The 70,282-nt window shown below is 50.0% G+C and overlaps 1 protein-coding gene and 2 long non-coding RNA genes across 3 annotated transcripts; 2 read left to right on the top strand and 1 right to left on the bottom strand.

Moving 5' to 3' along the window:
* Positions 1-11,672: 11,672 nt before the first annotated feature.
* Positions 11,673-13,110, bottom strand: LOC129621720 (uncharacterized). Its single transcript, XR_008699647.1, has 2 exons — positions 12,974-13,110; positions 11,673-12,670 (listed from the first exon to the last, which is right to left on the bottom strand). It is a non-coding gene; the product is annotated as an uncharacterized LOC129621720 (long non-coding RNA).
* Positions 13,111-22,627: 9,517 nt separating this feature from the next.
* On the top strand, positions 22,628-23,619 carry LOC129621718 (uncharacterized). Its single transcript, XR_008699645.1, has 2 exons — positions 22,628-22,794; positions 23,326-23,619. It is a non-coding gene; the product is annotated as an uncharacterized LOC129621718 (long non-coding RNA).
* Positions 23,620-43,585: 19,966 nt separating this feature from the next.
* Positions 43,586-49,181, top strand: ZFP36L1 (ZFP36 ring finger protein like 1). Its single transcript, XM_055538430.1, has 3 exons — positions 43,586-43,872; positions 46,364-47,329; positions 48,044-49,181. Exons 1-2 carry the CDS (start codon positions 43,816-43,818, stop codon positions 47,321-47,323), a joined length of 1,017 nt encoding a protein of 338 aa, XP_055394405.1. The 5' UTR covers positions 43,586-43,815; the 3' UTR covers positions 47,324-47,329; positions 48,044-49,181.
* The last annotated feature ends 21,101 nt before the right edge of the window (positions 49,182-70,282 follow it).

The raw sequence follows: 70,282 nt of genomic DNA, 5'->3' as shown, positions 1-70,282 counted from the left end.
AAAGGAGGAAAATTTAAATGAAAGCTTCGGGTGAGGCATCTCACCCAGGGTCCACCATCTTCCCCACATTACCTCCAGAAAGCTGCTTTTTGAGAAAGCGGTTGTTTAAATTAGCTAGATGGATGCTGCCCTCCAGTGGCCAGATGTGTCCTTACAGTGTTTCCCAGTTTGAAGGGAGAAGGTGCAAAACCCAAGCCCCCATCCTCCTCACTCTGGTTTGCACTGCTCCCAGCAGGTTCTGGGCTTCCCTTGTGGTTCAGCTGGTAAAGAATCCGCCTGCAATGCCAGAGACCTGGGTTTGATCCCTGGGTTGGGAAGATCCCCTGGAGAAGGGAAAGGCTATCCACTCCAGTATTCTGGCCTAGAGAATGCCATGGACTATATAGTCCATAGGGTTGCAAAGAGTTGGACACGACTAAGCAACTTTCACTCACTCACCACAGGTTCCAGTTGGGCTGTTCCCAGGATGGTTGGGGCCATGGTCTGTGCCACAGAGGGGCAGCAGAAGCAACATTTAACAGGAGAAAAACAAAGGCTAACACCTCTTGACACTTACCTTGTGCTGGCCTGTCTTAAGCAATTTCCTTGCATTTAAATGTCACATATAGTATTTTGATCCCCATTTTAAAAACCAGGAAACCAAGGCATAGAAACCTTAAGTTAATGGCCAAACTGAGATTTGAACCCAGGTCTCTCTAATCACCAGAAGCAGTGGTTCATTCACTTTACCAGTGGTAGGCAAACTGCTATGTCCAAGAATTGTTTAGGGAGTTTGTCAAAGATGCAGAGTCTAGGGTTCTATCCCCCAAGATTGTGATTGAGTGGATCTAAGAGGAGCAAAGACAATTGGGAATCTGTCCATGGCACATTATGGGTAGAATCCAATAAGTGGTCCAAGCAGGGTGACGGGCCACACTTTGGAAAGCATTAGATTAAGACTGCATCATTAATAGGAGGAAGAGTTTGTTAGGATATAAGAAAGAACTTTGTAATATTCCTATATTCTGATTCGGCTAATGTCTACACGTCAAGGATGTAGGTGCACACAATCTCATTTTCCCTCCTTGGTGACCCTTGGAGGTCGATGGCCCCGGTTTACAGATGAGGATGCCAGGGTGTGAACCTCCAAGAGATAAGAAATTCCTCCTCTCCTTTCTTCTATCTTGAGGCTCCTTTCATTGGCAGCCCATCACGGTGGGTAGCCCCTGATGACACTCCAAAATATGCCATTTCAGCACAAGGATTATTTTGAACTGAAGGCTATTGAGAAGCAGATACAAAAAAGCTCTCTTCCTTTCTCCTATTTGCCTAAAAGCAGATCATAAATTTATAAATTGATGTATTGTTTGTACATTCTGCTCTCTACCAAGAAGTCCAGGAATTAATCCCTGGCTACAGCTCTAGACCCTCTCCAGCCCAGAGACAACATCAGAGGAATCTAAACACTGGTGCTGCTGCTGCTAAGTCGCTTGGTCATGTCCAACTCTGTGCAACCCCATAGACGGCAGCCCACCAGGCTCCCCCGTCCCTAGGATTCTCCAGGCAAGATCACTGGAGTGGGTTGCCATTTCCTTCTCCAATGCATGAAAGTGAAAAGTGAAAGTGAAGTCGCTCAGTCGTGTCCGACTCTTCGTGACCCTATGGACTGCAGCCCACCAGGCTCCTCCGTGCATGGGATTCTCCAGGCAAGAGTACTGGAGTGGGGTACCATTGCCTTTTCCGAATCTAAAGACAAGTCTTGCTAAAACTAGCCCTTAGCTACTACCGGCTTCCCCATATATTTGCCTTCCCATAATTTTCCACCCTATACCCTCCAAGTTCCTTTTCCTGTGTCTTATCATTTCTCTAAAAGTTTATTGTTCTTTTGTTAAGATACTATACAAGCCCAAGTTCTCACCACTCTTGTGAATTATTTAACGCTGTGAGCTCCCATGTACGTGCAGGATACACATGTTAATAGACTTCTGTTTGTTTTCCTCTTGTTTTTTTTTTTTTTTTTAAAGGTGTATTTACTTTTATTGGCTCTGCTGGGTCTTCACTGTTGCGTGTAGGCTTTCTCTGATTGTGGTGAGTGGGGGCGACTCGCCGCTGAGGCGCACAGGCTTCTCTTGTTGCGTGGACTCTAGGCACACAGGCTTCCGTAGCTGCAGCTCAAGGGCTCTAGAGCATGGGCCCAGCAGTTATGACACAAGGGCTTAGTTGCTCCGCATTATGTGATTTTCCTGGAGAAGGTATCCCCTGAACCCGTGTCGCCTGCATTCGTAGGCAGATTCTTTTTGTCAGACGTGACTGAAGCGACTTAGAATGCACAGCATCCTTTTAGAACTCAAGTTTGTGTGCCCAGCACTCAGTGAGGCTGATCTCAGCCTGTAGGGGCTTGAAGCTCGGCTTTGGTTCCCGGCCAGAGATTGAGGCTGGGTTGCAGCGGTGAGAACACCGAATTCTATAGCCACTAGGCCAGTGGTCAGTGACAAGACTCTGGCTCTTCGGCTTTGCGTAAAAAAGAATTCCCACAAAGATGGAAAGTAGAGAAACAAGTAAACGTTTGTTCGGAGGAAGAAGAGTACAGGCTGTGTGGATAGACACACGGGCGGCTGAGTTGCACCCTTGCGGTGGTTTGAATCACTTTTACAGGGCATTCCTTTGGGGTTTCCTTTGACAAGTCATTCTGATTTGCCTCTCCTGAGTCAGTATTTGGTGCATGCTCATCTCTTAGTCATTCATCTCTTAGCCTAGTGAAGAGGCTTATGCATAGTTGACACCACTTACTGTGAGGTGATGCTCCCTCCCTTTTGGACCTCCAAGGAGCCTTTCTGCACATGTGTAGTTGGTGAGGTCTCCTTGACTTCGAGAATGAAGAATATGTGGTCTTTTATCTCATATCTACCTGGGAAGAAGCCAGCCTCCTCCACCATCCTGCTTTTATGGACTTTCTGTCCACAGGGGGAAAACTCTTCAGCCTGGGGTCTACCTATCTCCTGCCTCAAGGCCAAACAAACTGAAATGTCAGAATTTAGAGCAGAGAAAATTTAAGTTAAAGGGCTAAGTAAGGAGAATGGGCAGCTAGTGGTCAAAAGACCCGAAGTCCCTGAGGATTTTCAGGGTAAAGTTTTTAAAGGCAACATTTGGGGTGAGGGCTGCAGTGTGTGACTCTCTTCTGATTGGGTGGTGGTGATGTAACAGGGCGGTGTTCCAGGAATCTCAGTCATCAGCCTTCTGCTTCCAGCCAGTCCAGGGTGTAGTTCCATCCCCCATCTTGGTGGGGCCTTAGTTCGTGCAGAGCAACTCAGAAATCTGTTCAGTTCAGTTCAGTCACTCAGTCGTGTCCGACTCTTTGTAACCCCATGGACTGCAGCACACCAGGCTTCCCTGTCCATCACCAACTCCCGGAGCTTGATCAAACTCATGTCCACTGAGTCAGTGATGCCGTCCAACCATCTCATCCTCTGTCATCCCCTTCTCCTCCCACCTTCAGTCTTTCCCCGCATCAGGGTCTTTTCCAATGGGTCGGCTCTTTGCATCAGGTGCCCAAAGTATTGGAGCTTCAGCTTCAGCATCAGTCCTTCCAATGAATATTCAGGACTGATTTCCTTTAGGATGGACTGGTTGGATCTCCTTACAGTCCAAGGGACTCTCAAGAGTCTTTTCCAACACCACAGTTCGAAAGCATCAATTCTTCAGCGCTCAGCTTTCTTTCTTAGCTTAGATGTCATGGGGTGGCATCAGACCTGGGGTTGGAGCAGCCCTCTACGGTAGTGCTCAGAAATCTTTATCAGATTATTATGTACATCCCTTGAGGAGAAACTAGGACCCTTTTATTTCTGCAGTATTGTTTCTTGACTGCCTTTCCTTGGCTTCCTCATTCTCTCACTTCTCTAATTAGTGATAGTTGAAGTTGCTCTTTGGAACTCAGGGAAGGTTTAGGAGATGAAAGCCTTTTTCTACAAACGAGAAATAGGGGCTGTTGGACCTGGGAGGGCCCCTCGGGGTTCTGCTCATTTTCGATCCCCCTTTTCTGATTCTCCTCAGTCCTGAGGGGAATAGGGGTGGGACAAGAAAGGGAATAAAATTTTGGATAGAGAGGTTGATCAGAAACTCAGCAGAGGAACTTGGGTTTACAGGGTCTGGGTTTCAGTGCTGTTAAGCCGACTTGCCTCACCTGCTGCGAGCAGGCTTGTATAAGGGTCTGGTGGGCCTGTGGAGCAGCTGCCCTAGATGTCATAGGGTGGCCTCAACCCTGGGGTTGGAGCAGCCCTCTGGGGTACTCCAGCCACGAGCCTGATGGCTTCCCAGGCTCCAGGCCTCCAGGGCCTTGGGGTCTCTGCCTAGACCTTCAGTTATTTAGGCAGAAAACAGACCCTGTGAGTCTTCTGACTCTGTTCTGTGGACAAAGGCTGTGTGGGGAAGGGGTTGGCTCTGTGGCTGGGCCCTGAGGGGCTGAGAGGGCAGAATGCTACAGACCCCTCCCCGGCACCTTAGGGACTCAGGCCGTCCATCCAGAGAGGGCCCAGGAGTTTCTGCAAGCTTGTGTGCAGGGTGGGGAGGCCTATGGAAGGACAGAGCCAAAAGCAGGAACTTGACGCTGTCAGCTTCTGCTTTACCTCCTGTATGGCCTCCGGCAGGTGCCGGAATGCACATGTGATTTACATGTGACCTGAGCTTGGTTTGGTAACACTGGGAGCCAAGGGTGAATTCTGGGGGCACCTGGCCTTGAGGGAAAAGGGACTGTGTGGATGGCCAAACTAGCTGCTCCAGCCCAGGCTCTGGGGCTCCAAGCAGGGGTCTGCCTGCAAGAGGGTTCCCTCCCCACACCCCCCACCAGCTTTGTTTCCATAAACCAGTAGGATTTCCATCCCACTCTCACCCACCCCAGGACCATGAGGGCTCCCCCTCACTCCCCACACCCCCACCCCCCCCACGGCTGTAGTGCTTCTTTCTTTAGTGTTTCCCTCCTCACAACTTCCTCCTTATACCATTTGCATTATCTGATTTTTTTTTTTAACCTGAAGCAAGTGCTACTCTTACAATTATTATATATTAAAAAACCCTTTTCATTTGGGGAAACCTACAGATTGGACAGTTTTCAGGAAAACAGGCTAACTCACCGAGAGCAATAATTTCATTTAAAAGAAACATGTTTTCACAGATTTTTTTTTTTGTTTTCACAGATTTTTAAGAAAACCTCCCAGGACCCAGTTTGAGAAATTCCGACTCGAAAACTTAAAGTCTAATTTGATGTTGTCTTTCAGATGTGAAATACCAATATAAAAACCTCAGCTTTAAAACTTGTATCTTTCAAAACAAAAAAGTGAGAAGATCAGTACTTTTTGTTACCTTTTTACAAATCTCTTTAATGTTTGGCTTAAAAGAACAGCTTGGACTCTTGTATTTGCTTCTGCACGCAAACTACTGTAATATTACATGCCATGGAGCCTCTGGAAAAGTGTACTGCAGACTCATGAGAGAATGAGAAGGCAAAATACTAATGTCTTAGTGTTGTTGTAGGAATATGAAAGTGAAAGTGTTAGTCGCTCAGTCGTGTCCGACTCTTTGTGACCCCGAGGACTGTTGCCTGCCAGGCTCCTCTGTCCATGAGATTTCCCCAGGCGAGAATACTGGAGTGGGTTGCCATTTCTTTCTCCAGGGGATCTTTCCAACTTGGATCCCCTGGAGAAAGAAATGGGATCGAACCTGGGTCTCCTGCATTGTCAGCCAGATTCTTTACCATCAGGGAAGCCTGTTGTAGAAAGAGTTTTGATCTAATGGCCTTCCTGAATGGGTCTCAAGGACCTCAGTAGACAGAATAGCAGAGTCTCAATCCCAGGGGATTTATAGTCTCAAGGAGACAGGATCATGTGGGGTCCAAGAAGCCAGGGAGTGAAGGCCTCCAAAGACTCACAGGGGTGGATAAATGGCCCGGCTTCCTCGACCCTCAGTGGCTGACTGAAGTTCTGCTCCTCTCTGTCTGCCATCCCCAGATTGAACGCTGGTTGCCCATGTTTGAAAATGTAATACCTCCTTAAACAAGTTCCTTCCCTTCCCTGCCTCACCACTGTTGTCCCCTGAGATTACCTTCCAAGGAAACCACTTGTTGCTAAGTCCTTGTCTCAGGATCTGTTTTTAGGGGAAACCCAAACCAGTGGCTCTCCCCAGACCCACAGGCCTCATCCTGCTCCTCCCACAGTAGCCTACCTGTCCATCTTAAAAAAAAAAAAATTATTTATTTATTTTTGGCTGTGCTGGGCCTTCATTCCTGCATGGACTTTTCTCTCGTTATGGAGAGTGGTGGTGGTGGGGGGGCTACTCTCTGGCATTGAGTGGGCTTCTCATTGTAGTCGCTTCTCTAGTTGCAGAGCACAGGGCTCAAGGGCACTCCAGCTTCAGCAGCTGTGGCACGTGGCTGCACAGTTGTGGCACAGGGGCTTAGCTGTTCTGCAGCACGTGGGATCTTCCCAGATCAGAGATTGAACCTGGGTCTCCTGCCATGGCAGGTGGATTCTTTACTACTGAGCCACCAGGGAAGCCCACTAGTTCATCTTTAATAAATTACTATTTAGGAAAAGAAAAGTCCTGGTTTTCAGGTTTCTGTGGTATAAATCTTCCTAGCAGGACCAATTTCCAATGCCAAGTTGATGTCACTGAGACCACAGACTAGAGAGGAGTTGCCCACTGCCCTCTCCCAGGAACCGGCTCTCGAGAGGGGCTGCTGCTGGAACATTTGCTGTCCTCCACTGTGTTTGATTCTACTCCATGTCCCCTCTGTGGTGTCTTGCCACTCTAGCACTAAGGACAGTGTCCATCTATTGTAGGCACAACTATTTGTTAGCTGAAAAAAATGCACAAACTAAAAGTTGGGAGTTGTGTGTTTTTTTTTTTTTTTTTGAGAATTATGTTTTATTCAGGGACCTTCCTGAGAACTATAGCCCGGGAGACAGACTCTCAGATAGTTGGCTCTGAGGGGCTATTCTGATGAGGTAAGGGAGGAGCCAGGATGTATAGTTTTTGCTGGAAAACAAACAAACAAACATATAGTTGAATATCACAAAATTACTGCTCATCACAAAAACAGGCATTTCAACTTTATGATTTTAACGATTTTCTGTGTATGGGAAGATGCAAGTGTCTGGGCTTATTGAAATCATTCCTTTGATAAGCATCTTAGCTATCTGGGACCAGTATCTTATTTCCATCCTGAATTCCCCTCTGTGTACATTGTTGGGGGCGGCTGCAGGGACTGAGGGCGTGGTGGAGTGCAGTATGTTTACTGAAATGGCAGGCAGCATTTTTGGTCCACAAGCCAAAGAGAGTAACCAAGCCACATGGTGGTATAATTGAGAGCTCCTCAGGGAGGGGTGTCCTGGCAGAGGGGACCAGGACCAGTGGGACTGGGAGGGCTGAAGACTGCCTGGAGGCAGCTGAGCCTTGAGACAAAGCATAAACTTCAAGGCCTGGCAGGGGGGAATTGAACCCACAGGCAAAGTCAGAGCCCAGAGATGGGGGGAGGGTGGGGGGAAAAAGGGTGGGGAGAGGTTATGTCAGGTCCTTGGCGAGTGGGCGGCTGCAGCATAGAGGAGGAGAAAAGGGAGGGATCCCTCAGACTCTTTGGGGCTTGTCCCCTTGCTTCACCCTGGTTTGAGTTCCAATTCCACTGACTCCCCGCAGGCCTTTCCAGTGGCCCCTTCTGTCCTGGGCTGTTTTGAAAGTGGGAGCCCTGGTCTCCTCATCCTCTCAGTTCCAGTCTGATGAGACAACTCATAATTAGTGTCTTTCCCAAAACTGCCACCTCGTGGAGTTCTTCTAGCCTTTCCCCCCAGAATCTGGGGTGGGCGGAGGAGCGGGGGTAGGTTTGGCCAGTAAAGCACCCAGTGAGCCTGGGAAGGCAACAGGAAACCAAAATTAGAGTTGGGGAGGACAGGCGTTGGAGACAGGCCAGGGAGGTCTGTGAAGCTGCTCCAGAACCGGGTGAGTTGTGAGCCATGAACCAGGGCTTCCTAAGCATCTAGGCTTGGAGTGGAATAGTGAGGATCCAAGTAAAGCTGACGGGAATAAATCACCCAGGAGAATCATCTAGGACCTACAGACCTGAGGCTTTGACTTTGTCCCCCTCACTTCATCCAGAAGGAAGGAGGTTAGGATGACGTGGTGGGAAGCACAGGGGCGTTGGAGATCAGCAAGCCTGAGTTTGAATCCTACTTTGGCTACTTGCTAGCTGTGTGACCTTGGGAAAGTTACTTAACTTCTCTGAGGTGCTTTTCTCATCTGTAATGAGTTTATGATAATGAATGCTAATTGACCAACATGGTGCCTGCAACATATTCAGGGCTCAATAGATAATGTATTTCATTGAGTCTAACATGCCATCAGTTTTAAGAAATATCTTTCAAGGGGAATCCTTTCATAATGTATATGTATATTTAGTATACTTTGAATATCTTATAGTTTTATTTGTCAATTATATCTCAATAAAAATTTTTTTTAAAAAGAGTCTTCAAAGAAACCAAGAAAGATGGGGAATTCCCTGGGGGTCCCGTGGTTAGGACTCTATGCTTCCACTGCAGGGGGCACGGGTTCCATCTCTGGTTGGAAGATCCCCATATGCTGTGTGGTGTGGCCAAAAAACAAACAAACAAACAAAAGGAAAGGAGAAAAAACTGCCAGATAAATTGACTTGCCAGTGAATGTGAAACATACTCAGAATTCAGAGGAAGTGAAATATGAAAAAAAAATACATTAAAAAAAAAACAACTACATTTTATCTTAGCATCCATGAAATGTAGTGATTCTTTTTTGCTTCTCATTTGTGGTTTTATGCTTCTGGACTTTTCTGTCTCTGGAGTGTTGGAGGGTGCTGTAACCACTCCCTGACTGAGCACCTCCACTGGCAAGGTCGCTTCTGACCCTCTACCCTCCACTCCCCGTGTACAGGTGCTGCCCCTCCAGGGCTCACGCTTGGGGGTCTGGGGCATCTGGATGTGTCCACTGAGTTCATTACCAGTAATGGGACTCCTGCACTCTGTGTGCTTTTATCATTTGATAGACTGAAAATCATTTCTAATTTATGTTCCCACCGTAATGTTTGAGAGAGCCATTTGTTTAAAGATGGACGTGAGACAATCTAATAGGATTAAAGGGATCCCCAGGTGGCCCAGTGGTAAAGAATCTCCTTGCCAACGCAGGAGACTCAAGAGATGCAGGTTCGATCCCTGGGTCAGGAAGTTCCCCTGGATCCAGTCTGCAAGGTCTTAGCTCAGGACCTACCACTGACTGGACTGACTTGGTCACACCTTTTCATCTCTGGTGGCTCAGACAGTAAAGACTGCCTGTAATGCAGGAGACCCGCATTCGATCCCTGGATTGGGAGGATCCCCTGGAGAAGGAAATGGTAACCCACTCCCGTATTCTTGTCTGGAAAATCCCACTGGCAGAGGAGCCTGGCGGGTTACAGTCGATGGGGTTGCACAGAGTGGGCAGCTAACACCATAGGCTGCTGCTGCTGCTGCTAAGTCACTTCAGTCGTGTCCGACTTGTGCGACCCCATAGACGGCAGCCCACCAGGCTTCCCCGTCCCTGGGATTCTCCAGGCAAGAACACTGGAGTGGGTTGCCATTTCCTTCTCCAATGCATGAAAGTGAAAAGTGAAAGTGAAGTCGCTCAGTCGTGTCCGACTCCTAGCGACCCCATGGACTGCAGCCCACCAGGCCCCTCTGTCCATGGGATTTTCCAGGCAAGAGTACTGGAGTTGGTTGCCATTGCCTTCTCCGATAGGCTAAAGGCTGCCAAATCTAATTTGGTACAGTAAGTGTCAGAGATCACATCAATTAGATGTCTCAGTGTGTTTGTATGGGCGTGTATAGAAATACAGTCTTTTCGTTGCCTAATGTGTATAGTGTGTCTGGTACCTTTAAAAAAAGAAACTGCTTTATTGAGGTCTGATCGATAAACAAAAACCTGTAGATATTTAATGTATGCAACTTGATGTACTCGAGACTGGCAGTTTTTCCATCCCTGGAAATCACAAAATTAGTGTATGTGGGACACGATAAATTAGACGTCACTGTTGAGATGCGGCTTTTAAAGTCAGAACAGTAAGGGAAGACGGAGCCGGGTGTGCGTCGTGCCTTCGTCAGGACTCCCCACCCCCGCGGAGTAGCGGTGCTGGCCTCCCCGCCCGGGACCGCGCCGGTATTCTGCTTTGGGCCAGCAGGTGGCGCTCGTGCTGCCCAGTAGCCGTCCGACTGTGAACTGGACTTAATATAGTCACCCGATGTTGCCTCGAACATGTAATTTTCAAACCTCCTACCTCACCACAAGGAAAACCTCGGAGGCTTTTCTTCTGGGAAGAGCAATTAGCCTTAACCTCTTAGGAGGAGACACTGCATTGCTGAGCTTGTCTGGGGAAGTAAAATCTCCTCCCTCCTCGGTCTTAGGGAGGAGGAGAGAAACCAAGCAGGGCCTTGAGGGAGGATGGAGGGGGTGCTGGGGAGGGCTGGGAACTGCGGGACATGGTTAGGGCTCCACGTGGGAGATGCCTCCGGTCTTGGCTGGAAGGTGATGGAGACACCTAGCAGCCGGCAAGGTTACTCAAGGGGGCGGGGACCTCCCTGCTCCGACCTCAGGCCAGCCGGGGAGACCCTTCTACCGCAGAGGGGCCTGGTCCCTCCCTGCTCTCACAGAGCCTGTGGTGCAGGGGGTAGTGTGTGGGGTGGGAGCAGAGGAGACTTTCGTGGGGTCCCCTTCAGAGGGCAGGTGGAGCGGGGCCCAGGCTGGCTGCTTTAGGCTCTGGACACCCTGGGATGGGAGGGAAGACTGAAAGGAGCTAGGAGCAGAGATGGGCTGAACCGGAAGGGGTGGCCTGGGAGGCCCACTCCGCAGGGAGAGCTCCAAGCTGGGGGTGCCCATGCCAGCACCCTGTGGGAGGACTAGTGGGGCATCTGTGGCCCCATGACAGGTGGGCTGAGACTTGTGTCATGTTCCATTTTGAACAAGAGATCCTGATGTGGCAAAGGCTCTAGAGGTAAAGAACCTGCCTGCCAACGCAGGTGATGTAAGAGACGTGGGTTCGACCCCTGGGTTGGGAAGATCCCCTGGAGGAGGGCTTGGCAAGCCACTCCAGTATTGCTGCCTGGAGAATCTCATGGACAGGGGAGCCTGGTGGGCTACTGTCCATAGAGTCGCAGAGTCAGGCACGACTGAAGCGGCTTAGCATGCCTGCATGCTGATGAGGGTGAGGGGCTGGGAAGGAGGGAGAGAGACAGACAGCATTATTGTCCCTACTTTGAAAGACAACATGATGTCAGTGGAGAGAGAAAACAGGTGTGTGAGTGTGCACATGCAGTCACAACAGTCGTTACCATGAGGCTGGTAGTAATTGGAGCCAGAGGAAACATACAGATGACCAAGACTTTGGGACCTCAGGCAAATGTGTAACCTCTCTGTACCTCAGTTTCCTCATCTGTAAAATGGGAACAGTATTAGTATCAACTTCATAGGGCTGTTAAAAGGATTAATCACAAAGCGATGCTCATAAAGTGTGCAGCGCAGTCCACGCACCTAATAAGTGTCACAGATGGTTGTCGTCACTATCATTCATCATCATCATCAGTAGGAGTTGTTACCCACTGGAAGAGGAAGGTGGGGAAAGGTGGGAAACGGATGGGCACTCAGAGAGCCAATCACAGGGTGGTCAAGGCAAGGCAAGCAGGAGGGGAGCAGTGGGAGCCAAAGAGAAGAGGCAGGAAGTGTCAGGTGATGAAATAAAACAATTTCCTAATGAGCTTTAGTGTCCTTTATTCAAGGGAAGACACTCCATGGGTTGGGGGAGTATATGGCCTCACAAGGGGTGGAGCACCCTTCCTGAGGATTCTGGGGCAAGGGTTTCATCGAGCATTAGAAGCAGTAACAAGGATACCGAGCATAACCGGCTATGAGGTGAGGGTTTCCTTATAAGGCCAGCGGATCCTCTTTTCTAGGGCCCGGTAAGCTAGCTCCAGCTGTCTTAGAGGATTGCCACCGGTGCATGTTAGGTCTCCTCGGTGAGGTGTGTCAATAACTGAGGCCCGACTGAGGTTTGTTTAGATTTGGGACATGGGCCAGGCCACTGGGGTGACCTTCATTTGGTGGATCCCGATAGAGGAATTATCTTTGTCAGAAGGTAACATTCAAAGTCTTTGCTACTCAAAGTGTGGTCCGAGGACTGGCAGCAGCATCACCTGGAGCTTGTTAGAGATGCAGACGCTTGGGCCCCAGCCCAGGTGCACTCATTCAGAAGGAGCTTCTTATGAGGCTGTCCCGGCGATCTGCTTGCTTGCTGGTGCTGGAGAAGCCCAGCTGTCAGCAGTGGTTGGTGGGGCAAGTGGAAGGAGGGCTGGCGAGATGGGCTGGGCACACGTCTTCCTCAGTGTTTCCATGTGCAAGCTGTTAACTAGAATTCAGTATTTGTTTATAATTTTTTTTCCTTTGGGGTAAAAGAAGGTTTGTTGTTGTCATTGTTGTTTAGTCAGTAAGTCATGTCCGACTCTTTGCGATCCCATGGACTGTAGCCTGCCAGGCTTCTCCGTCCATGAGATTCTCCAGCAGCAATACTGGAGTGGCTTGCCAAGCCCTCCTCCAGAGGATCTTCCCGACCCAGGGGTCGAACCCCTATCTCCTGTATTTGTAGGCAGATTCCGTACTGCTGAGCCACCAGGAAAGCAAAAAAAAAAAAAAAAAAAAAATTATACACCATGAAATGTTCATAACAACTGTCTCTTTGAATTTTCAATCAATGCATCTAATAATGAAACGAGACTCCAATCAAGATATAAAGCATTACTGGCAACTAGAAAGTTCTCTCCCCAGGCAATCCCTACCCTAGCCCCTAGAGGCAACTGCCATTGTGATTATTTTCCCACCATTGATTACTCTGCCAGTTTTAGAACTCCATATAAATAGGATCAGACAATAGGTTATCTTGTGTAATACTTTTGTCACTCACATAATGATTTTGATTTTGTGTCGTGCGTTTCAGAAATTCGTCCCTGTTTGTTGCTGAGGAGTGTGCTCTCATGTAGGTATGCCACGGTCTGTACATCTGCTGGCCTGTTTCTGGGTTTTTGGTTATTACGAATAAGGCTACTAGGAACATTCCCCTATGAGTCTTTTTTGTGAACATATATCCTCATTTCTCTTGGGTAAATACCTAAGAAGTGTAATTGCTGGGTCATGGAAGAGGTATAGGTTTCGTTTTTATAAGAAATCACTAGACTTTTTTCCAGAGTGGTTGTACAACTTTATACATTTACCAACAGTGTATGAGTGTTCCCGTTAACAGTCTCATTAGCATGTGGCTTTGTCAGGCTTTTCAATTTCCACCATGGTGGTGGGTGTATAATGTGTTATTTTATACTTCCTAATGATGACTAATGATGTTGATTATCTTCTTTTATGTGCTTATTGGCCATTCACATGTCTTCTTTTGAGAAGTGTTTGTTCAAATCTTCTGTCTTTAGGTGGGGTTGTCCTTTTTCTACTGAGTTATATGAGTTCTTTCTATATCCTGAATACTGGTCCCTCATCACATATGTTTTGCAAATATTTTCTGTGAGTGGATTTTTACAGGAATATTGGGTATTGGATTTGGCCCCAGGTGGGGCTTATGTGGATGCAGGGCTGGAAGTTATGTGAACCACTGACTTTAGGGTTGCATGTTGTTGAGGGCCACAGCCCCCTCCCTCACAGGGCTGGTGTGAAGTGCAAGTGAGGTAACCCAGGGGAAAGTCCTTTGTAAAGTGCAGGACACGCAAAGATTTAACACTGACCCTTTGAACATGCGAAGAGGAAGGTTCATTTCTCTGTCTTCTCCCCATTAGTGCAGCCTCTTGGAAGCAGGAGACAGGAGAGAAAAAGCTACCCATTGGCTGGAAACGGTCTCTTGTTAAGATCTGGGTGGTTATAGTGCCTAAAACATGGTACAAGCTTGGCATCCCACCTAGGTTCAAATCTGGGTTCTGCCAGTTACTCTTTGAGTGCATCTGAGCAAGCCCCCATTTCATGAAAACTGGAAACAATAAACACCTACCTCCCGAGTCACTGTGTCATTATTATTATTTGCAGAATGTCACGCTGAGAGGACTGCGCATATTGTGCAATCCTCACAATGACCTTTTGTGTAAATTGTATTACCCACCCCCCACTCCCGCTTAGGAATTTCTGGATTATTTAGATGTTCCTGAACTGAGAGCCTGTAGGAGGCTGCGTGGAGGCTGCTCTCCTAGAAGTCCTGTCTGGGGAGTGTGGTTCCACATGTCTGTTCCACACAGAGCCACCAGGGGGCACACGCCTCCTCTTCAGGGCTTGTGTTGAGGCTGGGCCGTTCCCTGCCCCCCAACCCAGCCTCTCACTGTGCCCAGCTCAGGGTCCACACTGACCTCTGTGGCATTTTCCAATGGAGTATAGTTTCAGAAGGTCCTCGTTTGAGGATAAGGGGCTAAGAAGACCAAGGAACCCCGCATGGAAAGGCCAAGGAGGGCAGTACTGGTTTCTGTCCCCTTAAAGATTTCCTTGGCTCAGGGGGTTCACACAGGTCGGTGGGCACAGGGGAGGGAACCAAGCTGTTGAACGGTTTTCTGTGCACCCTGACCCCACCCTTCATAGCCCTGTTACCTCCTTGGACCTCAGATCTCCCCCCATCCCCTACTCCCCCAGCCCTTGGCAATGACCCCTTGGTGAGCTACTTCCATGCTAGCTTGTACCCAATCCCTTTGGCAAACAGGCCTGGGCACTGACCCCAGGGCCCGGCGGCTGCAGGGCAGAGCTGCTGTCCTGGCCAGGCCTACCTCCCTGCAGGAGGCCGCAGCAAGGCCCTCTCGGCCACCACCCCCACCTCCACCTCAGGAAGGACCAATGGATCTCTTGTTCCTCTTTTCCTCCCAGCAGGGGTTGGCAGGGCAACGCCTGGCCTGGGGTCCTCTTACGCAATCAAGCAATGGCCGGTCGATGACTGACCAGGCGGGCCCGGTACTTGGTCATGGAGCGTGTGTACCTGGCAGGCAGGGCCCCTTGTTTTGGAGATTTGCTGTCTCGGGAGGGAGATCTACAGGGTATTCTTCACGATCAGCCAGCACTAGATGGGCCACCCAGCTTCCCAGAAACCTCGTTCCTTCCTGTCCTCCAGAGGCCATTCGATGGAGCAGTGGTTGCTTTTCCCTTCTGAGCCCTTTAGCTGTCCTACCATTTGGGTCCTAGTCTACCTGCCTACCTGTCCACTTGCTCAATGGCTCGGTGGCTGTGGAAGTGGAGATACTTCTGCCCTCACTCATGCTGCCCACTGCCCACTTGTCCACTCCCTTGTCCTCTCACCCTCTCATTCAGAGGGTGTCTGAACAGCTCAGTTGCCGGTCTTGGCACTGAACTCAGCCATTAGGGAAGCTCTAAGTGACCGAGGGCAAAGCTTTTGGGGTCAGAGAGACCAGATGTGAATCCTGACTGTACTGTTTCCAGGCCGCATGGCAATGGGAACATTTCTCAACTCTCCGAGCCTCAGTCTCCTCATCTGCAAAATGGGGACCTTCTTCCTCCCACAGTGGGCATAAAGATTGGATTCGGGATTAACTAAGGTGCTTTAACCAGAGCCCAGGGAATGCGGCTGTGGTCACTGGGCCTCTCAGTGGCCATGTCCAGGCTGTGGGGACTCCACTTGGCCTGTTTCCCATGGCTGCCCTGTGCCTCAGGCTATACCCGGGACAGGCAGGGGCTCATCCCTGCCTCTTGGCCAGGCTGTCCTCCCTGGGCAGGTGGCCCTCACACCCAGCCCTCAAATGGGGGTCGATAATCACCACCTTCCCACACACCCCTTCCTCTGCCTTCTGGCCTGCAGGGCACTCTGGGGTTGCATCAGGTCAGCCAAGACACCTGGAAGAACCAGCTTGCTCCCTCCCCTTTTGCTGCAAGGTCTGCATGACAGCTGTGGAGAGGGGCGGCTTAGAGCATCTGACCCCTCCAAGGGTCATTTCCCCTCCCCTCCGAGGCCTATACATGGACCTGTCCATCCCCACCTCATTCTCTTCCTTCCATAGGCCCTCTGGGGGCTCCTTGGGAGCAGAAGGTGCTTCCTGACCGCAGGAAGAGTCAGTTGGGGTGGGCGAGGGGAGCTGGCAGGAGCAGGTTGGGGTGGGACTTGAGGTGAAAGGGGGTCACTTCCCTCTCCTGCAGACAGTCAGGAGGCTGCCCGGTATATGGGGGAGCGTTGGATACCAGCCTTGTCTCGGGGATAATGTGTACAACTGTGGGTGTGGACTTCGGGGTGGATCAGACCACACTGCAAACTCTCCACTGGTCCGGGCACCTTGGGCTGGTCACTGATAAAAATCTTAGTGGTTTAAGAAATGCATGTGCCGTGCTGAGCATGTGCCTGGCACCGAGGGGAGGCCACTGTGGGCATTGGCCATGTACCAGCCTGGGGGAGTTCCCGAGTCATTCAGCTCAGCCCAGCACCCCCCAGGACAGCCTTCAGGAGCCATGCAATGGTGCCCTTTGGGGGCTCTGGGGGGTCCTTCTCTCCCCTCTGTGAATCCTCAGGGGAACTTTCAGGGGACATTTCCTGGCTGGCAAAATTCTGGATCCTGGATGGGAGTGCAGGTAGGGGTAGCGGTTAAGGAACCCAAAGCGCCCCAGGCCCATGTTTTCAGCCTGATTTGCCGAGTGAACCTATCGTGTGTATGGATGGGGGGAGTGTACATGTCTGGGGTGAGGAGCTTGTTGTCTAGAAACGGGCTCAGCTGCGGGACACATGGGAGCTGCTCACACTCACGCTCGAGCAGTGGCTGCCCATGGAGTGGGGGCCCTGGCTCTGGGCTCCTTGCACCAGGCCACATGGTCACTGTTAGTTTGCAGAGTCCACTCAGTTTCAAACTCCCAAAGGACAAGGACTATTTGACATTTTAAAAAAACATTGTATCCTCTTCCCAGGTGGTGCTACTGTTAAAGAACTCATCTGCCAATGCAGGAGATGTAAGAGACCCAGGTTCGATCTCTGGGCTGGTAAGATGCCCTGGAGGAGGGCATGGCAACCCACTCCAGTTTTCTTGCCTGGAGAATCCCTGAAGAGAGGACCCTGGAGGGGGCTACAGTCTATAGAGTCGCAAAGAGTCAGACTCAAGTGAAGTGACTTAACACACACACACACCCTAGATGGGCACTGGTCAACACAACGGGATGAATGAATGAATGGATGCTAGGCAGGCAAGCGGTCAGGTCAGGGTACATGGACAGTGAATATCTCATCCTGCTGGGGCATCGAGGAGCCCAGGTGGGCATCCTGCGAGGGTATCCCAGTGGTCTATGTGTAGCCTGCCTTGTGCCCTCCACCTGCCCTGTAGAGGGAGGCTGGCAGGTCTGGCACATGTGCAGCCTTCTTGACCGAGTTCAGGGACTCCCCAACTCCGTTCTGTTACTGGGTCCCAGAACCCACTTTCTGTGCAAGGGTTGGTGCCTCCCTCAGCGAGGGAGCCACTGTAAAGGCAGGAGTCGCGTGCCACCTAGCAAATGGGTGCTTAATAAATGCTTGTGGGTCAAGGTATCTACTTGCTGGGGGGGTGGGGAGCTCTGCCCAGGGCCATCAGCCAGCTGGGGTCCAGTGCTCCTGACCTGGCCAGCCCACCAGGCTGCCCCTGGATTGAGGTGCCTGCCAGCCTCGTGACCCAGCTGAGAGGGAGGATTTGGGGCCCAGGAGTGCCCTGAGGTTGGCAGGGACCTGGAATTCCACTCAAGGAGGCAGCCTCTTCAGCCACGCTCTGGGCTGACCTGGAGCAGGGTGACTGGGAGGCCACTTTGCCCACACTGAGAACCTGTGCTGAGAAGAGGCGGGGCCTCACCTGGGGGTGCCAGAGTCCACTCCCAGAGGCAGCCCTCTCCCATCCTGGGACTCGGGCCCACGCTCCGGGGAGCAAGCCCGCTCGTGGAAATGGCCTGTGTGGACTCAGGCTGGGATCCAATCTTGTGTGGACCGGCTGTGACCTTTGGGTGTTGCTGGTTTGAGTGCTTCCTTGTCTGTAAACTGCTTACAGAGATGCTTACATACAATGGAACAGTATTCAGCCAAAAAACAGAATACTATAGTGTGGGTGAACCTTGAACACAGGTCCCGTGACCGAAGCCAGGCCTAAAGATCTGGGTACAGGGTGCATCCCGAACAGGCAAATCCAGAGATGGAAAATAGACTGGTGGTTTCCAGGGGCTGTGGGGAAAGGGGATGGAAAGCAACTGCTTAATGCACACAAGTTCTCTTCTGGGCTGGAGAGAATGAGCTGCAGCTCTGTAGAGATGGGGGCTGCACTCTGGGCGTGTGCTAGATGCCACTGAACTGGTCACTCTAAGAGGGTTCGTTTTCCAGTATGTGACTCTCACCTGAATGAACATTATGGGGTTGTTACTGACCTCGCCGGGCAGTTGGGATAATGGAGAGAGATGTGGGACCGAGGTGCGGCCTAGCAGCCGTAACCCTCGCTGCCCCCCTGCCCCCCGACTCCAGACTGTGGCCAGTGCACAGGGCCGGGAGTGCACAGATGAGGCCAGGCAGCGAGCGCGCCCTTTAACCAGAGCTAGAGAGGACTTCTGCAGCCGCTTCACCAGCTGTGGTCAAGGTTCCCGCGCTGCGGACCCAGGCTCCAGCCTTGGATTTGCTGGGCAGCTATGGGATGGTCCTTCACCCTCGGTCCGTTTCTTAATCTGCCCAGACCTGCCTTAGCAAGCACGTGTGACTGCTGCGTTTGACGCATCACCTCTGTCGTATCCCTGTACCTCAGTCCTGTCTTGTTCACAGTGCAGGCCACTGTCAGGGAGAGTATCAGGGATCACTCGGTGCTTGTGTTTCTTGTTTGTCTTCCACACAGAATGTGAGTCCATGGTGGGGAGGTCTGCTTGATCTGGCGTGTCCACGTTGGTATTCCCAGCACACCCAGTGCCTGACAGAGTTCAGTTCAGTTGCTCAGTTGTGTCCGACTCTCTGGGGCCCCATGGACCATAGCACACCAGGCCTCCCTGTACATCACCAACTCCCGGAGTCCACCCAAACCCATGTCCATCGAGTCGGTGATGCCATCCAGCCATCTCATCCTCTGTCGTCCCCTTCTCCTCTTGCCCCCAATCCCTCTCAGCATCAGGGTCTTTTCCAATGAGTCAGCTCTTCGAATGAGGTGGCCAAAATATTGGAGTTTCAGCTTCAGCATCAGTCCCTGCAATGAACACCCAGGACTGATCTCCTTTAGGATGGACTGGTTGGATCTCCTTGCAGTCCAAGGGACTCTCAAGAGTCTTCTCCAACACCACAGTTCAAAAGCATTAATTCTTCGGCACTCAGCTTTCTTTATAGTCCAACTCTCACATCCACACATGACCACTGGAAAAACCATAACCTTGACTAGATGGATCTTTGTTGACAAAGTAATGTCTCTGCTTTTTAATATGCTGTCTAGGTTGGTCATAACTTTCCTTCCAAGGAGTATGCGTCTTTTAATTTCATGGCTGCAATCACCATCTGTAGTGATTTTGGAGCCCAGAAAAATAAAGTCTGACACTGTTTCCACTGTTTCCCCATCTATTTGCCATGAAGTAGGTGCACAGAGTAGGTGCTTAATCAATGTCTATGGAAGGAGCAAAGGCCAGAGGGTGGCAGGCCTACTGTCCTAAGTGCTGTGAGGTCAGGGCTACCACCATCCCCACCTTGAGCTCCTGGTCCGAGATGCAGCCTGAGGCCTGGAGCGTTCCTCCCCCTCAACCACCCAGCTCCTCCTACTCCCAGGACCTGGGTGTCCCACACCCACTGCCCTGAAGCCTTTTTCTCAGGCTCGCAACCACCCCAGCACAGCTCCCTTCCCTGAGAACCTCTGTCATAAAGAAGGTGAGGCCCTGATCTGGCCTGTCTCCCCGCCTCCGGGCCTTCCTCACCCAAGGGAACCTTGGTTATAAATATGGGGGTCACGCCTTGCATGTGTATTAGGCACCTTTCATCTGGGGAGCTCCTGGCTGCGAGGAGGCTAATTAGCAGCTCTCTGGGAAGGGTGAGTAAGAGCTGACATCGCAGCCCGGGCAGTGGCTAACCAGGCAGCCCGGGGCCTGGCCTGCCTGGGGAGAAGCGGGTGCGCCCTGCTCTCAGCCCACCCTCCCCCACTTCTCCTTGCTGCAGCAACTCTTCACAAGGGTCCCTTCTGTCTTAATAATAAAGGCCATCTTTTATTGAGTGCTTCCTGTGTGCCGGGGGCTTGCTAAGCCCCTCCGGTCTACTGAACGCACCCGCCTGTGCAAAGCACCAGGGGGCGATTGTGAAATGATAACAACTGGGGCTCTCATTATCAAACGTCACTCCTCGCCGGCAGCGATCCAGGACTACGTGCGTGACCTCATGTCATTCCTGAGAAGCCCTTAGTGTGCCATCTCACATGGAGTAAGTGCTTGATAAGCGGTTAGCTATCACTGTGCATCTGCAGAACAACCTGATGAGGTAAGGTCCTATGTTATCCTCATTTCTCAAGTGAGGAAGCTGAGGCTCAGAGAGGTTGAGCCACTTGCTGGAGATCACACAGTGAGTCAGGAGCCGAGCCAGTATTTGAACTGGACTGGTTTGACTCTGAAGCTGCAACAGATTTCCAGATGCTCTTCTCTCCCTCCCCGCAACCTGGAGGTGATTAGCACCAAGGCCTGACTTTGCATAGTTGCAGGGTCACTGAGCAGAAACCTTCTCTTCATCCATCCCTCCAGCCATGGGCTGATGGGCTAGGCCTGGATCAAAACACCTTGGAGATCATCTAATACAACTCATCTCCACCCCCATTTTTCCGATGAGAAAACTGGAGAGGGCAGTGACTGTGCAAGGTCACTTCTCTAATGAGAAGATACTTAGAGATTAAGCTTGAGGAATAGAGGCAGTGGAGTGGCTGGAGGTCACCTCACCCCTGCCATCAAACTGGCATTGATACCAAGTAAATGGTGCAGTGGTAAAGAATCCACCTGCAAATGCAGGAGACACAAGATATGTGGGTTTGATCCCTGGGTTGGGAAGATGCCCTGGAGAAGGAAATGGCAACCCACTCCAGTATTCTTGCCTGGAGAATCCCATGGACAAAGGAGCCTGGAGGGTTACAGTCCAAGGAGTCACAAAGACTCAGACATGAATGAGCGAGTGTGTGTGCACACACACAACATCCCCACAGTAGAGTTCTCAGCCTCCCTTTGCCATCTTCTTCCCTGCCCACCTTCCCCTCCAGGAGCTGCCCCAGGGATATGTGGGTGGGATGTGGGTTCAGGCAGCTAGCTAGGAACTAAGACTGGGATCAGGGATGGGGTCCTCCATCTCCCTGCCCTACAGGACAGTCCAGCGGGCAGGCCATGCCCCTTGTGGCACACCTCATGTGTCACTGTAGTGACTCCAGAGCAGACACACAGATAATTAAAAATGCTCATTGGAAAAATGGCTGTATCCTGTACCCACAGTAGGGAGGAGATGAAACGCCCAGTGTGCAGATGGGTAGATGGTACAGCGCGTCTTCCTACCACTGCTCACCTGGATCCATCAAATGTGGCTCTCCTTCAGGTTTGGGGGAGAAGCCCGCACCAATCTGGTTCAGGGAGCAGTAAGTTCATGGGCCCAGGGCACTTGGCTGAGATTTCCTCTGGTGGGACACGATTCCTGGGCCCTGAGGAGGGTGGCTAATTGTTCAGGTTTCTCTGCATGTTGCCCCTTTTGAAGTGGGGTCTTTGGGTACCAGATGCATAGACCTGGGGCCTCTGACCCTCTACATCCCCTCCCCTTCTACCATCCAGTTCCATCCTTCCAGTCTCTGCATCTCCTTTCACCGTCTACAGCTTCTCGCCTGCTCTACCTGCTGCCTCAGGCCCTCTCCCACCTCTCTGACATCTTTTTCCTCCTCCTGTCGGCCTCAGCTTAGAGCTTCCTCAGAGAGGGAACAACAGCCTCCTCATCCCAACTCTGAAATAGTTTTCCATGCATACAAGTTCTTTGAGCAGCTTATTCTTTTCCTTCAGAGGAATTTGAACACTTTTTCAAATGGAACCGTATTTATTTATGAGATTATCTGTTTAAACGAATCTGTCTTTTCTGTTATAGGGGGCCTGGTGATGTGGGAACTTGGTGACGGTCACTTCTGGTCTTCAGCGCCCAGCAGGGCGTATTACACACCCAATGAGTGAATAACAGGATCCTCAGGACAGGAGGAGCCCCTGGGCCAGTGGTTCTATAAATGTCTCCCCAGGAGCGGCTCCTGGGAACTTGTTAGCAAGGAAATGCAGATTCCCTGACCTTGGGTGTAGGACCTAGCAATCTGGGTTTGAAGCAACTGGGCACCCAGAAGGGGGCACACAAGAGGTCAAGAACCACTGGCGGAAGCAAATGCCCTGCTGTTGGATTAGTGGTCACCGCGGCAAAGGGCCGCCTATAAAAGGCACTGGGGATGAGCAAGGCCACGTCTTCAAAAGCAGCAAGGGGCAGCCCTTTTCTAAGGCAGGCCGTCCGGCCGAGTGTACGGGACACTGGGTCCTCACCGGGACCCCTGCCCCGGCCCGCCGTGCTGTTCGGCACACCGGCCACTGGAGGGCAGTGCGACCACGTGCATCGCGCCCCTGCCCGGTTGCAGGCGGGAGCAGCCTTCGGAGGCCTTCCGGGAGACTGCAGGGGCGGCTTCAGGCAAGAGACAAGAAGTAGGAATCGCGGCCCAGGCTGCGGTCTCGGCTCACAGGGCCTCCAGACGTTCTCAGAGGCCGAAGGGGCCCGGCTGGAGCGCACCCCCGGCCCGGGTATCGCCGAGGGTGGGTGGGGGGCCTCCCTGCCTCCCTGCCTCGCCCCATCCAAGGCCAGGCCTGCTGCCTGGAAGGTTGGGAGTTTGGCTCGCTTGGGGCCTGGAAAGTTCAGCGGCCCCGAAAGTGCGGGCCGCGCAGGGGAGGAGGCGCCGTCCGGCCGCTGAGGGCAGAGCGCCCGCCCGGGGAGGGCGGCGGGACCTTGACTGCCTCCCCGGAGGCAAAGGGCAGCCTCCCGCGTGACCCCTCAGAAGTGCAAAACAAGGCGGCCATCTTGGCGGCGCCTTAACCCCCTCGTGGCCGCGGCGCCCGCCCAGCGCGGCGGCGAGGGCACCTTGAGGGTTGGAAGCTGCGATGCCACGGGGGACAGAGCGGGAATTTCCAAGACCTAGAAGAAAACCTTAGATCCTGGCAACTCCCCCCGGGGTGGTGGTGGTCTTTGGAAACCCCATCCCATATCCTATATAGCATCAGGAGCCCGAGCCTTTGTAAGTGAAGTGGATTTGTTAAAGTCACTCCTTCCTTCTTTGCCCCTTATTCCAGGATCAGAAAGCTAGAGGCAGCGAACAGGCACCAAACGTTGCTCCTGGTGGTGGTCGTCTTCAGGTGTCTGGGACGAGCCCAGCGTCTGTCCGCGCCCCCCACCTCCCCCTAGACAAGTGTATTTCACAGCATAAACAGCAGCTTCTTCACACGCAGGCCCGTCTCCAAGCCAAGCCAGGGACTCGCAGCTGAAGCGGAATTGAAGTGGCTTGCTCCTTTGACCTCCTCTCCACCGTGAGGACTTTAGCCGCCTTTCTGAATGCCATTTGAAGAACCATAGGCCCTCCAGCCTCCACCAGTCCCATGGTCTTGTATCGGACCTGGTTCACAGATTGATATTGTCTGTCATTTGAGTACTTTTCAGCTCTTCGCATATCCTTTCTTCTTAATAGCATCGGTTCTTCAAGATCCAGCTTAAATATAAGCTCCATCAGGAAACTATCCTCCATTTCCCCCCTCATTTCCAGCAGAGCCTGTCTTTTCCCTCCCTGCCCACCTGTTGGTTCCACTGGCCTCTGCTGTAGGAGCTCCTGTTTTCCTCTCTCCTCTCTGAACTGTGGGCACCGGGAGGGTAGGGACTGTGTGACAGTGGTCTTTGCACCCCACTTGGTCCCTCCCATATGTAGGTCATACAGGAAAGGGTTATTCCAAGAGTCAAGAGATTATTGAATGGTTTTGGTGTTGTAAACGAATTTAACAAATATTTTGAACCTTGAGCAAAGGAACATGTAGTGGGTTTTATTAAGCCCTGTGATGGAATCCTTTTGTGTTTAATTGCTTTGTTATTTTTAGTGGAAACACCAAAGTGCCATAGGAAAAAAAACCCCATGGGTCCTAGCTGACCAAGAGGACTAACTAACCACTGAGCTCCGAGTGTTCTTGTTGCTTCCTCTGTGTGGCCTTGGGGTTGGAGCCTGTGACATGTGAAGGCTGGCCCCAAGGACCAGCAAAGGAAAGTCTGTGTGTCTGATTGGGCTTGAGGCTGTGATTTCAGGCTGCCATCTCAAGATGAGACAGAAAAGAAAGTGCCTTGACAGTCTTGGAGAAGGTCAAAGCTAAAGGAAGAATCTTTGCTTTTTTCCTTTTAAAAGAAAAAGCCCAAGTGCCCCCACGAAAGACTCCAGAAAACCCCTTTCATGCCTCACCCACAGATAATTTGCTGAACATTCATTCAGGGGAAAACAAAGAGGTGGTTTTGTTTATTTATTTAAGAGGAAAAATAAATGAGCTGTGACAAAACAATTTGAAACCAGGCCCCTCCGAGACCTGGGCTTTCACTTCCTTGATGGGAAGTAAAACAGAGAATCGAATCCCCCTCCAAATAAAAGTGAAGTTAATAATCAGACAGCTCGGGCCCTGGCCACATCCTGTGTCAGCTCCCTCCCTCCCTTGGCTCACTGTTTATAGCTGTAGAGCCGCCCTCTGGAGCCCAGAGTCGACTTAACTCTTTCGTCTCCATCCCAAGGAAGCCCAACCCTGCTCTGAGGCTGGTAGGTTCCTCACACCCTCTGTGCAGGCCTGGCCTCCGCAAGGCTGGCTCTCCCCAGGTTTGCCCACGTGGGCCCGTCCTCCAGAGGGCTGCCAGCCTGCCTTTCAGCCTCTGGCTGATGAGTTTAACAAGCCCAGCTTCAATGTGAGTGATGTATTCTGCTTGTCCTGCACAAAACCCAAAGTGGGCACAGGCGGGCTGCACTGGGTAAGCTGGCTGCACTGAGCTCAGGTGCTCAGAGCTCCAGAAGCTCCCTGTGAGAGGAGCTTCCCTTTCTTAAGACACTAAACCCACTCCTGCTCCGGACTCAGGGCCTGTGCCTCCACAGCTTGGTGGTCTCTGTGAATGCATCCTGCTAGGAAGAAGCACAGACCTTTGGGGCTTCTGGCTTGTGCAGAGAGCAGTGCTGTGCATGTCTCTGAGTTATTTTCTATGAAAACTTCAAGCTTTCTTGTTGTAGGCAATGACCCAACAGAGTCACTGTTACTCTTTTTACAGACCGGGAGACTAAGGTGCAGAGGCTAAGTACCTTGCCCTCTGTTACAGAGCTGGTAAACAGCAGAGGCAGGATATGAACCCAGGCACTGAAGCTCTGAAGGGCTCAAACAGAGGCTGCTCTCTTCTCTGGAGCCAGGGGGCTTTCTGAGTAATCCCATGAATGCGTTTCTAAGATCTCAAACTCCAAGGAGCTTTGGAAAACATTCAGACCTTCCTGGGGTCTCCTTTCTGCTTCCTTATTGGGATGAAGGCACAGAAAATGCGGGGGGTCCCATGGACAGCGGAAGGAGAGGATGTGGAGCATGTTGGGATGGGACAGACCTTTCATCTGCTTGGCAGGAGGTTCTAGAGCAAGAATCCAAAGACTTGGTGTGGCTGCTCTCTCAGCCCCCAGCCTACCTTCTGGTTTTATTGCCTGCCATGTCCCTGCCAGTTCTGTAGCCTGTGGGTCCCTCACCAACACTCTCTTCTGGCTGAAGCTTGTCTTGCAGGAAGCTACTCACCAGTTGCCTGGGGGCAAATGGCAAAGACTCAAGAGCTGGCGGTGTGGGCCATCTTGCATCCCTGGGATTTCCTCCTCTGCATGCCCGGGCTACTTAGATTTGTCTTGGAAGTGTGTCTGTTGCCAGGTCACCTTTGGTGGGTCCCTCCGATGCCTGGAGGGTGTGTTAGGCTGGCCCCTGGTGTCTGGAGGCCATCATGCCTGCTCCAGAAGCTCCCTGTGGGGGCGCCACTGAGCACAGAGCAGGTGTCTGTCTGTGCAGCCCTTGTCCCCCTCTTTGAGAGTGAGCTGATCTGCCAAAGATCTGTTTTCTTAGGATGCATTTCTCCATTCAAAGCCACAGCCCAGAGTGGGTAGTGCCCTATTTTTCATTTTCTAACTCATTCTTCATCTAGAGAGAAAACTCTGGGGGCTCCGTTCCTGTTCTTCCCAGGGGTGCACGGCAGGGGTGGCTCCTCTGGGGAGGGAGGAGGCCAGCAGTGGCTGCTGTGTGACACCCAAGGGGGCCGACACTCGGCAGGACGCCCGGCCCCCAGTGCTCTCACAGAATGTGTGCCTTGACTCACACTTAACCTATATGTTTAAGTGGAGCACCTACATATGAGAGTGCCCACCACGGGATAGCCCCCGTGGTCCTGACAGGCTGAAGGTCAACATCTGCCAAAACCCCCTCAATCAGACCCAGTCTTTATCAGTGCTAGGGCACTTTAGGACCATTCATTTCATTTACCCCACACCCTGGGAAGTGGGGTACGTGTGATTCTTCCCACTTTCCAGTTGAAGAAAGTGAGGTCGGAATACTTGTCCGCTCTGCTATCATGGCTGTCTGCTAAAAAATAATCTTCACTGAGTTCAAAAGGAGTGCACAGGGACAATAATGAATGTTTTCTTCTCCAGGCTCAGAGGTCCTTGAGAGGCAGGACAGCACTCTGTCTTCAGCATGTTTGGGGCACTTTCCTCATCCCCGGGTGGTGGTCTCCCTGTCTGTTCTCCAGCCCTTCCCAGCTCCTGGCAGGCCTCCCCACAGCCTTATCTCTTGTCCAAGAGCACATGTCCTTAGGAAGTAAATATCGTGTGGCAAGAACCAGCAAGATGAGAATCCCTCATTGCACATTTTTCCCAGCTTTTATGAACTTAAAACATTATGCAAAATTTCAAACATATAAAGCAGCAGAGTGGTATGCTGAACACCCATGTACCCAACCACCAACATCACCAACTCCTAGCCAAGTCTGTCCATTTATGTCACCATCTGCCTCTCCACATCCCATATAATTTATAAATAAGTCCAATGTATCAGGTCATATCACTTCATCTTTTAGTATTTCAGTATGTATCTCTTAAAAAAAAAACTCATTACACTTACATTGTTCTTCATTTAAAAATAATAACTGCCTAAATATTAGCAAGATTTATCTGCTCTTCACTTTTCTAGAACATTTTTTGAACTTTTTGCCCTTCTACTTAAAGAAAAAAAAAAAAGAAACATGTATTTCTCAGCATTGGGTCATATCCTGATGATGGCTCCTAAAAGGATAGATTTCTGAATCTAGGCAGAAACACCCAGTTATTAATTCTCTGAGGCCAGCGATCATTTCTAAAGCTTGTTCCCACTACTGCCCTCTGCTTGGCCAGGGCTGTGCACGTAAGTGGGGGCCAGGCCAGTGTGAGCTTCAGTTAAAGATGAACACAGGGAGGGTGGGGATGTGGCGCGTTGAGCTAATGCGGGGGGACTGGAGAGCAGCCCCTGTGTCCTCCCACCCACACTCTGAGTGGCTGTCCTTGGCTTTCCATGCAGTGCTCCACCCGCCAGCTGCCGGGGCCTCCTAGGGGACCCTCTTCTCTCTCTCGCTCCAGATACTTGACTATTTTCCAGTGACTCCGTGGAACCCCACTTTGTGGGGCCTCCAGCCGTCTTGGTTTTGCCAATTTGCTGCTTAACATACAGCAACAGTTGACAGGGTGGTTTCATGGTGGTTTCATGCCAAGCGCTTTGCTCATCTGTCCTCACGGCAGTGCCAGAAGATGGGTATTGCTGTCACTGCCATTTCACAGCCGATAAGACTAGGGGAGGGCAGGTATGTGCCTTGCTGGCCGAGGAAGTGGCTGTGCCAGGATTTGAACATGGTCCCTCTGAATGTTGAGCGCTCTCCATCGCAACACTGGTTCTCAAACGTTAAGCCTCGTTTAGCAGACTTCTAGGCAACTTGGTCTAGGACGAGGCTCTTACCCTTCTGAGGACAAATCTCGACAAGTTGGGATCTGCAGTCACCATGCACTTTTCCTTGCAATGTTCACATCTTCCAGAACACATATAGCATGACTTATTATTACACACGCCCTTATTAGGAGATTAGCTCAGTTGAATGGAATACATTTTAGGTCATTCAGCTTCTAATTTCCTGGTTTGTCTTTTTCATGGTTAAATAATAGTTTGAGTCATAGATTACAGGACTGAGACAGGTGTGAAGGTTAGGAGGGATGGGAAGAAGCTGGGTTGAGTAAGCCTACAACCCAGACATTATCCTTTCTGTACATTTTGTCACATCTCTCAGTGTTTGATAGTCTGAAAAATGGGACTTTTGGAACATACGGAATCAGGGTCGAATACTTAAGAAATCTTGGAGGGAGAAGGGCTACTGCAGGCACAGTGTCCTTTACCCCAGGCAATCAGAGTTCAGCCTGTGTGGCTTCCCCTTGGCTGAACTTTGTAGGAGCAGTTTTAGGTGGCCTGGTGAGGCTCAGTCCCAATCCACTGCAAGCCTGTCTCACCCACCGCGGACAGCCTGGGCGTGAAAGCTGGGCACTAAACTAAATTCAGTCACATTCTTGATTTTGCCTTAGTTTGCTTAAGCTTTTTCCCAACTCCTGCTGCTCTAGAGAAATGGAAGAGTGGGCAGAGGTGGGTTTGATTAATTAAGGGACATGGAACAACCAAAGCAGACACAGAGGAGAGGTGCACTGGTGGACTCACAGGAGAAAGAGAAGCAACCGAAAGCTGAATCATGAGGCCAAACACAAAAGGAGAGGAAGCAGTGTTTGCTGGACGTGTTCATGGGGTTTATGGACACTAGGCAGTGAGGCTGAACTTCCAGAAGCTGTCTGCCCACCATGGCAATGAGGAAGCTGGGGTTATCATTAGGTCTCCTTGGGAATGTCTAGAGAGGAATCAAATCATCTACACTGTTTCCAAAAGTTGCGTTTGTTGGGGCTCCTCCAGCTTTGGCCTCAGTTCGGTATGTCAATCTTCCACGAACTCCTGCTCTTCTAGGAATCGTGTGCTGGTGGGTTGGGTTTGCCCGGGTGCACAGAGAGGTGGGTGCCTGGAAGATGCAAAGCTGTAACCCAGCTCCATCATATGCTTCTGCTCAGATTCTCCGCTGAGTCCTCCTTCCACTGTGGAGGTACCACAGAGGAAGCCTCCAAAATTTGCAGTGAACTAGACAGGCTTTCAGCCCTGCTCCAGGAAGATCAGCCCTCACTCTGCAAGAGACCACCAGTGGGAGTGAGTTGGGAGAACTGTAGGAAAAACATGGGCAAGAAGGAAAGCTTGCTTTTCTAGGACTGTCCTTGTTCAGTGTTTGGAAGAGTCTGTAATCCATAAAAAACATTAAGGCTCAGAACATTCCTGAGTGTGGTTGGTTGAGGGTCAAAACAGTTGTTTTAAATCCACTGCTGCCTCTTTTTCTCTCCTGGGTCTGTGTTTTTTGTTTTTCTGGTGGTGTTTGCTCTCACATTCTTCTCTCTCTTCAGAATATTCACATCTCCCCCACCCCACCCCCTTCTTTTTCATTCTCAATTCCCCTTCCCACCCCACTCTGCCTTCACATAATTTTTCTTTTCTTTTGGCCTTCCTTGTTCTACATCTGGATTCCCGGATGGTTTATTTTGTCTGTTTCCTGATTTTCCCTCCTCTCCCATTTTTTACAGTTTTGTTGTTGTTGATGTTCTTGTTTCTCTTCCTTCAGCTTCAGTTCTTCCCCCCAAAGCTTTCCTTGGGCCACACAGGCTTTTATTCTTGTTCATCTGTTTAAGCCGTGCTGGCAAGGAGGAGGCCACAGCCGGCAGGCAGGGCCACGGTGGCAGAAGAGGACCTGGGAGTCTGAAGATTCTCCCCCAGCTCGGGTGTCCTTGGAAGAAGGGCTTCCTTCTGGAGACGGGGCTGGGCCTCTGCTGCTCTCCCCCTGTGGGGCTGGACGTCGCCTGCCAGCCCCCGGCTGAAGGTTGGGGGCAGATGGTGTTTCCTCCACGGTGTGTGGGCCAGGGCCCCATCTCACAGGGCAGCGATGGAATCAGCCCTTCTTGGTGGACAGGTGGAAGACTCATCAGGTTCCACCCAGAAAGGCTGAGGCTCGGGGGAGGTGCCCCAGAGGGGAATGTATCACTTGCAAAGCTCTGTGCTGTGGGTGGGAGGACCTGCTGCGTGGGGGCTGCCTCTTAGGGGGAGTCTAGGTACCCTGTTACCCTGGGTCCCTGGCCAAAGCCGGCCTGAGCATCTGGAGCTGCCTGCGGGGAGACTGAGGCAGTTCTCTGGTGGAAAGTCCTTCCTTCCCACTCCCCCCCACCCCGGCCAGTGGGCGTTTTGAGAGCCCAGGAAGAATGCAAGAAGAGGCTGATCACTGTGAGGTGTCTTTAAAGGCTCTTGGCCACTGGGAGCCACACAGAGCCCATCTGTGGGAGGCCCTGAGGGTCCGGTCTGGTACCGAGAGAAGCAGGTGGCACTTCTCGATGGGTGAGGTGGCAGAGAAATCCTAGAAGTCACAGCCGCACTCCTCCTTGTCTGGAGTTGGGGGCTGGGGCGGGGGGCGGTGAGGAGTGGCCGGCCCCTGCTCCCCAGCTGTCTGCGGCGAGTCAACTGGAGTCCATCTGGCTGTCTTCCCCGGCCCAGGCTGGCGTCCCACCCTGGGCCATCAGTGCTGCTGGGTGCTGGCTGAGTCCTCGGCGGGGGGCAGACGCATCAGTGTTCTGCCTGGGGCACCACGGCAGCTGGGTTGCACCCTGGGGTGAAGGGGCCCGAGAGCACCAGGTGCTCTGGTGCGCTGCCTACCCTGAGGCCCTGTGGCGATGGCGGCCACTTGCTTCCTTGGAAGTGCCGTCAGGGCCCCTCGCCTTCTCCTCCCCCTGCTCACTTTCCGGGTCCCATCTATCCTCCTCCCTTATCAGTGCACAAGGTTCGCTGCCACTTTAGGAAAGACGGTTGATCATATGGAAGCTTGAGAGAAATGTTCACTTGTTTTATATTTTGCTTCTTTTCATTTGCTTATGTTTTCTAAGCCTCCAGTCCTAGAGTCCAACTCTTGGGTCTAGCTAGAGCCTGACAGGCTGCAGTCCATGGGGTCTCGAAGAGTTGGGCACGACTGAGCGACTTCACTTTCACTTTTCACTTTCATGCATCGGAGAAGGAAATGGCAACCCACTCCAGTGTTCTTGCCTGGAGAATCCCAGGGAAGGGGGGAGCCTGGTGGGCTGCCGTCTATGGGGTTGCACAGAGTTGGACACGACTGAAGCGACTTAACAGCAGCAGCAGCATCCCTCAAGACCCTGGAACCATGAGTCCCAGGAGCTGCCCACCAACCCCCCCGCCCCAAGGCCCTGACTCCTGGGCCCCATGGACTTGGTTCATCTCTGGTTCAAGGCAGAGCCTCCCTCCTCCCCGGCATAGAGGGTCAACCTAGACAGGAGGGTTGGTGAGGCGACAGATGATGAATTTTCTTCCAAGTTCTCCCTTTCACTCTGGGGGAGGACCCGGCCTCTTTGATGTAGGAATTTGGGTGGGGATTAGGATCCGGCAGCCTCTTGCCCTTCCCACCTGAGCCCAAAGCACACGCTTGTTCAACCTGCGGTGTCAGTGCCGCCTCGTTCCTGCCACCTCCCTCTGCTTTCCCCCTTCCCACGCACCACGTTGTATAAATATTTACACCCCCGGGCTGGCAGGAATCTTTCTCCAGCTGCTTCCCCGGTCTCTGGGAGAGCTTGTTCTCTTACTGAACAGCTGCACCAGATCTGGTTGCCTTTGGTCAGACAAGGGCAGGCCCTGGTTTGGGGGCCTTGTGGGCCCCCTCTGGCGTGGAGGGTGCAGTTGGCGGGAGAAACTCAACTGTAAAGAAGTCACAGGCTGTGGCAAAGGTCCATGCTCTCCTCTGCCGGCTGCCTCCGTGGCGACCCTCCAAGAGCTGTCTGATCCCTGCTCTGGCTGGGGTCGTGGGTCCTGCTTCTCCAAGAAACAGCTCCCCAGGGTGGGGTCTGCCCCTCTCTGGGCTGGGTGTGCTGGAGAGGGCTGGAGAGCAATGCTGAAGCAAGCTGGCTGGTGCTAGGACAAAACAGGAACTTAAGTGTACTTACAAGCACTTTACAGTTTGCAAGTCTGTGCTATAACCTTGATCCTCCCCCTGAAGCAGATTCCCCGGCTTAGTGCTGGAGGATCTTCATACTGGGACTTCTCCCCATCTCCTGCCCCAGGCCACCTTACTTCCCACCAATAATACCTGGGGGCTGGGGAGTAGAGGGGACAGATGCCTCTTCTCCTATCTTCCTTGGTGACCTAGGAAGCAGGAGTCTGCCAGAGAATCAAGCTGCCATTTGTTGGGTTCCCACGGGCCGGGCGCTGTGCGAGGTACTTCCCCATGGTTTCATGTAATTATTCAAGCCTTAAGCCAGCAGATTTTTTAGCTTCCGTGTGTGTGTGTTTCTTGTTCCTGCCCTCAGACAGCCATGGCCGCGTGGCAGTGAGCTCCCAGACACAGTGCCCTGTCTTCCTCTGGCGCTTTCTCAGGTCCTGGGGAGTCTCCAGGGGCCAGCCAGAGGACACTCGTCTCTCGCCGACAGCGAGGGCAGGTCACCTGCTGCAGCCTCCCTCCTGCACCTTGCTTTCCCCACACTTGTGGGAGGTAATTAACCTGTTCCCCATAGAGCATTCTAAACGCAGTGCAACAACAGGCTTTAAAAAGCAACAGCGTGGTGTCATCTAACTCCTTTTTCTATGTATGGGGGGGAGGTGGTGTGTGTGACAGAAGAGACTGTTCAGGTATCAGGTACGAAGAAGCATATGTGCTGAGGGAGCCTGAGGAGAAAGAAGATGGGGATAAAAAGGCCTGGATCTCACCAAGGGGTCGAGCCACTGGGAAGGCGGGTGTGTGAATGGGTAGGGGTTCCTGATGGGGGCCAGAGACAGAAGCCCCAGGCTCCTCCTACACTCATACTTGTGCCAGAAAGCAAACAGGTAGATTTGGTCTGTTTCTCTCTCTGAGCTCAGACTCCTCCTGGGCCTGAGAGGAAAGCTGCTGTCAAAAGGTAAAAGGCCTGGCCTAGCCCTTGCTACCCAGCAGGCAGCGAGCCATCCCAAGGTGAGGCAGGGGAGGGGTGGGCTGGGCACAGGGGAGGAAAGTAGGAAACCACAGCTCAGAGCTGCGCAGCTGGGAGATATTCCTGTTGCTGCCTGCCTTCCCACCCCCCAAAGGTACAACAAAACCCAAATAAAAGTCTGACCCGGCAGATATTAATACTCCAGAGCCAGGGCTGGTGTGCAAGCAGCCGCCCCCCTCTTCCCCCTTCTGTTTCTATAAGCGGCTGAAATAAATTTAGCGAAACAACCCCACCCGTCTGAGGGCCTAAGATTTCAGAGCAGTGGGACACTTTCCCCTGAAAGCCCCTGTTTTTCAGAGCTGAGAGCTTTTTGTTTAAAATTCCCTTTGAAAATGGAATGTGTTCGATCTAAAATAATTATTTTACTGCAGTCATCTATTCCTCATAGATAAATACTCGGACATAGTATGGCTTGCTAGAAAGCCGATCTACAGATGCTGTACAGCTTAAAATAGTCAACTCGACGGGGCCACTGCCTGGTTGGATCTGTTGGGATATTGACTGTAACGTTATTCTTCGCTATGTTATTCATGTGTTCAGCCAAGTCCCTCTGTTGTCTGTCACAGCACAATAGTTATGGCTGGCTAAGTTACCAAAGTAGAGAATTACTTATTTAAGACCTACTGTGTGCTAGGCACTGGGCCAGGTGCTGGCAGTTGAGTTGAGAGCAGAAAGAGCCTGCTTATGGAGCAAACATGCTGGTGGGAAGAGAGAAGTCAAAAAGTAAGATGACTACAAAAGCCTGGCAACTAATATCGTACTTAATAGTGAAAGATTAAACACCTTCCCTTAAGAATGGGGTCAAGATGAGCATGTCCAGTCTCACCACACCTATTCAATACCATAGCACAAGTCCTAGACAGGGCAATAGCACAGAAAAAAGAGATATAATGCATATAATTGGAAAGGAAGAAGTCTAACTATTTCCATTCAAAGACAACATAATTTTCTATATTTAAAAAAAAATCCAAAACAAAACTCAAGGAATTCACCAAAAAACCGTCTTAAAACTAAAGGAGGACTTCCCTGGTGGTCCAGTGGAGAAGAATCTGCCTGCCAATGAAGGGGATGGGTTCGATCCCTGGTCTGGGAAGACCCCACTTACCCTCAGAGCAACTTGGACCATGTGCTGCAATGACTGAGCCCATGTCCTACAACTACTGAAGCCTGTTTGCCCCTAGAGCGTGTGCTCCGCAACAAGAGAAGCCACCGCGATAAGAAGCCTACGCACCGCAAGGAAGAGTAGCCTGCATTTGCTGCAAGTAGAGAAAGCCCACACAAAGCAATGAAGACCCAGCACAGCCAATAAAATTAATTAAAAGAAAAAAAAAGAAAACTAAAATGACTTTCGCAAGGTCATAGGATGCAAGATCAATATACAAAAGTCAACTGTATTTCTATAAAATAGTAATGAGAAATTGAAAACAAATTAAGAAAAAAATTATAGTTGGCCCCTGAACAACACTGGTTTGAACTGCACAAGTCCACTTATTTTTTTCAAAAGTAAATGCAACAGTACTACATGACACAAGGTTGGTTAAATCCGCAGATGCAGAGCTGTGGATGTGAGAAACTGCACATATTCTTGAGGGCCAACTATAAGTTCTACATGGAATTTTGCCTGTGAGAAAGGTTGGTGCCCCCAACTCTTGCACTGTTCAAGGATCAACTATAGTTCTCCCCCCAAAAGGGAAATATTAGATATAAATCTAACAAAATATACATAAGATCTTGTGTTAAAAACTACAAAACACTGATTAAAGATATTGAAGAAGACCTAAATAAATAGACATAGCATGTTCATGAATTAAAAGACATACTAGTAAAGCAGATATAGTTCTTCCTGAAATTGACCTATAGACTTAATACAATTCCAATATAAAATCCCAGTAGAATTTTTTTTCTTATGTAGTTACAGACAAGCTGAATCTGAAATTTATATGAAAAGGCAGCAAAAGAACTAGAACAGCTAAAACAATTTGGAAAATTAAGAATAAAGTTAGAAGAATTATACAACCTGATTTTAAGACTTATTACTGGGCTTTCCAGGTGGCACAGTGGTAAAGAATCTGCTTGCCAATGCAGGAGATGCAAGAAAGGTGGGTTTGATTCCTGGGTCAGGAGGATTCCCTGGTGTAGGAAATGGCAACCCTCTCCAGTATTCTTGCCTGAAAAATTCCATGGACAGAGGAGCCTGGTGAGCTACAGTCCAGGGGGTCATAAAGAGTTAAACAGGACTGAACACAGACACAAAGTTACAACAATCAAGGCTGTGGAATTGGCAAAGGAATGAAACACACAGATCAACAGAACAGAATAAAAAGCAATTCAGTAGAAAAATTCAATACATTACAAAACATAAATACAAAATGATTTTTTGTATACAAAAAATATACAATCATAATACAAAAATGATACTCTTTTCAATAAAGAATGTTGTGATTAGACTTCCAGAGGCAAAAAAAAAAAAAAAATTAACCTCAACCTAAATCTATTTTACATAAAAATTAACACCAAATGGATCTCAGTGTAAAACATACAACTATAAAATTATTAGAATAAAATAGAAAATTTAATGACCTAAGTCTAGGTAAAGAGTCTTTAGACGGGTCACCAAAAAGCATGATTCATAAAACATAAAACTGGTAAGTTAGACACCATCAAAATTTAAAACTTTTGCTCTGTGAAAGATACTTTGTTCAGAGAATGAAAAGGTAAGATACAGACTGCAGAAAATATTTGCAAATCACTTATTTGACAAAGCCTATATTCAGAATATCTAAAGAACTCTCAAAACTCAACAGTAAGAAAACAAACAACCCGATTAAAAACAGGTGAAAGAGTTGAACAGACGGTTCATCAAAGAGGGCATACAGGTGGCAAATAAGCCTATGAAACGTTGTTTAAAATCATTACCTGTTGGAGAAATGTAAATTAAAACCACAATAAGATACCACTACACAACTGTTAGAGGGATTAAAATAAAAAATACTGACGATTATGAATGCTGCTAAGGACTGTAGCCCCCCAGGCTCCTCTGTCCATGGAATTTTCCAGGCAAGAATACTGGAGTGGTTGCCATTTCCTACTCTAGGGGATCTTCCCGACACAGGGATCAAACCCACATCTCTTGCGTCTCCTGAACTGGCAGGCAGATTCTTTACCACTGAGCTACCTGGAAACTCATATATTGCTGTGGGAGATGCATAATGGTATAGTGAAAGAAAGTGAAGTTGCTCAGTCGTGTCCGTGACCCCATGGACTGTAGCCTTCCAGGCTCCTTTGTCCATGGGATTTTCCAGGCAAGAATATTGGAGTGGGTTGCCATTTCCTTCTCTAGCAAAATGGTATACTCACTCTCAAATAAGGTTTGCCTTTTTTTTTTTTTTTTAAAACTTTAACATACACTTACTATGTGATCCAGTAATCCCACTCCTACTTATTTACCCTCAAGAAATAAGAACTTATGTTCACACAAAAATCTATACACAGTGTTTACTGCAGCTCTATTTACAATGGCCCCAAACTGGAAATAATCCAGTGACTTTTAACAGGTGAATAAACCAATGGTGGTAGACCCATATAGTGAAATACCATTCTTCATTTAAAAGGAATGAACTATTGATACATGCAACAACATGGATAAGTCTCAAAGGCAATATGCTCTGTGAAATCATATTGACTGTATGATTCCAGTTATATGGCATTCTAGAAAAGACGAAATGACACTATAGACAGCAGATCAGTGCTTGCCAGAGGAAGGGATGGGGGAGGGTCTGACCACAAAGAAGAGGGCAGGCAACCCACTCCAGTATTCTTGCCTAGAGGATCCCATGGACAGAGGAGCCTGGTGGGGTGGCAGTTAGACACAACTGAAGCGACTTAGCACAGCACATCTGACCACAAAGTTTTTGGGGGATAATGGAACTGTTCTGTTTCCCAATTGAAGCAGTAGCTACATAAACATACTCACACTTTAAAATCCATAGAATTGTATACCGAATAAAGGTCAATTTTGCTACATTTTAAATTACATAGTAAAGTTACAGGAATGTACAAATACAAATTGAAACAACTTTGGAGGACACGAATATTCCTTGAAGAAAGAAGAGAGAAGACAGACACATTGCCTTGATACGGGGAGAGGGTGCCAAGAATGGTTGAGGAAGTGATGCTTGAGCTGGGTTCTAAAGAGTGATTGAGAATTTACTTGGGTCAAAGGAAGGTCAATTCAGATAGAAGAAATTGAACATGTCAAGGCCCTGGGGCAGGAGGAAGGATGGCTCATTTTCATCTGAGACAGACTAGAGCACAGGGAGCGCCTTGGAGGGGTGGGAGAGATGGTGGTGGGGAGGGGCAGGAGCATGAAAGTCAAGAACTGAGCAGTAAAAGAGTCTGATTATGCTAGATTATGGGTTTGGTTTTTACTCTACAAGGGATGGGTAGTGAAGGGTTTGAGGCAATTATATAACACAAGATCCTGAAGAAGGGAATGGCTACCCACTCTAGTATTCGTGTCTGGGAAATCCCATGGACAAAGGAGCCTGGCTGGCCACAGTCCATGGGGTCTCACAGAGTCGGACAGGACTGAGCAACTAACACACACAAAACACAAGATCAGATCTAGGTTTTGCAAAAAAATTACTTGGGGTGCCCAAAGGAGAGGATTTGGGGAGCACACAGGAATCTTAGAGTTGGAAAGGACCTCTCAAACAGGATTTCTCAGTGTTGGTACTATTGACATTTTGGGCCAGATAATTTTTTGTTGGGGGGGGGCGGGGCGCGTGGCCAGAGCTTGGCCTGTGCATTGCAGGACAGTCAGTAGCATCCTTGGTCTCAACCTACCAGATTCCGGAAGCACTGACCTTCCCTCCTCCAGCTGTGACAGCCAAAAAACTTCTCCAGACATTGCCAAATATTCACTGCAGGTGTAACAACCCTGGTTGAGAACCACCGTTCTAAAACAACCAAATTCAATATTTCTGGCTTCACAATAGAATCGTCTAGGGACCTTAGAAAATACAAATACTGGCCTTCACCCCAGACCAACTGAAGCAGATTCTTTGGAGGTGGGGTGGGGCCTGACGCCCAGCATTATTTTAAAAGCTTCCCAGATGATTGTGCTCAGAGTGATGTTTGGGTACCACAGCCTAGTCCCCACTCTCCATCTCTATCTCAGAAGACTGAGCCCAGACTAGAGAAATGACCCCCTGAAACGGAGGCAGAGTAGCTCCAGAATCCCTTACTCCTGGACCAGTGCTCATTCCGTTGAACCCTGTTGCCTCTTAACAGCTGCACAGAATATGCCCTGGGCAAACTGCAGAAGCCCAGCCTCCCTGAATTACCAGCGCTGGCTTTCTGAACATTCCAGTGTTAAGGCTGTCATCCCCTCTTCCTGCAAAGCCCAGGCCCTCCCTCCCTTCCTGCCACCCCTGGAACCTCTTCCCCTTCCTTCTTCTACTCCTGCTGCTAGATTCATGGTGGCCAAAGAGTCTGAATGGGCTCAACAGCAAGGGTCGGGTGCAAAGTGAAAACATTTACTGACCACCTACACAGGATCTATTCACGAATTGCCAGTAATAGAGAAGTCCTGGCCCTTAGGAGTTCAGCCTAGTGGGGAGTAAACAGGTAATTTCCATAAAATGCTGCAGGCTACAACAGCACCACTAGGAAAGAGGTATTTTGCCTGCTGGGGAGCTGCCTGAAATCCCAGCAAAAGGAAGCCCCAGGGAGGGGTATGCAGCAACCATCAGCAACTGTTAGCAGCTTGGAGTGGCTGAAGGGGAAATGGCTCTCAAGGGTTAGGACTGTCGGAAAAGGGCTACACCTTCCTGACCACCCCAGAGGCGAAGGGACCTGCTCGAGGTTGTCCAACTGGTAACCAGCTGGCAGAGTTGGGCTTCCTATCAAAGTCTAGGTGGCTCAAAACTCATGGGCTACCCTGTGTCTCTAGGCAGGTGACCCAGGCAAGGAAAGAGGGGTTATATAGCTGTGGGTTAGCCTGGGAACTTAATGGAATGATGGGACATTTCTGCAGGAAAAGTGTTAAAACAATTGACTCAAGAAGTAGGTTTAGATATCCCGCTGCCAGGCAATGAGACTCCCCAAGGCTGTGGTAGCCCTGGGGTTGGATTCCCAGTCCTACCAGGAAGTGGTGGGCTCCCTGAGCTGTACCCCACAGGTTCCCAACACTGTGCAGAGTTGCATTTACAGCAGACCCTCAAGTGCCCTCTCTTGAAGCCTCTGCCTGGTTCATAGGATACTGGCAGCTGAGCTGTGGCCACTAAGCACTGAGGTTGCTTGAGGATATTGAAAGCAAGAAGAGTCTGGCTTTTATTGGATATCAACAGGGCCGAGTGATCTAGTTTTGAGAAATACCTGTGACAACAACCCAGTATTTTTCAGTTGGGCAGCAGATCCTGATCACCTCATCCTGACTCACCTTGCTCTTTCCCAGGCTCTGGGGCCAGTGCTCTCTGCCCCTTTCCAGGCATCTAAGACTGCTTTGTCCAGGCCTGGGCCTGGGCAGGAGGTTGGGAGGGAGGTCAGAGAGTGATCCAGATCAAAGCTGTCAGCTGATCATTTTATGGAAGAATCTATATTGAAGAATCCTTTGCAAAGTGAATACTTCCTGAATTTGTTTTATGCTTTAGCAAGACACCAAGAATGGTTTAATTTACACACAGTGGCTGGACATACACAAGGGTTCAGCTAGGCATGAGACTAGACACTTTACCTTGCCAATTTAAGGCGGAATTGTTATCCCTACTTTAGAGGCTTTGGTCAGTGTCTTGAAAAAAGGTTAAGAAGTGGCAGAGCCAAGATTTGGATTCCAAACTGCCCCAACTTCAAAGCCCTGGACCACTGATTCTTACACCTTGGTGTCTGAGTCACTAACATGAAATTTACAAAGAATGCAGATTCCTGGTCCCATCCCAGAGTAATTGATTCAGTGGGCCTGGAACCAAGGCAGGGGAACCTGCATTCCACACGCGAATCTGAACCAGATAACTCTGCAACAGCACTTGTCCCTTCCTCCCTTTCTCTCTAATCCAGGAACCTAGCTGTTGTCCTAGGGTCTCAGCTAGCAGAGGTTACGAGGGAAGCGCGGGGTCTGATCTGAGACTTTGGGCTTTTTTTTTTTTTTTGCAAATGACTTGAAGCTGGGGAAGAAGCACAACATCGCAGCAGCCCGTCGCCCCACACTCTCACCTGCCTCGAGGTGCGCCCAAACTGGCCGAAGGAGTTTGTCCGTCGCGCTTCCCTAATTCTGAGGACTTTCACTTTCCTCTTTTCGTAAAACCTAAAACCCCCAAGCCGAAAATACCTGGCTAGCCCCTCCTCGCTTAGGCGACCGGCTCCGTGTGAGCGGGGAGGGCCCGGATGTCAGGCCCGGGACGGCAAACCTGGCCCGTCGCCTCCCGGTCGGAAAAGGTAGTGCAGGTGACTGGGCGGCGGCTCTGGGCCGGGCGCGGGCTAGGAACCCGAGTGCTGAGCGCAGGCGGCGGCGGAGGTCCGCGCACACCTCCCGTCCGGCTTCCGGCCCGGGTAGCTGCCGTTCCCCCCACACCCAGCACCTGCCGAGCACGTACGGGGCGCAGGGTCGAGGGGGCGCGCAGGCCGGCTCTGTCCCTCCTCCGCCCGGCGGGACGCTGCTCCCCGGTCCGCCGCGGCGCGGATGCCAGGTCAGCGAAGGGTTAAGGAGGCCGGCTCCCTCACCCTTGGAAAGTCCCCGAAATGACGTTGCAACCCGACAATTAAAAAAAAGAGTTTAATTATAGAGACAGGCTCTGGGAGTTGGAACAAACCCGGTCGGTCGGTGGGGCCGGTAAACAACTCCGGAGCGAGCGGGCCGGGCTGGACGCCGCCCGCGGAGCCCGCGCCCCTGGGAGCGGGGGAGGGGAGCGCCCTCCAGGAGTTGGGAACCGAAGGAAATTCGAGGAATCGGCCTTCTTTTGGCAGGGTTGTGGGGGGGCGCAGTGGAAGACTTTTTAGCTAGCCCGCGGTGCCAAGGCCCCGTCATGGTGCGGCGGGTCCCGCAGTCGCGGGGGTTGGGGGGGGTAAGAGGCGCCACCTGGAGAGGGGGACCCTGGGTGCGGGTCGGGACTGGCCCTGGGCCCCGCCCGCTCCGGGCCCCTTCCCCCAGGCTTTCCACCCCCGCTTCTCCGTCCCCCCCAGCAGAGCTTCGCGAACCCTCCAGATTAAAAGACCAATGGGCCTTTTTTTTTTTTTTCTTGCGGGGAGAGTGGGGGTATAAAAAACTGAAATAGCTTCACATCAGGACGCAGACTAACCTTGTGGTTTTAACGCGCACCCTATTCTGTCCTGAAATCTGGAACTCATTACCTCATCACTAAGAAACTGCACGAAACCGCTCCCCCCCGCCCCCTCCTCGAAGTTGGGACGAGAGGGAGCAAACAGCCCTTTAAGAAAGAAACCTACATTTGAATGATTTAAATTAAGGTGGATGGAAGTTATTCCCCCTTCTGGCGCTTGCCAGATTTCAAGAAAAGCTGAAAAATGGGAGCAGGGGGAGGGAAGCAACAGGCAAAAGAAGACACCAAAAGAAGAAAAGCAAGGGGGCAGCGGCCAGGTTAAAAATGGGGGCCATTAATTTAAGTCACAGGGGACAAATAAAAGCAGACCGGACTGGGGATCCCATACATTGCACATACATTGGTTCATGGCTGCAGCAAAGGTGGTGTGTTTCATGAAGATGAAAACAAAACAAAACAAAACAAAACCTAACAGGTTCCTAAAACAGTTGTGATTTGGAAGGTTTCCGGGTTTGCTCGGAGGCTGACAAGAAATGCAGTAAAAATATGTGTGTGTTGGTGGCGGCGGCGAGAGTGCGACTCCAGCGCTCTGCTCCGCCCGCCCGGACCTTTTCAAAGAAACGTGCTCGTAATGGGGTGACCTAATTACATCGCAATGGAACCCGCTCTTAGCCACTCGGCGCACGGGGTTTCATAACAGACCCGGCGGCCTCGAGTGCTGGGAAGAAACGTGCGAGGGCTGAGGAGGCGGCCGGGCACGCGGGGAAACAGGAAAGAAACGCAGCCCCGCGGTTTCCACCTCGGTCTGTGGGGGGACACATTCACAGCTTTTTATTTGGGTGGGTAGAGGGGTGTCCGAACAAACAGTAAATAAATATATACTTTCCAGCTTTCAGAAGAGTAATTGCCAACTCGAGGCCTTTCGGTTTCGAGGATCCCATGCCCCCCTCCCCCCATCCCGCCAAAACAGCGCAGTGTGACAAGCCATATGTTCCATTCCCGTGAGGGCGGGGGAGAAGCAACAGTAAGTGTCGCCTCCCCCCATTTTAGTATCTTCATTCTTACCAAAGTAACTTTTTTTTCATGGTTCTAGCGTCTGTGGTGTGTATACGTGTTGCTTAGGGAGTTTCGGGCGCAGCCCGTGGTTCAGAGCGCGGGGCAAGTTGTGCGTTGCTGGGTGATTTCTTTTTGGGGGTGGGCAGAAGGGCGTTCGTGAGGATTCAGGTTTGTTTTAGAAAAATATTTAAAGATTGCTGCGTGCAATAAATACCACTCCCAGGCCTGTGAAAACAAACAATCCGCCCGGGCGGGGGTCTTTTTCGCGGAGCACCCCCCGCCCCCGCGCCCCGGCCCAGACTTGGAGAGTGTCCGCTGCACAGCGAGAGCCAGTGTAGACGCGAGCGGCGCGCGAAATCGCTTGGTGCTCGCCCTCGCCAGGCCCAGTCCTCCAGGGTGTGTGTGTGTTTGGGGGGGGGGGCCTCCTTAATCCTTCTCCCTCACCCCCGCCCCTGAAGAAACAAAACCCTAGACTTGAACGCTCTGTGCTCCCCTTATTTCCAGTTTCCTCTCCCCGTGGGGTTTGCGGAGGGGAACCGAGGGCTGAAGAGATCCCGGGAAAAGAGTGAAGTTGTGCGGGAACTTGGAGAAGTTTCATGGGAGATCGGCACAAGATGGAAACCGGGCGCTTAGGACGGGCTTCTTTCTGCTCCCGCTTGCAAAAAGAGAAAGTCGAGCCCGCCTTCCTGCCCGACCAAAAAAAAAAAAAAAACAAAAAAAACAACACAACAACAAGAACCCCGAAGAGTGTGGAATGAGTGATGTCACAGAGCAGCGCTCGCAGGCTGACAAAAGGGGGGCGCCCCTTCCCCACCCCCCGCGCCGCGCGCGGCCCCAAAAAGGGGCGCCGGCAGCCCGGGGTAGACAGGCGAGCGGACTCGAAACTTTTCCTCTTTAAGAAAAAAAAAAGTTGTGCGCGGCTCGCAGTGGGGTTTTTTTTTTCCCCTCTTCGCCTTCTTTCCTCGTCTCCCCTCCCCCTTCTTCCTTTTGAAAGTTTCTTTCTTTTTTTTTTTTTTCCCCCGAGTTTGACCGCATGGCTGATTCAACTCCAGTGTCAATCAACTTTTTTTTCCTCCTCTTCCTCATTTAAATAAGTTTAAAGCTCCTCCTCCCCCTCCGGCCCACCAAATCTGAAACTTATATAAATTGGGCTTCGCGCGCCGCAGCCCGGGAGAGTCAGAAAGGCGAGGGGCGCCGGGAGCAGGCGTGTGGGACTCCTGACCGGAGAGCCGGAGGCTGCGCCTTCCCCGCACCGGGACCTTCGCTACACACCAGACCCTCGTCCCTGCCCCGCGCGAGCGCCCAAGATGACCACCACCCTCGTGTCTGCCACCATCTTCGACTTGAGCGAAGTTTTATGCAAGGTAAAGTGGGGCGCAGCGCTTGCTTTTCAAAGTCTTTTTTCTTTTATCCTCAAAAAGAATCTCCAAAAGTTTAGGTCTGGACAGGCAGGGGTGGGGGAGAGAAAGAGAGGCGAGACGGTTGTTTTTTCCGCCTCATTTTTCTCCCCAGTTTGAAGGAATTTGGTTTTCTCCTCCCCACCCTTTGCGTTTCAACTGTTCCTGGCGGGCATTACCTGGGAATCCAGAGACCAGAGTTTTAGGGTGCGCAGTGTGCGTAGGGGCTGCCCTGGGCAATGTTTGGGATTGGGGCAATTTTTCGGTGATTCTTTTCGTCCGTGACGTGCCGCTCTTGGGCCCGGCTTCGCTAGTCCGTTCCGTTTCGGGTGTCGCCGCTCCTGGGAGGGAGTTCGAGTCTCTCCAGCCACTTTGCCGGACTGCAGGTCGGGAGGTGCGGGTCCCTCGGGAAGGAGAATCTCGGGATGACGTTTTGCTGGGTGATTTCCCCCTCTGTTCTGGAGAGGCTGGGGATCTGCGAGAAAAAGGCCAAGAGTTGTGATTCAAAGGATGTTGTCAAACGAGTTGGCACTGGGACTTCAGTTCGCCCCAGCTCGACAGGCTTCCTCTTGTGATAGCCGATCGTGCTGCAAACTTTGGGGGTAAAAGTGGCACTCGGGTTCACCCGCTTTCCTCCTTTCCTAGAGAAGGAGACTCGTGGATATGGACGGAATGGGGGGGGGGTGCGGTGGGGGAGACACAACGATAAAATGCCCGTCTGAGCTCTAGGGTCTTGGCGAGGAAGGATTTAATGAGGGCCTCCTTAAGTCGTGTAGCTTGCCAGCCGGTGTGGAAAAAGGCGAGTTTTAAATCAGAAATATTTATTCCAAAAGTGCAGCTTAAGGGTATATACCAGAAGCCTGTGGATGTTAAATTTTTTTTTCGCCCCCTCTCCCCAGTTTGAAAGAGAAGAAGCTGCTTGGCTACTTTTAATTGCTAAAGTGTTTTGCCTTCTTTTAAACACGTCGAGTCATGTTGCTGTCTTTTCCTAGCTTGCTTCTCCAGTCGGTGCAGCTGCCAGGGCCCCAGGGCTGCAGGGTTGGGGTGCAGGGACACCCTGGAGCTGAAGAGCAACATCAAAAAGTTTGAATTTCAGTTTCCTTCCCTCCCTGTGCTTTTCCAAACTTCAGTTGCCCTGACGGCTGCCTGAGCTAGCCGGCACTTCTTCCTTCTTTTCGCGGCTCTCAGGCTCTTTGATCTATTTCTCTTTCTCTTGCTCCCTCCCCCCTCAGGACGTTTTAAATGAACCTCATTGTTGGGGACTGGCTCTCCACTCGGTTCCTGTAATCCGCTCCAGGGGGTGGTTGCTGTTACAGATTCCCGATCCCCCGCAGCTGATCCTAAGGGGCCACCTTTAGAATTTGCACAATGACACCCACATGGGCCGGGAAGCCAACTCCCAGGTCCCCTGCTCACACCCTTTCCAAATCTTGGGTACAGGTTGGGCAGGTGAATTGAGTCCCATTGAAACAGAGACCTGCCTGTGGTGCCTCTGCGCCCCCCCCCCCCCCCCCACGTCCATTATTGACTGGGAGGAGGCTGGGGGGATTTGGTGCTTTCCTTTTCCTTCCCACCTGCAGCTTTGCGTTAAAGATTAAACACTGGCGCTCTTATCCAAGCCTGCTCTTGCAGCCAGGAGACTAACTGCAAAGGCATCCTCTCAGCGGAGGGGGTGGGGTGCGCAGTGAATGGTGGGAGAGATCATTGTAGAAGGCTCGCCTTCTGGGACCATGGGAGTTTTGTATTCAGGGATCACATCCCTCTCCCCATTACCTACCCCGCCCCCCCATTAGGGATTTCTCCTCTAGCCCCTCCCTCTCCCCTCTCAGCCGCTAGGTAAAGTGAAGGCAGTCTGAAAACCTGTTGCCAAAGCAATAGATCGCTTCTGAAGGAGGAAGTTGAGAGTCTTCGGCCAGGCTGTGTGTTTGTGTGTATGTGTGTGTGTGTGTGTGTGGGGGGGGGGTGTATGTGTGGGGCGGGGATAGTCAGTTAAGCAGGGACTGATTGAAAGGAGGCCTAGCCCATAGTCTCCTGCGGTTTACCTTTTTTTGTTAGGAGGGTGGGAAATGAGTTTGTGAGTTGTGTGAGATATTTTGAACTGAGGACGGTGAAGTTGGATTTTCTGGATGAAAGTGGTAGCTTTAGGGACAGGATATGACAGTGCATTCCAGGGATCCAGGGATTGGCGTGGAGTAGGTGCATGTGTAAAACAATTTCTCACACAGGCCAGGATTTTTGTGGTTTCTTCTGCCTGGGACCAAAGTAAACCCTCTTGGCTGGTGGAATGGGAGAAAGAGGAGGAGGGGGCTTGCCAGGGCAGAGGTGGGGATGATGAGTTCCTCTGAGAGAGGGAGCATTTCTGATTGTGGAGGGGGCTGCCCTTAGCGGGTACCCTTCTTGGGCCTGGTGGATGGCCTTTGCTGCTAACCCCAGTCTCTCTCCTCTCTTTCCCCTCCAGGGTAACAAGATGCTCAACTATAGTACTCCCAGTGCCGGGGGTTGCCTGCTGGACAGGAAGGCAGTGGGCACCCCTGCCGGTGGGGGCTTCCCCCGGAGGCACTCGGTCACTCTGCCCAGCTCCAAATTCCACCAGAACCAGCTCCTCAGTAGCCTCAAGGGTGAGCCAGCCCCAGCTCTGAGCTCTCGGGACAGCCGCTTCCGAGACCGCTCTTTCTCAGAAGGGGGCGAGCGGCTGCTGCCCCCCCAGAAGCAGCCGGGAAGCGGCCAGGTCAACTCCAGCCGCTACAAGACGGAGCTGTGCCGCCCCTTCGAGGAGAACGGAGCCTGTAAGTACGGCGACAAGTGCCAGTTCGCCCACGGCATCCACGAGCTCCGAAGCCTGACCCGCCACCCCAAGTACAAGACGGAGCTGTGCCGCACCTTCCACACCATCGGCTTCTGCCCCTACGGGCCCCGCTGCCACTTCATCCACAACGCCGAGGAGCGCCGTGCCCTGGCCGGGGCCCGGGACCTCTCTGCTGACCGTCCCCGCCTCCAGCATAGCTTTAGCTTTGCTGGGTTTCCCAGTGCCGCCGCCACCGCCGCTGCCACGGGGCTGCTGGACAGCCCCACATCCATCACCCCACCCCCCATCCTGAGCGCCGATGACCTCCTGGGCTCACCCACCCTCCCCGATGGCACCAATAACCCCTTCGCCTTCTCCAGCCAGGAGCTGGCGAGCCTCTTTGCCCCTAGCATGGGGCTGCCCGGGGGTGGCTCCCCGACCACCTTCCTCTTCCGGCCCATGTCTGAGTCCCCTCACATGTTTGACTCTCCCCCCAGCCCTCAGGATTCTCTCTCGGACCAGGAGGGCTACCTGAGCAGCTCCAGCAGCAGCCACAGTGGCTCAGACTCCCCTACTTTGGACAACTCAAGACGCCTGCCCATTTTCAGCAGACTTTCCATCTCAGATGACTAAACCAGGGTAGGGAGGGACCCCCCTGCCCACTCCCCTCCCCCACCCCCCATCCCCTCCCCACATCCCCTCCCCTTACTCCCTCCCCATCTGATTCCTGACAAACCCCTACATTAACAAGGTTAAGCTCAACCCCTTTCCCCCAGAACCTTGGAACGCCCCTCCCTCTCCCCTCTTTACACCCCACCCCCCAACATAAGGACAAGTCAGTTTGTCAGTAGCTCCCTCTGGCTTGAACCCCCTCGATTTTTATAGCCCACTTAACCATGCATAACAGACAAGTCCCATATTTGTCAGTAGATGCCTTTTTTTTTTTTTCCACCCCCCCTGGCTTAAGCCTTAAGTGCCAAATCACAAAAGAAAAAGCAGTAACAGTTTACAGAAGCAACTTAGTGCCTTGTAATCTAACTTTGTCACTGTGACTACATTACCTCTTCAGCGCCAGAGGGCACCCGTGAGCCTCCCCAGAGCCTCTGCCCCGGGGAGGGGGAGGTGGGGGGGCATGTAGAAACAGCAGCTCCCTCCACTGGCAACACAATTGCACCTTTCCTTAATTTCAATCTCCCACACACTTCCTCTCTCCCTCTCCCTGGTAGCCCCCACACCCCCCTCGGGAGAGTTGTTGCCAGACTTGGGTTTTTGGGGAAACCTGTCTTGACATTCAAAACCTTTTTTCTTCCCGACCTGAACCTCTGTTGACTAATCTTGCCTGGGTTCGTGTAGGTCTGCAGGAAGGAAGACTGCAAAAGCGGATGAAGATTGTGACATAAGTGGGACTTTGTGATTTAATTTTTTTCTTTTTTAAGTGGGGAGGAAGGGGAAGCTAGATGGACTATGAGAGACTTGATTTTGGTGCTAAAGTTCCCCAGTTCATATGTGACATCTTAAAAAATAACAACAAAAAGAGAGAAAAGCTTAAAAAAAAAACATGTAAGGGGTGAGCAGTTAATGGTATTCATTCCACATACAATATCTGTGTAAAACGATTTCCTGTAGAAGTAGCTTTAATGGTTTTTGCTCTAGAATACCGTAGGTCTATCCTTAGAGCACTCACGCCATGCTTTTTTCCCTGGGTTTTAAACTTCATATAACTTTCAGAAATTGGAGAGCAAAAATTTTGCTTGTCACTGCACATCAATATAAAAAAGCTTATTTAACTTATCAAAACGTATTTATTGCCAAACTATGCTTTTTTTTTGTTAATTTTGTTCATATTTATCGGGATGACAAATCCATAGAATATATTCTTTTATGTTAAATTATGATCTTCATATTAATCTTAAAATTTTGTGACGTGTCTTTTTCCTTTTTTTCCACAGTTTTAATATATTATTCTTCAACGACATTTTTTGTAACTTTACACTTTTTTTGGTTATTTTATTTTAAAAAAATGAAAAATTAATTTAAAAAAATGCAAAAAACTGTTGGATTATTTATTTTAGAAATTTCCCCCCTTTGTGTTGGACTGCAAATTGAGTTTCTTTCTCTTTTGGCCTTTCACAACTAGGACTGAGAATGTATGTAAAAGTTCTGTGACAGTACAGAAGGAAGACAACTTCTTATGTATAGCTTCTAAAAGGGAAAAAAAAAAAAAAAGAAACCCTTTGACTTCCACGTGCCCATCTCAAGACATTCCGATTGCAGATTTGAGGTTCTGGATTCCAGGTTTTGGAGTTTTCCAATGTTAATACAAACAGAACTGGCACACCACACATTAAGATGAATGTAATTATTATTCCTCTTGCTGGTCACTACCGTCGCTTTCTATTTCTCTTTCTTTGTGTGAATTTATTTAAAAAAAAACTTTTTGTAACGACTATTTGCAGTTTAAAAATCAATAAACCCATTTTTTTTCAAGAAACATTGATGGTGAAGCTGGTTTTGCTTGCTTTGGTTTTACTGTGCCTTGTAGGCTTGTCCTTTGTAGATGAGGTAGGTGCTAGGAAGGGGAGGAGGGGGGAAGGGCACTGGTTGATTTCTTCTAGTCTCTAACAGCTAAACCAGTGGCTGGTTCCTTTTGTTGAGGTTGAAAGTCTGCTGAGCTTAGAGGGGATGGTGTGGGGTTGATTGCAAAGCAGCCTGTGTTTGTATTAACCTGCCCAGATGGTGGTGGTTGACAAGGGGCCAGCCTTATCCACCCTGTAGCCTCGAAGGTTCTTTTGGAGACCTGAGGCATGGGGGCTTCCAGTCTTCCTTGCTTAGTCTGTGGTCCTAATGTTTGGGGTGCTGAAATGATAAGAGGGGGATGTAGCACATGGCACTCCAGCAAACCTGGATTTGTTCTTTTATTTGGGTGCTTCCAGCCTTTTTTTGTTTTTGGCTGTGCCACCTGGCACATGCAATCTTAGTTCCTAGACTAGGGGTCAGACCCACACCCACGCATTGGGAGTGTGGAGTCCTAATCACTGGACAGCCAGGAATTTCCTCTAGGCTTGTTTTCCCTGCAGGAGATGGACCTGAGGCCCTAGCCTCTTAACCCCTGTCTGGGGTGGGTATGATGAACCACTGTAGACTCATGGGTTTTCAGGGTGGCGAGGGGCTCAGTCACAGGGCACTAGGGGCAAAGGTAGTTTCGTTTGGACTCAACATGTGCTTCTGTATCTGGAAGGCTGTTAAAGGGAAGAGGCATGAAAATGGCCCGTGTAACGGGAAATCATCATTCCCACCACCTTAGTCTTGGTTGCATCTCTGATGCCACGCAGGATAGGCAGGTGGTCATCTTGGGAAGGATGAGGTCTCCTCGGCTAGAGGAACCTCAGCCAGTGTCAGATGGCCACTTAGAGGGGATGTTTTGCCTGCCAGAGAGAGGCTGCATCCTTCTGAAATCTCATTCTGGTTCTTGGGAGGATTTCTTTCTGAGGAGGCAGGGATATCTGAGGCTTAGCTGCCTTCAGTTCCTTGCACTCAATAAGTTTTAGGGTTGCTGTTGTGATTGCCCAGTCACTTAGTCGTGTCTGACTCTGCCACCCCATGGACTGCAGCACGCTGGGCTTCCCTGTCCTTCACCATCTTCTGGAGCTTGCTCAAATTCATGTCTGTTGAGTCAATGATGCCATCCTATCATCTCAACCTCTGTTGCCCCCTTCTCCTACCCTCAATCTTGGCTAGCATTCAGTTTTAGGGAGTAAGCTGAATTTCCACTGGGACTCCACTGGGCCTCTCCCAAGGCAGACAGGTCTGCAGCACACATCAGCTGGCCCAGGGCTGTCCTTGAGGTGGGGCAGACCTATCTTAGGCATCCTGTGATTTTGTTCCCTGGCCAGTAGGTGCTTGCTGGGGAACAGGGCCAGGATGTAGAAAAAGGGGACTATTACCTCTTCCAGGGCAAGGGCTGCTGGTGGAAGAAGGAGGAAAATCAGCCCTCCCGGGGTCTGGAGTAAACCTAGGCCTCCTGTCCCTTGCAGAGGGAATGAATACATGTATGTGTGGATGGTGGGTGGTGATCGTGGTGTGGGAGCATGTGTTTCCTCTATGACTAAAAACAAAAACATATATAATTGTGCACCTTGAGCTGGTTTACTGTAGGCATAGTTGAGCATATGGCAGATGTCCTTGTAATTCCCCAGTTCATGGAGCACTGGTTGAGGGCTGAGCACACCCACTGGCCAGCCCAGAATTTCCTCCACCGGAGTCAGTCCCTGGGTGATACCAAAGATGCAAGCATTGATTCCCAGAGATCCTGGAGTGTAAGCACTGGCTGTAAAGGTGAGGGGAGGTTCCCTATGGCCTGGGGAAGCTTTCTGTCCCCAAGACTCGACCCTTTACCTCAGTATCTCCATGGAAAATTCACACAGGCTGGACTTAGGCCCACTCAGGCCCAAGCATAATCACCACAAGAACCTGATTTTCTACCATATAGACAGACATAAAGGTAGACGAGATCCCCAAGTCCAAAGCTACTTGGGAAATGAAATTGCAGAATCTTTTCAGGCCTATTCTTTTTCTGGGATATTAGGTGATGAAAGGCCTTGAAAGCAGCCCTAGTCCTGTGCTCTGGGCTGGCAGGGAGTCCAAGGAGGTGTGAGCCCAGAGCTGGCAGGGAACCTCCCTGAGCCCCTCTGTGGCCAGAGAAGATAAGAGCCATGCAGAGAGAGCGGGAAGTAAGGCCTCCAGAGAGGAAGGTGGGGCAGGAAAGGCCAGACCTGCCTTTGTCAGCCAGCTTCCTGGGGCAAGAGGCCTACTTCCTCACCTCCTTCCCTGAAACGTGGGGCATCTCTGTTTTGGGGGTCTTTGCAAGGTCTGTCCTGGCTGGGCAGGGCCTCCATGGCTGTTGGCCCTGCAAATCATTTTGTTGTAGTTTAGTCGCTCAGTTGTGTCCAGCTCTTTGCAGCCCCATGAACTGCAGCACGCCAGGCTTCCCTGTCCTTCACTATCTCCTGGAGCTTGCTCAAACTCATGTCCATCGAGTCAGTGATGCCATCCAACCATCGCATTCTTTGTTTCCCCCTTTTCCTCCTGCCCTCAATCTTTCCCAGCATCAGGTCTGCAACTTATGGTCTGGCTTTTGGTTAAATTTCTTCCCTTGCAGCAGTTCAAAGACATCAGCTCTTTTGGCCACTGAGCAATGATTCACCTTTTTGGGCCTTGAAGCCTCACTTTTGGGGAGGAGTTTGGGAGCCTGCTCTACCTCAGTGTTACCCTGGTGAAAGGGGACCTTTGGGAGGAATGGGGAGGCAAATGTGAGACAGGTTTTGCATTCAAGTGGATCATAACAAAGCACTGGTTATGGGCAGACATGGTCAAAGCAGGAAGATGTTTTTATAGCATGGGGGTTGGAGCCCTTCAACTTGGGTTCAAATCCCAGCTCTACTTATGCCAGCTTGTTCCTTGGGTGAGTGACTCAACCTTAAATTTTCCATCTGTATCTTAAGGGGTGACTGTGAGGAATAAGCGAACCATACCAATAACCGCTCTCCATCGGTGCAAGGTAGTCTGAGAACTTTGTGTGTGTTAACTCATTAAATGCTCATAGTGAACGCTCAGAGGAAGTTCAACACTACCACGATTTTACAGATGGAGAATTTGGGGTGCAGAGAAGTTCCCTCATTTGTCACATGGTTAGAAGTGTCAGGATTTGAACACAAGTATGCCAGCTCCATGCCTGCATTTCACTATTATGTCTCAGACACTGAATGCTTTTGGCATAGTCCCCCATAGTAACTGCAGATTGACAGTGTTAGTTCCTATCTCCCTTGGCTTTTGTGGCGATTTTGCAGGGACATGAGAGGCGACCAGTTGGATTAGATGACTCTGCACGCACCCCCTCCACTGGGTGTCATGATCTCATGTCCCACGGGACCCTGGATTGGAGTGTTTGGAGGACGGTGCCCAGGAGGAGGGGCAGGCCACTGCCTTGGACTTTCGCCTTCTTGGCCTGTCATGGGGTGGCTTCTGTTAATGACTGACAGGGCAGAGGGCGCTTGGGGCTGCCTCAAGAGTTGGCCTTGTGCTCTTCTTCCCCCAGGGTCTCCCTCCCTGCACGTAACCAATCATTTAATCTCATCTGGCTGGATGGACCTGAATGCTACCTGAGTTCAGGGGGCGGGGACAGTGGTGACCAGCCATGGTCCTCCCCTCTCCTTGCAGGTGGCCCCCTCAGGCCGGCCTCTGCCAGCAAACGAGGATTCAGAGAGGTGGGAAGCAAGGTGGAATCTTGGCCTTTTCTTGAGGTCAGATCAGCACTGGAGGGCCCTAGGATGACCCACCTCTCGGTGGGTAGAGCTTGGCCTACAGAGAAACCTCCAAGGACTTAGGATACTTCTCCAGGAGCCTTGAAGGGTTACATCTGAGTTACCACTGTGGGAACTTAGTCTCTGAGGAAATAGGACAGGGGCTACTCGCATGCCAGGTTGGGATCGCTCCACTTGCCCATGAGAGCTAGTTGCTGATCGGGGGCCAAGGCTGCCTCCACCACATGTAGGCTGTTTGCAGTTCTTTCGACATATCGGCAGAGGCTGGGTCTCAAGGTACAGGGCTGGGAGTGACGACTGTGCCTGCCCTATCAGGGGGATAGTGAAAAATAAATATTGGCAATGGCCAAAGCAGAGGCAATTTTCTCACCACCGGAAGCCAGTCAGGTAGCTGCTCCTGACTCCCAGTAGTACTTTGGGGAGAAGGAGCTCATGACCATGTGGGACAGAGTTCATTTCTGCCCACCCCAGCACTGCAGGAGGGAGGGAGGCTCTGTTGCCCAGGTAACGACTTAGTTTTAGAGTTAGGAGTCTGGATTCAAGTTCCTGCTCGGAGTCAACTGCACTCTGAGTCTTCAGGCTAAAAACTTAGTTAAGCAGGTCAAGGGCCCCGCTTTCCTCATTTGCAAAATGGGATTATGATGATAATGATGAGGACAAACACCTAATTCAATGGATAAACTCTGGCAGAGGCACACAATAGAATACTATACAGCGATATAAAAGGATAAATGACATGTATATACACAACACTTTGGCTGAACTGCAAAAACAGAAAGCTGAATGAAAGAAGCCTGTCACAAAAGAGCACATTTTATCTGAGTTCATGTGTAAAAGGTTCATATGCAGGCAAAACTGCTGTACACTGAGAGAGACTTGATTAAAAGAACACAGGGAAGTTCAGTGAACTGCATACTGAAGACTTATGCATTTTACTGCGTGCAAGCTACACCTCAAGAAGAGAAACAGAGCTATTGTGAATATTAAAAAATACATATAAGAAAGAGAGAAAAAGAAATTCAGTACCTGGCCCGTTATAGGCATTTAATACATTGTGGCTTTTTTTTTTTTTAAATAGCAACAACCTGAAATCTTCAGGTGCTGTTCTCATCCGCTTTTTATAGAAGGAGGTAATGGGCCCAGAACAGGTGAGTAACCTGCCCCGGTGAAGTGGGCCTTGAATCTGGCAGATCAGGCCTCAAGCCTACACAGGTGCCAATGACTCAATGTGGCCCTGGGTACACAGGTGACGCTTCTTCAGAAAAACTAAATATACGGTAATCCAGACTTGGGCAAGTGGGCTAATACCTAAAGGTGATCATCTGTGTTAAAAAGTTGCTCTTTGCAGACTCTATAGAAATCTCCGTCAGCTGGCTGATGCTTTCCAGGTTTTGTGTGAGGTTGAAAGAGGCCTAGCTGGGGCCTGGCTGGGCTCTGAGGGGCTGGAGAGAGGAGAGCTTGGCTGGGTAGACTACATCCAGGGGCCACGGTCCAGGGACTCTCCAGCGTGGCCTGGTTGTTTCCGCTCTTCTCTTCCTAAGGCTGGCGGGGGTCTTGAGGCCTCTGTGGGCCAGGCCCAGCCTGTCTTCCCAGGTCCTCAGGCTCAAGAGGGCACGGAAGCCTCATGTGGCCGTTATGGTACCACCTCTGCAATCTGTTCCATTTCACTCTTTTGGGAAGTGGTTCCAGCAGCCAGTCTCTGGGAAGATGTTCTTGAATCCTGACAGAGGAAGACACCCAGCACAGCCAGTAGATGTGGCCACCCCAAGGCTCTGGGGGTGGGTTCTTACAGGGCTGACCTTCAAAGGCAGTGTGTGTGGACAGCAGCCTCATGCTCCAAGAAGAGCCTATGGGCTTGGGCTCAGACATGAGCAGGGCTGAACTAAAGGAGATGCTCCTTCCTGTGTGCCAGCTAGTGCCTCGCTACATTTTACACACCAGGCATCTTACTTACTTGCTTTCCTCTCATTCCAGTCCCGTCAGCCAGTCACTAATGTGACTCTGCTCAGTCACATTCCAGCTGTGTGACCTGAGGCTGGTCACTTAACCTCCCTGAGACTCGTTTTCCTCCTGTAAACAGGGACACCCTGGCCACCTTCTAGGGCTGTGGTGAGGATCAGATGAGATGGAGGCAAAGGAGCTTCAGGAATGAAAAGACCCTGGACATAGGTGTTTTTAAGAGTGTAGGAACAGTGTGTAGCCCTTGGGGTGAAAAAGCCCTTCTCCAGAGATGCTTCAGTGTCATCTCCTGGCGTGCTTTGCTGCCTTGGCCCACCCTCTAGATTTCCTGTCTCAGACTCACATGTGGTGTGTATGTTGTAGGTGATTCATTAAAATTTACATGAAAAAACACACGATTCAGTTTACACACAGCTCAGACTTAGCAGCGTGCTCTGGGCCCAGCTTTTGTCATGTGGTCCCATCTGATGGTACCTATGAATAGGTACTGTCATTAGACCCATTTTACAAATGAAGAAAGGCTCAGGGAGAAGTCTCCATTCACAACCACCTAGCCATACATAATCAAGCTGGGACCCGGGTCTGTGTGACCCCAACACCCAAGCTCTCAGCCCCCGTACTTGACTTGGGAGGCAGATGTCAGATGGCACTGGGGTCACTCAGCAGGTCTGGATTCTGATATTTGCTCTCCCTGGAGACCCATAGTCATGGAGGAGAATTGGTCTCCTCCCAGCCCATCCCTCGTTGGGATATTTCTATCCCATCTGGTTACCCTCTCTGCAGCCCATGGGGTTGGAGTTGTGAGCAAGAGTAGGCTTGTTTTTTGCCTCTTGCATGCGTGCTATGCTAAACTACCTCAGTTGTGTCTGACTCTTTGCAACCCCTTGGACTGTAGCCCACCAGGCTCCTCTGTCCATGGGATTCTCCAGGCAAGAGTACTGGAATGCCCTCCTCCAGCAGATGTTCCCAATCTAGGGATCAAACCCGCATGTCTTACGTGTCCTCATTGGCAGGCAGGTTCTTTACCACTGAACCATCTGGGAAGCCCTCTGCTTCTCTTATTGAGGGGCAGTCTGAGGTCTGATCTGTTGATGGCAATGGAGCTGGGCTCACCCTCAGGTGCAGCAGCTGATTGAAAACCAGATTCTTACCTCGGCTGTGTAGCTGCACGGCTGGAGGTGGAGGGTATATTGACCACTCAGAGGGCTGCTGTCGTCCAGCCTGATGAGGGATGGAGAGACCCCAGGGAATGTGGGAGCCTCCCCAGGACTAACAGTAGTCCTCCCCAGGACTACTGTCTAATCAGCTGCCAGCCTTACTGTCTACCTGAAACTGGGGACCTTGGGGGCCCATGCTGGAAGGCACTGGCTGGCTGTTGGAGTTGGTATTTCTTTTTTAGATGCTTTCTTTTCTGAGAGATGCTGCCCATATTATTGAATTGCATTCCAGGGTTCCCCTTCCACCCAAGGAAGTCATCTATTCCTGCCAATGTGGGGGTCCGAGGGGCAAAAATGCTACATTCTCAGAGCTCCAGCCAGCAGCAGAAGACAGCAAGGGCAGAGGAAGGATGTCCTGCCTGTCAGCTGCTCAAACCCTCCCTTGCTTGCCTCGAGCTGGGGGAAGGAGGGCAGGGCCTGGTGCTTCATTGACTGGCTCAAGGAGGCCCGTATCCTGGGCCTCTTCCTTCTCATGTGACTCCCATTTCACTGCTCAGCTTATAGCCCTTCCTGAGGGCATTGCGGGCAGTCAGACAATTGGTTCAGTCAGCTTTTTGGACTCAGATAGAAGCTAGAATATTTTTAGCTTCGGTGTTGACCCTGACCTTGGCTTCTCTTCCAGCATCCTGCGTCTTTTGGTTTAGTGTGGAGCAGGAAGCTAGTTTTCCTGCACAGTGGAGGACCCCCTCCCCCTAAACTGAGCAACGCTTGCCCCTGACCCCTTCAGTGTGTAGCCAGATGTTCAGAAGATCTCTGGGCTGTGTTGCTGTTGTTCAGTCGTTCAGTTGTGTCCAGCTCTTTGCCACCCCATGGATTGCAGCATGGCAGACTTCCCTGTCCTTCACTATCTCCCAGAATGTGCTGAAACTCATGTCCATTGAATCAGTGATGCTATCCAGGCATCTCATCTTCTGTCACCCCCTTCTCCTTCTGCCTTCAATCTTTCCCAGCATCAGGGTCTTTTCCAACGAGTCGACTCTTGGTATCAGTGGCCAAAGTATTGGAGCTTCAGCTTCAGCACCTGTCCTTCCAATGAATAGTCAGGGTTGATTTTCTCTAGGATTGAGTGGTCTGAACTTGCTGTCCAAGGGACTCTCCAGAGTCTTCTCCAGCACCACAGTTAGAAAGCATCAATTCTTCTGTGCTCAACCTTCTTTATGGTCCAAATCTCACATCCATACATGACTACTGGAAAAATCGTAGCTTTGACTATATGGACCTTTGTCAGCAAAGTGATGTCTCTGCTTTTTAATACACTGTCTAGGTTTGTCATAGCTTTTCTACCACGGAGCAAGCGTCTTTTAATTTCATGGCTGCAGTCGCTGTCCACAGTGATTTTGGAGGCTGGTGGTGAGACAGCTGCCTTGGGGTGGTGGGGTTTACTTGAGGCTGTGGGAACACGGGGCAAAGTGTCCCTGTCACAGCGCTGAAGCCACCTCCAGGGGCAGGAGCTGAGCCCTGGCTATGGGTCCACATGAGAAGGGAGTTAGGGAGCTGGGCTTTCTCTTCTTAAACGTGCATTAGAAATCACTGGAGGATTGGAAGTCCCTCCCAACATCCAAGCAAAGTTGGGAGTTACATGTTTGTACAACTCCCCCATGATATCCAGCTTGGTTTGGGGGCTGGAGGGGACAAGTCCTGGCTACAACTTGCTGATAGATTGACCTGAATCATTACTTCTTATTTCCAGGCTTTATTTCCTTGTCTGTGAAATAAAGGGGTTGGGCCAGATGAGTTCTTAGTTCTATGATTCCACAAATATCTTAGAAAGCAGAACACATGAAGCCACATGTTCTTTACCACGTTGAGTGACGGGGCAGTGGGGGCAGCAGTGTTGATTCTGTACAGCCCCAGCCGGAGTTCCAGATGGAAGGGAGTTGGTGTGAGTCGTTGATGATGTCAGGTGACTCACATGGACAGGTCCAAGACTCTAGAAGCTGGCTGTCTGAACCTCCTTTGAAGTGGTGGTTTGAAACCCTTTCATGAACTGGAGGTTGACTGAGACCATGTAAGTCATCTCGTTGGTATGTTGTATTTCCCCAAACATGCCATTTTAAATTAAAACATTGAAGCAACTGTCTTATTTGAGGATTGTGTTTAGCACCTGAACATGCTGTTTAACATCTCTAGTTGACTTGTTTTTGTGACACTCGTGAGAACGAGTTACTGATATCTGAAGTCCCAGGGAGGTAGATTTCAGCTCAGTCCAGGAAAGAACTTTTAACAAGTGGGGCTGGCTTTTAGAGATGCTGAACTTCCTGTTGTTGGTGATGTTCAAACCAAAGCCTGGTGCTTACCACCGACCCTCTGCTCACCTCTGTGTTCTCCTGCCCCCCACCCTCATCGGGGACATTGCAGAGGGATTCCCTGACACCCTGTCCGAAGCAGCACCCCCTTCCCTACTCTGTCATACTATCCTGGTTGGGTTTTTAAATACTTGACACTTTCTGTAAGTGTCACGTTCATGTATTCTTTTATTCATTGGCCATTGCCCCACTAAACTTGGAGGTAAAGCTGGCAAAGCAGGCCCCTGGACTCTTGTCCATCATTCTTCCTCCAGTGTTCCATCTCCTGGCACTTAGCAGTCACTCATCAAATACTGGGGCTTCCCCAGTGACTCAGTGGTAAAGAATCTGCTAGGATTCGATCCCTGGGTCAAGAAGATCCCCTCGAGAAAGTCATGGGAACCCACTCCAGTATTCTTGCCTGTAGAATCCCATGCACAGAGGAGCCTCATGGGATACAGTCCACAGGGTAGCAAAGAGTAGGACATGACTGAAGCAGCTGAACTGTACACAGCAATACTGAACAGATAAAAGTTTACTATTGGTTTAGGTTTTATCACTTCCAGGTCTACTAGCCCACTGGTCTATGGGATTAGGCTCCCTGAGAGCCTGGTTGGGGTGGTTTGAAGGGCCTTGGTGTCCTGGGTTAGTGAGCATGGAGTGAGCCCTGGGAATTGGATCTGTGTCGTCTCCCTTGCTGGCTGTGGGTCCCCTGGGTGAGTCATCCAACATTTCTGGGTCTCGGTTGCTTCATCTATAGACGGAGAGGGTTGGATTCGGTTATCTTCAAGACTCTTTCCAGCTGGCCTACCTTGTGATTTCAAGTACTCTGTGTTTGCATTCACTTGTCTGTTCTCAGACTGTTTGTTCAACTTTCTTTTATTAGGGGTTCTAGGCCTATTAAAACAGAAAAAAAAATTAAGTAGCCTTGAGAAGGGAAGAGTAAATACAAGTGCAAATGGTTGTTTTATTCTGCCTAACAAATTACACGGACTACGGGGAGACCCCAAGGGAATGGACTGTTTAATTAAATAATTGCCAGGTTAAATATAGATAGTTCAACCCAGGCATAAATTAACAATTGAGATTCTTTTGCTGATATACTTTAGCCACTTAACAGTGCACTCAGCTGCAACATATCTAATGTTCTGATTTTAAAAATACTTTATAAATGGAGATAGTGTACACATTCTTTATTCTCTCTGGCCTCTCTTGGAGATGGCTAGTAAGCCTGCATGACTCCATTTTAGTGGTGAGAAAATTAAAAGTAAGCTACTCTTAAGGACAAAGTTAAAATGCCCCCTGCTGAAGGACTGTGCTCTGTGGCTGGCATGGGCTGACACGGAAGGTGGGCAGAAGGTGACAATTTTTTCTTTTAGATAAATTTAGGGCTTTCCCCAATATATTCCTATTTCTTCCTGTACTTGGAAAAGATTTTTTCTACATCCTAAAGTATGATACGGAGAAGGCAATGGCACCCCACTCCAGTACTCTTGCCTGGAAAATCCCATGGATGGAGGAGCCTGGTAGGCTGCAGTCCATGGGGTCGAGAAGAGTCAGACACGACTGAGCGACTTCCCTTTCACTTTTCACTTTCATGCATTGGAGAAGTAAATGGCAACCCACTCCAGTGTTCTTGGCTGGAGAATCCCAGGGATGGGGGAGCCTGGTGGGCTGCCGTCTATGGGGTCGCACAGAGTCGGACATGACTGATCTTAGCAGAGTATGATAAATCACTGCTGCGTGATAAAGCAGCCAGTGTAGAGGTAGGTGCGTGTGTGCTGAGTCGTGTCTGATTCTTAGTGACTCTGTGGACTGTAGCCCACCAGGCTCCTCTGTCCATGGGATTCTCCAGGCAAGAATACCGGAGTGGATTGCCATTTCCTTCTCCAGAGGATCTTCCCGACCCAGGGATTGAACCCGGGTCTCTTGCAGCTCCTGCATTGCGAGCAGTTTGTCTACCACTGAGCAGCTAGAAGATCCGTATAGGTAGGCATTGGGTGCTAATATAGCATGAAAGTTGCTATATGGTTCAAAAAGCATAAAATGTGATGCTTATTGATAAAGTTTACATTTTAGTTGAGGAGACAAGGCATAATCTAATGAAACCACCAATTAAAAAGACTGGATTTTGTACTGTGATAGTATTGTGTACTGATACAATAAAAGACAAGCTTGAGATAATTAGGGGACAGTAGCTGGTGAGACCCTGCTGAATGGGTGGAACACGTAGTGCCAATGAGTCAGAGGAGGGAAATTGGTGAGGGTCAGCATTTGTCTAGAGAAAGGCTTGCTTGCAGCTCTACAGTGGCCTGGCCCAAGGGGTATAGCTGTGCCCTTGCTACTGCTCTGAGTCACAAGTCTTAGGGAATCAAATGTGTGTGGTGCCCACTTGGGGCTGTGTTGGGTGGCAGCCCTGCACCACGAGGCTTAGATTGCAGAGACCTTGAGATGAGCAAAGGATGGAGAAGCCTCAAGGTCTCCACCTCTGGGTCTTGGTCAGCCCATGGACCCATTAAATGTACTGCCCTTTACACAAATATTTCTAAATATTTGAGCCACCACTTCAAAACCAAAAGATTTAACCAGCAATAATCCAGGACTTCCTTGGTGGTCCAGTGGTTAAGAATCCACCTGCCAATGCAGGGGACATGGGTTCAATCGCTGGTCCGGGAAGATCGCGTGTGCCACAGGGTAACTGAGCCTGTGAGCTGCAACTACTGAACCCATGTGCCTAGAGCCCGTGCTCTGCAACAAGAGAGCAGCGCCCACTTGCCACAACTAGAGAAAGCCCACACGCAGCCACAAAGACCCAGCACATCCAAAAATAAAAAATAAAATAAATAGTAAAAAAAAATCCAGGAAATAATGTAAGCAGCAAATCCTTAAAAAAAAAAAAAAAAATCCAGTTGTCTGACATCTCTGGGAACCTTGGGAGATCTGGCCATGTAAAACTCAAATTCCTCTTTGACGTCAATTGTGGCAACAGTCCTGCGGATCTAAGTAGCATTCATTTAAGTCAAAGCTCATACTCCTCAGCCTGTTCCAGTCCCTACCATTCCCTGTAAGTCCCCAATACTGCCTGAATCTTTTTCCCATAATGGTAGAGAAATATATCTTTGTACTCATATTTCTATCAAGAATAAGAAAAACAAAGGCCCAATAGAGCTGTGTTTTTTTTTTTTAAAAAGATGATAAGAACAAGCCTGTTCTTCATAGAAATGAAGAATATGCAAACAAAGGGCATCTATGTTGAAGGAATTTAGCCCACCTGCCTCTCTCCTGTAGATTCCTGCTGGGCTTTGTGTCAGTGGAGTCTGCGGGAGCTTGTGGGAAAGAGATAGGTTATGTAACAGAGGCTCTGCGGCAAGAAAACTAGTCCTAATATCCTAATAGCTGAGATTTATTAAAGGTTTATATGTGCATCTACCTTCCCAACAACCCTGAGAGATAGGTACTGTTATCTCTGCCTCACAGAGGAGGAAGCAGACATAAAGAGGTTAACCCACATGTCCAGGGTCACACAGCTCCTTGAGAGTGGAGACAGGATTTGAATATATAGATGTGAGAGTTGGACCATAAAGAAGTCTGAGCACTGAAGAATTGATGCTTTCGAATTGTGGTGCTGGAGAAGACTCTTAGAGAGTCCCTTGAACTGCAAGGAAATCAAACCAGTCAATCGTAAAGGAAATCAACCCTCTATGTTCATTGGAAGGACTGATGCTGAAGCTCCGAAACTTTGGCCACCTGATGCAAAGAGCCGACTCATTGGAAAAGACCCTGATGCTAGGAAAGATTGAGGGCAAGAGAAGAGGGTGACAGAGGATGGGATGGTTGGATGGCATCACCGATTCAACGGACATAAGTTTGAGCAAATTCTGGGAGATAGTGAAGGACAGGGAAGCCTGGTGTGCTGCAGTCCATGGGGTCGCAAAGAGTCAGACATGACTGAGCGACTGAACAATAACTGCCTGACTCCAGAATCCAGTTTCATGTTTGCTTCCTTTGTGCTGTGAGGCTTTAAGACAGATGCCCTTGGTCTGGGATGATGGATGCATGGTGTGTGTGTGTGTGTGTGTGCGTGTGCACACGTGTGCACTCTGTCCTAGCACCGAGAGCAGTACTCACCACCTAACAGGTACCTGGTGAATATCTTTGAAGATATGTGCTGGCAGATGGCCCCTGAGCCCTGTGGTCTGGGGATGTGTTTACTGAACTTGTTCCTCTGCGCACAATGTCCTGCTGGGGGCTCAGGTCTGATCAGAGCGACAAGCAGGGACAGACTAACTTGCTCCACACCTTTTCGTTCCAAGTCTAGATCGCCTATAAGTATTTCTTTCTCCACCACCTTCACCCTCCAGACTATGAGATGTGACAGCAGGCATCTTCACTGGAGAGTGAAGGAAAAAGCATAATTGTTGATGAAGTCCGATGGAATAGGAAGTGGTCCTTTAGGCCACTGAAGCCTTGAGAGGGGCTGTCCTGTGGTGGGATTGTGGGCAGTGTCTGTGTAGCTGGCTCCAGGACCGGAGTGGGGGATTGCTGTGGGACACAGAGGGGCTGATGGCAGTAGCAGTCCCGTGTGGACGCCCCGTCTCAGTGCCAGCTGTTAGTTGCTCAGAAGCAAACCCTGAGATAAGGATGTGAATGTAAGTAGTTTATTTGAGAGGCAATCCCAGGAAGCACCAATGGGAAGGGGGGAGAAGTGAGTCAGAGGAGGGTAGGCAGCTGATAAAGTGTTTGCAGTCAAGCTTGTTCTCCCCGGGGATAGCTGGACCTTGATCCTCCTGGATGGTCTGGGAGTCAGTGAAGGACACATGCCTCAGACACAGCATAGCCAAGGGGCAAGGGAACTGGGGTGTTCAAATGCCAACCCCTCAGTGATGGGTTGGGGCCACTTGGCCCTGATGTGAGGGTGGGTGGGGGTGGGGCTCTGGTTAGCAGAGATACAGTGTTGGCATTTGGCATCTGGACAGGCATGCACTGAAATGGTGAGGGCGAGGGGATGTGTAGGAGGGTACCTGTTGCACCCGCAGCCTCCCTTCTATCCACACAGGCTGAATGTCCTGTCTGGACCCCAGGGTGCTTTGCAGAGGTGCTACGCCCATCCTATACCATAGCTTTTGCTATATAACAGACCTCTCCAAATTTTCTGGCTTAAAATAACAAGTTTACTTAGCTCTCATCTCAGTGGATGGGCGACTTGGGTTGGGCTCAGTTGGGCAGTTCTGGACTCAGCAGGGCTCACTCATGCATCTGCGACCAACTGGCTGGTCTGAGATGGCCTCGTGGGGACAGCTTATCTGTCCCCCATGGTCTCTTATCCTCCAGCAGTCTAGCTGGGGCTTATTCTCAGGGAAGGGAATGGGCTGAGGCAGGCAAGTGCTCTGGAGGCCTGGGCTTGGAACTGGCACAGTATCACTGCCTCCACAGTCTGTTGGCCAATGCAAGTCATCCGTCTGGCCCAGATTCACAGGGTGGGGACATAGACTCTGCTTCTTGGCGGGAAGAGCTAGAAAGTTATATTTAGGAGGATATGTACAGGAAGAGGAATATTTGCATCCACTCTTACAAATAATCTACCACATGGTTGAGCCTCGAGGCAGCTTGTGTTCCGGTGGACAATGAAAACCAGTGGGCTCTGTCTTTTAGATGGAGTAGGAGTCAGAAGCTGTCTGGGTCAAGTGTGGGAACATCTCTGTCCTACAGCATCTCCTCCACAGATGCTTTCTGTTCAGCAGTCTTTTCCGTTGATCATCTGTAAGTAAGCAATTATTTCTGAGGGACAGCTCATTAAATCTCTGCTTACTAAGGTGGTGATTCTGTGTAGGTTGGGAGAGTAGAAAAGAGCTGAGTGGCTTTAGGGAAAGGAGATGTCGTGGACACGTACATCTCTTTTTGGCCAGTATCTGAACCCTTTTCCCTGTGTTTAGGGAATGCCTACCTTGCTAGTTCTGATGAGTGGTGACAGAGCCGGCCACTTTAGACAGTGGAAAGACCATGTCTTCCCTTTCCTAGCCTCCATCTGCAGCCAGGAGGTGGGTGTACGACCTGGGCTTTGCTGATCAGACATACCTGCCTCTGGACTCAGGATAGGAGCTAGTGATGTGAAGAAGTGGGATTGGTGAGCTCTCTCTAGAGGTGGTCTGAATTCCTGGAGCAGCGGTGGCTGTGGGGCCAGAGGCTGAGTCCCATATCAGGGGTTGTGTGCTGTTGGAACCAGCCATGGTGTCCAGGATCCATGACAGTGATATTTTTGCTAAACAAATTCTGCGGCATGTTTTGGGGGAATTTCTTCTGGCTGCAGGGACTTCCCAGGTGGCACTAGTAGTAAAGAACCCATCTGCCAATGAGAGATGCTGGTTCAATTCCTGGGTCGGGAAGATCCCCTGGAGGAGGCCATGGCAACCCACTCCAGTATTCTTGCCTGGAGAATCCCATGGACAGAGGAGCCTGGTGGGCTACAGTCCACGGGGTTGAAAAGAGTCAGACAAGACTGAAGCAACTTAGCATGCATGCACGCTTCTGGCTGCAGAATCTCGAGCTTTGTTTTTTATCTCTCCCAGGGATTATGTGAAGTATACCGTATCCTCTTAATGAATTTCTACTTGGCTTGCAGCTAAGAAACCCAACTTGTAAGGTGGGAGTGGGGGGGAAGCATATGGATGGAAGGAGGGGAGAGACTGGCCCAAAGAAGGCATTGGTTCTACTTCTCTATTTTGCTCAATGCTGGCTCCATGGGGAATGGTAAAGAAAACTGGGTAAATGTTTCTGAAAGCATGGGATAGTTTATTTGTCTTTTAAAAAGGTAGAATTTCAGAAAGTAAAGGGTTTCCCCCTTTAGGAAGCCTACTGGAGGATGGAGGAATAAGTGAGAGAGGTTGATCTGGAGACATGGGGATGTTGGGTGCTTCTGGTTTGGAGCCCTGGAGCAGACGCCAACTTCTGGGATGGCCCGGTGGGTGGGGAGTGGTGGTGGGAGGGGAGACGTGAAGCACAGTCATGGATCCTAGGGTAAAAGAACCAAGGATGAAATTCATTGTTTTTCTCTGAAGAGCATCCACTGTTGGACAGGGACGTGTTGTAACAGTGAAGCTGAGTCAAGGACGTATAATTTGTATTTGGTGGTTTACTTTTTTAAAGCCCTGAACTTGCTTAGCTAATAAGCAAGTTTTCTTTCCTTAAGAGAAACTATTTTTACAGGAAAAAAACATAGGTGAGTGAATCACATAGGATGTTACTGCTTCCCTTCGTTTAATCAACCATTAAAGAAAGTTTACTTTTGAGCTTAAGGAAATTTGGCAGCTACTTCAAATGTAGGTGGCGTCATGGAGAGGTATTAATTCACCTCCCTACATAAAACACAGAAGAAATACACATACAAAGAGCTAGCCAAAGTGCTCTGACCCAGTGTACAGCGTGGCATCTGTTTACCTCGGGTGGAGTGACAGCCCTTGTCGAGACATGAGTTGGGGAGCATGTGCCCAGCCATGGCATGTTTCTTGGGCTGCCTGGGGTCACACCTCCACCTTTGGGTTACCCACCTCTCTGCCATCACACAGCTCATGTTTGAATGCCTCCTGCAGATCTCTGGCCTTTTCTCCTCTATTCTGTTCTCCTAAACGCCAGGTAGAAACCCACTGTGTTCTTACAGCACCATCAAGCTCAGAAGAGAACAAATCTAGGTATATTTTCTAAAGTCTGCAGAGCCAGACTGGACAGGGATGAGAGAGATCCCCAAGGCCAACCTGCCTTCAGGGCTAGGACACCCTTCCAGATTCACCAAATTTGAATGTGAAGAAAGGCTGGGGGGCTCTGGCCTCATCCTCATTCCCTGGTGGTGTGGTGTTTCTGAGAGGAGCAAACTCCTTTGATATTAAGACATCAATTGCAATGGAAGGCCCTCCTTCCAACCCAGGAGGCAGAGACATTCTTGCAGTATTTCTACATGGGTCCAGCTGGATGTGAACTAAGTCTGCAGAGCTCAAATATGCATGGGTCAGGACTGATCTGTATGAGTGGCCCTCACCGCAGCACTCACCATGCCTCTTGGAAGTCAAAGAGGCTTTTGGCATCACTGGCTGAGGATCTTCATATGGTCAGCCAACTCATAGCCATGTGACCATCGGTGTAGCAACTCTTCACCTCGAAGGGCTCTCATTTCATTGGCTCCTCACCATGGTCCCCATTTAACGGATAGAGAAATTGAGCCTTGTAGAGATCAAATGACTAGCTCAAGGCTATGGAGGTGATAAGGGATTTATTTTTTAAACAATGATTTTTTATTTTTCATGACAATATCACACAAAATTGTTAATTAAAATTTTAAAAAAAGTTTTTTGAGATGTAATTTACCCATTAATGTGTACAATTAAATGGTTTTTAGTAGAGTCACAGAGTTGTGCAACCATTACCAGAGTCAATTTTAGAACATTTTCATTACTGCTGCTGCTACTGCTGCTAAGTCGCTTCAGTCGTGTCCGACTCTGTGCGACCCCATAGACGGCAGCCCACCAGGCTCCCCCGTCCCTGGGATTCTCCAGCCAAGAACACTGGAGTGGGTTGCCATTTCCTTCTCCAATGCATGAAAGTGAAAAGTGAAAGTGAAGTCGCTCAGTCGTGTCCGACTCCTAGCAACCCCATGGACTGCAGCCCACCAGGCTCCTCCATCCATGGGATTTTCCAGGCAAGAGTACTGGAGTGGGGTGCCATTGCCTTCTCCGATTTTCATTATTATCCCCCCTCAAATCCAGCATCCTTTAGCTATCACCCCTCATTCCTCCCCTCCTCAAACCCTCCCAACCCTAAGCAATAGCCAGTTTACTTCCATGAAACCAAGTATTTTAAATTCCAAATGCAATACTCTTATCACAATGCCAACATCAGTCTGGAATCTGCTCAAATATTGCACTGAAGAGAAATGACTTAGAGTTTTAAGAGTTGACTTCCTTTAAAATGTTACACACTTTAGGAATTTTCAAGGCATCAACCCTGTGATGGTTAATTTTATGTGTCAATTTAACTGGTCTAAAGGATGCCTAGATGGCTGGTAGAATATTTTTATATGTGAGGGTGTTTCCAGAAGTGACTCACGTTTGATTCAGTAGACTAAGGCTGCCCTTACCAATGCAGGTGGGCATCATCCAATTATTGAGGCCCAAATAAAACAAAAAGGTGCATGAAGGACAAATTTGTTCTTGCTTGAGCTGGGAAGTTCATCTTCTGTCCTCAGACATTGGTGCCCCTGGTTCTGAGACCTATGGACTCATGCTGGGATTGGCACTGTATGTCCCCCAAATTTTAGGCTTTCAGACTTGGACTGGGATTGACACCATCAGCCCCCCTGGTTCTTAGGCCTTCAGGTTTGGACTGGAACTATAACTCTGGCTTTTCTGGGCATCAGGCCTGCAGGGTGGCAGATGGGGGACTTCTCAGCCTCCATAATCACCTGGACTAATCCCTCTTTCTTTCTCTCTATATCCTATTGATTCTGTCTCTGGAGATGCCTAAGTGAAAAAAGTGAGAAGTCAAAGTGTTAGTTGCTCAGTCGTGTCCAACTTTCTGTGACCCCATGGACTGTCACCCGCCAGGTTCCTCTGTCCATGGGATTTCCCAGGCAAGTATACTGGAGTGGATAGCCATTCCCTTCTTCAGGGGATCTTCCCACCCCAGGAACCAAAGCCAGGTCTCCTGCGTTGCAGGCAGATTCTTTATCTGAGCTACCAGGGAAGCCCAAATCCAGTCCCCAATTCCCCTTCCCTGTTCCTCAACAAGAGAAACCTCAGCCCACACATCTCTCTCCTTTTCCTGACAGTGTACAGCTAGGGTCTCAGCACCCTGGTCTTCCCTCCTCCCCATCCTCCCCAGTAGTGGCTGGTGCCCAGTAGGGTGTTGGGGAGCTTCAGAAACCACATGTCAACAGGCACATCTTATCCTGGTGTCAATTTTACTGGCAAAGTTTTTTGGGGAGGTGGTGGTGTTTTTGCTGTTGTTCAATCGCTCAGTTGTGTCTGACTCTTTGCAACCCCATGGACTGCAGCATGCCAGGCTTCCCTGTCCATCACCATTTCCTGGAGCTTGCTCAAACTTATGTCCATTGAATTGGTGATGCCATCCAACCATCTTGTCTTCTGTCATCCGCTTTTCCTCCTGCCCTCAATCTTTCCCAGCATCAGGGTCTTTTCTAATGAATCAGCTCTTTGCATCAGGTGGTCAAAGTATCGGAGCTTCAGCTTCAGAATCAGTCCTTTCAATGATTATTCAGGATTGATTTCCTTTAGGATTGACTGGTTTGATCTTGCAGTCCAAGGAACTCTCTAGCGCCTTCTCCAAAGTTCCAAAACATCAATTCTTTGGCGTTCTGCCTTCTTTATGGTCCAACTCTCACATCCATACATGACTACTGGAAAAATCACAGCTGTAACAACGTGGACCTTTGTTGATAAAGTAATGTCTCTGCTTTTTATTACGCTGTCTAGGTTTGTCATAGCTTTTCTTCCAAGGAGCAAGTGTCTTTTAATTCCATGGTTGCAATCACCATCTGCAGTGATTTTGGAGCCCAAGAAAATAAAGTCTGTCACTGTATCCATTGTTTCCCCATCTATTTGCCATGAAGTGATGGGACCAGATGCCATGATCTTAGTTTTCTTAATGTTGAGTTTTAAGCCAACTTTTTCACTCTCCTCTTTTACTTTCATCAAGATTCCTCACAATTTCATCACAAGATTTCATCACAATTCCTCTTCACTTTCTGCCATAAGGGTGGTGTCATATGCCTGTCTGAGGTTATTGATATTTCTCCCAGCAATCTTGATTCCAGCTTGTGCTTCATCCAGCCCATCATTTCACATGATGTACTCTGCATATAAGTTAAACAAGCAGGGTGACAATATACAGCCTTGATGTACTCCTTTCCCAATTCAGAACCAGTCCATTGTTCTATGCCTAGTTCTAGCTGTTGTTTCTTGACCTGCATATAGGCTTCACAGGAGGCAGGTCAGGTGGTCTGGTATTCCCATCTCTTGAAGAATTTTCCACAGTTTGCTGTGATCCTCAGAGTCAAAGGCTTTAGCATAGTCAATGAAGCAGAAAGTAGATGTTTTTCTGGAATTCTCTTGCCTTTTCTATGACCCAGTGGATGTTGTGAATTTGATCTCTGGTTCCCCTGCCTTTTCTAAATCCAGGTTGAACATATGGAAGTTCTTGGTTCACATACTGTTGAAGCCTAGCTTGGAGAATTTTGAGCATTACTTTGCTAGCATGTGAGATGAGTGCAATTGTGTGGTAGTTTGAGCATTCTTTGGCATTGCATTTCTTTGGGATGGGAATGAAAATGGACATTTTCCAGTCTTGTGGCCACTGCTGAATTTTCCACATTTGCTGGTATATTGAGTGCAGCACTTTTCACAGCATCATCTTTTAGGATTTGAAATAGTTCACCTGGAATTTCATCACCTCCGCTAGCTTTGTTCATAGTGATGCTTCCCAAGGCCCACTTGCCTTTGCATTCCAGGAAGTCTGGCTCTAGGTGAGTGATCACACCATCATGGTTATCTGGGTCATGAAGATCTTTTCCGTATACTTCTGAGTATTCTTGCCACCTCATAGAAAGCATATTTGAGGACTAGTGTTTTTATCTTTCAAATGAATGTGAAGAAATTCCTGCTTGCAGTAGCTATTTCCAGAGACAGCCTTGGATCTAGAGATGGCTCAGTCTCCTTGGCAGGCTGTGGCCAATTATTGTGGAAATTTAACACAGCTATCTGAGAGACTCATCGCGGTACCTACCTTATGCCCCAGGACAATGTACCA

This window comes from Bubalus kerabau, chromosome 10 (genome assembly GCF_029407905.1).
Source record: "Bubalus kerabau isolate K-KA32 ecotype Philippines breed swamp buffalo chromosome 10, PCC_UOA_SB_1v2, whole genome shotgun sequence".
Lineage (NCBI taxonomy): Eukaryota > Metazoa > Chordata > Mammalia > Artiodactyla > Bovidae > Bubalus > Bubalus kerabau.
The sequence above is the reverse complement of the archived record's forward strand: the minus strand, read 5'-3'. Positions and strand labels throughout refer to the sequence as shown.

Bases quoted from the DNA above. Each gene is read 5' to 3' on its own strand.
- ZFP36L1 (XM_055538430.1), top strand. From the start codon at position 43,816: ATGACCACCACCCTCGTGTCTGCCACCATCTTCGACTTGAGCGAAGTT. The intron at 43,873-46,363 runs GTAAAGTGGGGC...TTTCCCCTCCAG, and splicing joins TGAGCGAAGTTTTATGCAAG to GGTAACAAGATGCTCAACTA.